Source organism: Mytilus californianus, unplaced genomic scaffold (assembly GCF_021869535.1).
Source record: "Mytilus californianus isolate M0D057914Y unplaced genomic scaffold, xbMytCali1.0.p SCAF_13, whole genome shotgun sequence".
NCBI lineage: Eukaryota > Metazoa > Mollusca > Bivalvia > Mytilida > Mytilidae > Mytilus > Mytilus californianus.
In genome coordinates, this window is record NW_026262615.1 from 12,355,063 (window position 1) to 12,427,151 (window position 72,089).

Genomic DNA, 72,089 nt, shown 5'->3' on the forward strand with positions numbered 1-72,089 from the left:
AAAACCTTTAAATAGACTTATTAAGAAGGGATATAGTTACGATACTGTTGTCAGGTCATTAAAGATTGCATATTTTGGCGTTAATATTGATTCAATTATAGGGTCTTTGCATCGGCACTAAACACATTTATTTAAAAACCAGTTGTTGGCATGACACGGGTTATGTTCTTCTCATATATGTTATGATGGTATGATACTAAACCCCTAACGGGAAGGATTGTGCCTGATATTCATATGATGAAGACATAATCTTTCAATCAGTTTAATTGAAGTCTGGAGCTGGCATGTCAGTTAACTGCTAGTAGTCTGTTGTTATTTATGTATTATTGTCATTTTGTTTATTTTCTTTGGTTACATCTTCTGACATCAGACTCGGACTTCTCTTGAACTGAATTTTAATGTGCGTATTGTTATGCGTTTACTTTTCTACATTGGCTAGAGGTATAGGGGGAGGGTTGAGATCTCATAAACATGTTTAACCCCGCCGCATTTTTGCGCCTGTCCCAAGTCAGGAGCCTCTAGCCTTTGTCAGTCTTGTATTATTTTTAATTTTAGTTTCTTGTGTACAATTTGGAGTTTAGTATGGCGTTCATTATCACTGAACTAGTATATATATTTGTTTAGGGGCCAGCTGAAGGACGCCTCCGGGTGCGGGAATTTCTCGTTGCATTGAAGACCTGTTGGTGACCTTCTGCTGTTGTCTGTTCTATGGTCGGGTTGTTGTCTCTTTGACACATTCCCCATTTCCATTCTCAATTTTATACAGTATGATATTGAGTACACTTTTAATGCTTTGGTTAACCACAACATGTTAATACGACATGTAATACTGTGACCCACGACCCCGTTTCTGCAGATTAATCAAACATTAAACATGTGTTGTCTCTCAAAACACAAACAATTAATGAATAAGTTGCTTAATTTGTTACATGTCACAAGGAGGTCAAGTAATCTGTCAAAAATTACGATTTCTCAACCATCAAACGATTTCAATTTATAGTGTTTTTGTTTAAATTTTATTTGTGGGCGACAGTCTGATCTGTTTCTTTAAGTGTTGCCAACCACCATTCAATGTTAATTATCAACATAAATCTATATATTAAATGTCTTTTTTTACCTATATTTTCGCTTTACTTATGACTCAGATGGTTAAAAAAAATACTGACGACAAAAACTCCATTGACAGCGAACATCCCTGTCAAATATCATGCAATCAAATATGCATCAGCAGTTACATTTAAATTTCAAATGTAATTTTAACATTAACTGACATATTTTATATTGTTGAACATGAAAATGTAATATTTATTAGTGTCAATTTAACCTGAATCATATATTGAATGTCAAATAGATATATAAATCAGCGTATCAATAAAATTTAATTGATGCGACATTCAGACATGGAAAGAAAAGGGACAGTATATGCGACAACAAGGATCATCAGGTTTGTTTTTTTTTAAAACTAGATAGATTTCTTAATATTCAAGATAATGATAAACATGATAGATGTAATATGATTACATTTGTTTTGTCATCAATCAGTATATACACTAGATGTACTTACTCTGAAAAAATGAAACGAAATAGATGAGATTGTCTCTAGTTTTAAGTTGTACATTTTGATGTTATCAGAATTTAAATGAATCAAATCAGAAAATACTTGTCAATAATTTATGAATTTAATTATAATGTCAAATATCATGGGGTGAACACATTGTCTAAAACAAATAGACACATTTTCATTAAATAGGAAATGTTGACATGATTGGAAAAGAAACTGGCTCAATCGTTGTGAAAAAACAAATGAAATTGATGTCCGAACGGGAAAATTCTATCATATTATTTGGCACCTTGTTTTGAGTCAAATAGTGCTGGGAATTTGAAAACACTAATTTATTAGCTGACACTACAACATGACCTCTGAAAGTCTTGACGTCATTGCAATAATATTCATTCGTTTACAAAATGCCCAAAACGTCGAGAAACGGACTTGATGAATGAATTGGATGATCTCATATATTAAAAATGAACTTAACACGTTGAACTAACTTTTGAATATAATCTTACGTAATATTTTTGACCTGGTCTGGCAAACGGAGCTATAAATATTTTTTGACTTTCAAATATGACGATCGTATTGACTCTACAGACTACAAGCTTTTTATTCTGATTTTTTTTTATTATAATTACATTTAAAATATCTGTTAAACTGTTGATCTGAGTCGTACAACATTATAGTAGTTTATATCGTTGCACTTCATGATAAAGAATGATGCAAAAATAGAATTGTGTAGTAATTTTTACATTTAAGTAATTTTTTTTAAATTCATGTTTTAGAGACGATGATTTGGAAATGCACTTTTTCCTATTTTTGTTCTTCTGTAAATCGTGATGATCGGAGGATAGTTTAATTGTATCCATGTCAATGGTTATAGTTAATTCTCAGATTTTCTTTTAGGCAGTACTTAAATATGGCTAGTCTTTGTTTTTTTATCTTTGGTCTATATTTTTATATTGCTTAGCTGATCTGTCCATGTTGTCATTTACAGAGATTTTCAAAGCGTACAGAACGACCATTTTTCTTAACCGTTACACGTTACAAATGACCCACTTATATTATGTAAGTGATGGACAAATGTCCTACCAGGAACACAAAACAATAACGTTATTGTAAGTAGATAAATTCCAATTAAATAAGATAGCCAGATTGACCGTTTGTGACATCACCGAATAGGACATACCACCAAATGTTTACTTGGCACTACACTAGCTGAAAGTTATTAAACTTCCGAAACCTGGTTTCACAACCGGTTTTCTAGTGAGGTTTGTGATGCTTAATCTAATGTTTTGCAAAGAGCTTTGCGGACAAATTTGTTTTTTCTTCGTTCATCATTATGACCATATCGTACTGTCTGTTTGTAGATTCGAATGGCGTGTGATGCAAGTATAGCAGTAGACGCTCACCCTGTTGAATCAAATAGTCTCGAACGTTTTAGATTTTATGCGATTACCATAATTTCGTTGTTGTTTTTTCTTGATTTGTACGTACTTAAGATTTAAGAGATTTTAATATCGGGAAGCTACTGCTGCTTCAAACTATTCTTCGACGTATGATTTATGATTGCAAATTTTCTGTTGTTTCACTTATTCGCCACTTTTTCGTGCGATGAAAAAATGTCAATGATGTATACTTTTCTCAGTTGAGGTTCAAGACCTTTTGGAGAGAACAAATAAATACTGCAATATGCCTAATGTTAAAGACTTATTACATTAGACTTCAGAGACCAAAAAAAGGTTTTATTGGATATTTTTCTGTGCAAACGATTTCCGTTTGAAGCTCTGCAGTATTCTTTGTTATCCTTAGGGTGTAATATTTGGAATATGTGAAATTGTTAATGAAGCAATATTTATACAAAATATATGAAAATAAGATTAGCGTTCATTTGAAAATGATAAAAAGAATGTGCTGATGAGAGTAACTGACATTTTGACAATATGCTCGTGAATGACGTTATTATTTAATACTTTCACTTGTAGACTGATACCTTTATTGTTATTGTAATAATGTCTGACAAGGTAGCAGTCTCATTATGATCATAAAATCATTCATCAAAGGATATAATAATAATGTGTTTAAAGCTTGTAATTTTTATTTTATTTTTAATATTATTATTTTGTCTTCTTTGTGATTCCTGTTAATTTACGTGCCCTCTATGAACTTAATAGTTTGGAATAAAAGATATTTGTATTTTGTATTTTTATAGAATAAACATTTCTTTTTAATTCACTTTTTTGTGTAAACCAAGTTTATCAAATAACTGTTACGGCAAATTTTAAAAGTTATGTCATCATATTATAGTGAGAGAAATAGATTTATAGAAAATGTAGCTATATAACGTTTAGTGATCTATACTGAACGAAGTCCGTATGAAACTTTATTAAGGATGTACACCACTGAGGAGCCAAACATTTCTAGAATAAAACTTTTTTTCTTAACCTGATTTTTTGGTTTACATGACTGTAAGAAAGTAAATGATGAAGAAAAAATTATATTGTGGTGCACTTTTTTTTTTTTTTTGCTACGGCCATGTGAAAGTACCCCATTTTTAATGATTTTCCCATTTTTCATCAATTTGTACCCATTTTGGGGCTATTACCATGAAAAAAAATCACAGTTTCACAATTAAACTTTTTTTCATACTTTCACTCATGATGAAGTGAACTAATCTGAATAAATTTAACTTAAAAAACTATAGGTTGGTGTTGATATTAGAAAGTTTTATAAAATTTTGTTGCTTTTTCGTGTCAAATTGACCATGCTGTCAGTTTTGTAAATTTTTCTCTTTTATTTAGAACAAAAAGCATATTATTTCAACTTCTTTGTTATAATTGATTGAAAAAATACATATCTAAGAATTTTGAAAAGAAAAAATTGAAATGGGTTGCACATATTTTTGGTAAAATCATTTCTTCGTACCACTCACCCATTTTCTCAACATTTTGGCTGATGACACTGATCGGATTAGTTATAAAATTTAAAAATTTTATTACTTAAAAACTTCTTATTGTAAGTACACAATTTTTTCAAAGAGTTTGATTTGATTATAAATAAAGACAACAGTAGTATACCACTGTTCAAACGTCATAAATCGATTGAGAGAAAACAAATCCGGGTTACAAACTAAAACCGAGGGAAACACATCAACTATAACATGTATAAGAGGAAAACAAATATAATATTTTTCGAATTCATTGATATTTTCGACTTGTATCACATGTTTTGGAAATAATTCCCGAACGAGACTTCAACGAGATTGAAACATCAGGAGAATACATCCTTAAATAATGCCAGTTTATATTCAATGGAACACATCCAAGTCAGGAATCTGACAGTTGTTTTCCATTCGTTTGGTGTGTTTGAGCTTTTGATATTGCCATTTGATAATGAACTTGCCGTTTTGAATTTTCTTTCGAGTTCACTATTTTTGTTATTTTACATTTTGCTTTTGACTGACCGTTTCGTTTGATGGTATAATTGAATAACTATTTGTCGTGTTACAGAAAATAAGGAGATATGGTATGATTGCCAATGAGACCATATGACGTAGATGATAGCAACTATAGGTCACCGAATGCCTTTTTTCATTAAAAACAAACGTGTTCTCTATCGCGATATTTCTTTTATTTTGGTATCGTGTCGGTAGGGTTTATTTGAAACAAAATTTGTTAGTTCAAATGTTTCTTAAATGGTCGCTGGTTTCGATCCTTAATGCTGCTTTTCGACATTTTCACCATAAGCCGAAACTGAAATCGAAGCCAAAATCAAGGATAGTTTAGTGGGTTGAAATTCCGCTCTTTAAATGTCAGTGTCAATCAGTGTTTTATTAAAATTGTTCTCAATTTGAAAGTATCACAACGATGGTTACTTGATTCATCAATTCAAACGAATATTTTCTTCGAGTACCATTGATGAGAAATACGCAACAAATGCACAGATAGTGCATCAAATTAGATTAGATATCATGCAAGGTTATCTCTTGTAAATTTATTATTTATTATTTTACTGATTTTTATTCAACGGTCTGATGACTTATATAAATTTATTTTCTTCTTGTCTTTTTTGTTCCTCATGGCGAAATTTGAAAACAACGATTGCAGTTTAATTTAATGATTCATTTAAGAATGGATTCCATGGAGTGTGATTAACAGTGTAGGAACCAGGAAAAACACAAATGGATGAACGTAAGGTTTCCCTGTTCAATGTTCATAATAGCATCTTTGTATTTTTTTGATTGATAGTTCCACTTTATACGTCACAAGGAAAGTAATTAAATATCTTACATTCAACATAGTCAACTTAAATATTAGATATATTGATTGTTACATGAAAACAAGACAAAATGATCTTCATTATCAGAGTTTTATTTATTTACCATTATGTCTTACAATTTTGTCTTGATTTGTCGTAAAATTGTCTACATAAATACACATGGAACTAATAGGGAAACCCCCTAAGATAATTAATAATAAAAATATCAAATTCAATGCAGGGGAATCTGTCTATTGCGTAATATATTTATCATATCTATCTATATAAAGGTGTTTGTATGTCAACTTCATTGCATACATACATGTCCCTATCAATAAAACGTGTTCTCGCTGTTAGTATATCGGGGTTTTGAAACTTATGTACAAAAAGTCTAAAAAGGCTCCTTACGAAGATTATTATGTTATCTTTTAATATTATTTCAGAATAAAGTAAATTTGACAGGCTAAAATGTAACATGAAAACCAATATCAGATTATTTTTTTATTTTCATAAAGTAGAACACTAATGTAAATAATAATAATGGTTGTATGTGAATGTTTTATGTATGATTGAAATTAGACTTTAGGATATTTTTGATAAATGCAAGGTGCATTTATTGTCTTTTTAAAAATAATTATACATGGTCTAATTATGTCTTACTACGTGATTTCAAATATTTAATTATGCATACTTACGCATTTTAGTTATATGTCATTTTATTTTGATTAGCAGAGAATAAAGACATCAATACTTGTTCCTATATTGATTTATATCTTCTCCATTTAATAATGTAATTATTTGTAAAAATAAATATACAAAAAAGACATTATGTATCTTTAGATAATATCCCAGAGGTATCAAAGGAGACGCGAAAAATACCGAAGGGACATTCAAACTCACAAGTCGAAAAAAAACCGACAACGCCATGGCATAAAGATATATTTGAATATACGAAAATGTGAGGTATAGTCAATAAGGTACAAGGGTTTCTTATTGGCTTGTAACAAAATTCTGAAAGAAATTTGTATACGATATTTTTTTTATTTTATATGCCTATATAGCATGTATATGTTATACTTCAGTCTGTACTTGCAGTGTATTTAATGTTAAGTTCTAATGCTATTACATTCTATTATCTCATAAAATTGAATGCTTGATAATTTGAATATGTCAACATGCTGTACTTATATACTTATATGGTATATGTTGTACTGCACCGGATGCACATTTTGACAATTAAAGTATCTTCAATGATACTGGAGAGCAAAACATTTCAAGATCCAAAACCTAGCGCAAACGTTGAAGAGCTGTCCGACAAAAAATGACTTATAGTATAGACAAATCCAGATTTTATATCAATTTTATATTATAGATAGTATGATTCAACTGTTGCTATTGTTCAGTTCTCTTGTTCCAACACTACAGCATGGGTATTTACTCTGGCCTCCGAACAGAAGCTCTCTATGGAGATATGGTTATAATACTACCAAAAATTATAATGACAACGCCTTATACTGTGGTGGAAGAATGGTATGTAAATCTATCAAAATGGATTTATCTGTGTTATATTAAATTACCCTTTTTACAAAAAAGAACATTTCCGAAATCCAATTTGTTTGAGTTAAATTTAAAATTAATACTATTATTTTGTTGGTCAAGGATAGTAAGTAATTACGAATTATACAATAGAGTCCAATTGTGAGAAGCAGATTTCCTGTATAATTTAGTGTATTTTAAAGTAAGTGTTTGTTAAATGAATTACTTGACTATCTATTCAATGTGTTTTTACTTCAAACATATTTTTTCAGAAAACCGTGTTTTGAAGCCTCTATTTAGTCTTAAATTATTTTTTGAAAAAAGATTATTTGAATTCCCAAGTAATTACACTGATACGCAGCAGTGAAGATTGATAATGAGATGAAAATGCTTTGCTTCAATTATAATATGCCCTGTAATGTTATGTTACGAAGTAATTAGAGACTCGTAGGCCAGTATAAAATTGGAGACATGATATGATTGCTAAAGGGACAACTGTCCGTCAGATACCAAGGGACATGGATGCAAACAACTATAGATCACCGTTCAGCTTTCAACAGTGCCCAATACTGTAAACCAACTTATTTTCGCGGATACTTTATTTCGTGTTTATCCCTTTCTAGCCTACTTCGCGGCGATTTAATTTTGCTATTTTCAAATTTACTTGATGTAGTTAAATTAGGAGATATCCAAGTTTTATTTATTCGCGACGATTTATATTTGCGTTATTTTTCTACTCGCGACATTCGCGAAAATTAGTTTGCTTACAGTACATATTCAGTATAGTAAGCCATAAAAGGACCCGTTTGACACAATTTGAACAATAATCACTATCGTCGTTTTTTTAGACATTTGTTTGTATGGGAATGTACAAAATAAGATAAAATTGCTAACTGTTTTCTGTATAACTTGCACTAAATGTTTTTACAGTTGCTTGAAGAATCAAATGGTAAATGTGGTGTTTGTGGTGACCCCTACATAGGTCCAAGGAAACACGAAGCAGGTGGTCTTTATGCGTCCGGTATTATAGCAGCAAAATATCCTTTGGACACAAAGACAATAACAGTTACTGTATTGTTGACAGTAAATCATCAAGGATACTTTGAGTTTCGGCTATGTCCACACAATGAACCAACTGTTCCGGTCACTCAAAGATGTTTAGACAAGTTTCTTCTTCCAATACAGGAAGGATCAATTAAACACCGAAAAATGCGGTTTTATCCCAAAGAGGAGTTGGGTCATGCGTACAACCTCTCACTTGACATTCCACGTGGAATGATATGTACTCAGTGCGTTTTGCAATGGCGATATCACACGGGTATGTTATATTATTTCCAATAATCTTCGACAACTTTTTATAACGTAATTATCTGTCATTTTTTGAGGTCAGCCGTTCCTGAGTTGTAGATAGAACGTTTAATAAGATGCTACTAGATAGTTTGTCCTTGTTGATTTGAAGCTTTTGTATAATACACAATAGGGATAAGACACAAGTCTACAAATTTGTATACTGTAAATACATGTATTACTAAACACAAACTATACATCTGTCGTTAACAATTAACTCACACATTAACACTTAATAATTTATATTAAATTCTCACTAATCTCATAAGATTAGTACCTAGACTGTTGCTTTTCTTGCACAATTGATTAGATTCCTCTGTTTTTTTCGTTTAAAAAAAAATGATCCAATGACAAATTTATGGCCGAAAAAAACCAGCTTAAATCTATAGATATGTTTCAGTATATCTGTTTTGTGTCATTAGGTTTTGTCTCATTAAAGAGTTTCCCATATTTCCTTTTATCCAAAAGAATTGATTAGAATTCAGCATTTAATGAAGTTTTTAGAATTGTTATATATTGTTACTTTTCGGTAAACTATGAGGGCCTGGTCTTATTATAAATTTGAATCATTGTTTAAATATGTACACTTATAGGTATTGTGTGTAACATTACAACGAATGACATGATAATCAATATAGTTACGATATAACTACAGTAATAAAAGCATTAACGCCACCACTTTTACTACACCAGATGTGCATTTCGACATTAAATATTTCTACTGTGATTCTTTAAGCCAAACAATTTTAAAATCCATAACTTAAAAAAACATCAAAGAGATGGAAAAGGAAATAGAGCTCTGCATGAGCATAATGAGGAAGATACATTATTCCCTAGTTTAAAATGATTACCATAATGACATTTTATCATTGTTGCAATAAAACTTACTGTGCAGCTTATGTTATCAATATCCTTTTCAATATCCAAATGTTATTTACTTGTATATCAGCCAGTTCTACGGTACTGTCATGAATATCATCGTGCAATTCTACAAAATTTGAAGAAGATTTTGAATTTATTGATATTTTAGAATCTAGCATCACTGCATATGGTGCAGTAAATTGATACCGTTAATGTTTACTCCTCATTATTATGTTGTTTTACTTGAAATGAACAAACTCACGGATGTCTGAAGCGGAGAAAGAAGTGTTCATCATTAAATGGCACCAAATATCACCCTGATGTTTGGCTGTGTTCATGGTGTTCAATTATTTGTGCTCTGTTAAGTGTTTTCTGAACTTTTGTTTTTCTTCTCGTTTTTCCCCTTTAAGCCTGGTGTCATTAGTCTGGGGTTTTTTGATGCAACCTTGGTGTCCTGTCCCTCCATTTACCATATACATTTAATTTTCTTACAGTTCTATAATTTGTTAAGTCGTTTTGAATTTTTGAATTTCTGTTTTCATTTGATATGTAATTTTTGTGTGTTTTATCAGAAAATAGTTGGGGTTTCGATCCGAATGGCACTAGCTGTATAGGATGTGGACTGCAAGAAGAGTTTTACAACTGTGCTGATATAAGCATAGGTGAGGATGAACATGTTAGTAAGAACAAATATGATAATCCATATTCGATAGAACGAACGCTAGAACAGAATGGTATGGACATAACAAACCGTACGCTTAAACAGAATACAACGGAATTGACAGTAGAAGAAAATACAGTTGCGTACGTGGAGAGAAACCAATCTTCACGCAATCACCTGAGCAATTATACTAATCAATTAGCTGAGCCAGCAAGAAATTTGATGAAAAGGATAAAAGACTTACTTCTTTCTTTTGGAAATGACGTGCACAGCCGATCATTAGTCTTAAAATCATTAGGACAAATTGCGTTGTCTGAAAATACAGTCAAATCTTCAGGTAATCCTGAAAATACAATCATATCTGCAAGTAACCCGGAAAATACAGTTGTATCTTTAAGTAACCTTGAAAATACAGTCATATCTGCAAGTAACCCGGAAAATACAGTTGTATCTTCAAGAAACCTTGAAAATACAGTCATATCTGAAAATAACCCGGAAAATACAGAATTATCTTCAAGTAACCATGAAAATACAGTCATATCTGCAAGTAACCCGGAAAATACAGTCATATCTTCAAGTTACCTTGAAAATACATTCATATCTGCAAGTAACCCGGAAAATACAGTTGTATCTTCAAGTAACCTTGAAAATACAGTCATATCTGCAAGTAACCCTGAAAATACAGTCATATCTGCAAGTAACCCTGAAAATACAGTCATATCTTCAAGTAATCATGAGCTGTCTGCAAATACAGTCATATCCTCAAGGCACCATCTACCTGTTTCAAAACTAAATGTTAGTATTAATTCTTATGGAAACATATCAAATATAAGTATTTTAACAAAACAAAAAAATCAGTCAAGATTATCAGATAGAAACATATTGTCATCGTCAGTTCAGACGCATGATGATACTTTAAAAAGAGTCACATTGACTCCTCAGTCAAAATTAAATGCAGAAATTAGGACAAATAAACACAGCCCCCATAAGCATACAGTCAGTAGTAATGGACAAACTGCTACCTTGCGGGGAAGAGCGCATGATCATGTTGGTTCAAACAGACATTCTACAACAACTTTGCCATTTAGTCCTACGGAATCATCAATACTGTCAACGTTAGAAATATCACATTCCAGTGAACGTCCAACATATACAGTCACATCGCCAACCACGCCTTCAAAGGCCAGTCCGATGGTTTCAAAAGTCAAGCCGATGATTTCATTGTTATCCGCATTGCGTTCAGCGCCACATCAAAGAATGTCATTACCTTTAGTATCTCAACTTACACAAACTTTGTCATCAGCACCAGTTCCAATGCCACAACTTAATAGTCCCTCACATTTGACTGTTCCTTCATTGAAAAGTGATAGAGATCAAATGATTAGTTCCTCAGCTATAACAAATACCCAACACAGGGCTTCAAGTTCAACATTAGTAGAGGAAATAACCCCCAGACTGCAATCACACAATATTCAAACATCTGTACCTATTGCAAATAATTTCATACGAAGTCGAACGTTTGTTCTAAAAAAAGGTACAGGTAATAAAAACAATGGTCTAATGTCACCTGTGCGACGGAAATATATTATTGTGCGAAGAGTATCGAAAGGCGGAAGACTTCCGAAAGAAATTCACGAATTATTAAATTCTTCGGGATATATGATAAGAAGAAGAAAAGTAAGAGTTCCGAAAAATGTGATTAGAAACTTACAATCACAGGATTTGATGAAACAGTTACAGAAACAGTTACCGGACTTAAAAAAAATCCACGAATTTGTACAGAAATAAATGTAAAATGCAGCATTTATTTGTTATCATCTAGCAACATATAACGGTCACGCTATAACTACTATTTTGTAGCAGTTGCAAAGTGTGTATACCTGATCTCAAAAATTTTGATATTCAATTACCAGAAACAATTTACTAGTACATTGTAGTAGTAAAAAGACCACTTTAATTGTCGAGCAAGTCTTAATGATAATCTGTTTTCGTGATACTCCACCTATCTAAAAAAAATCGATATTCATGACGTGTCCTATCAGGTGAGTCTACATCGCAACTGAACATTATCACCGTCTCCAGGCACATAGACGGGCTAAACGAAACAAATTGTACGACACACGTGATGAGTTCTCAGTGGCTAAGCTGATGAACGAGAACAATGGAAATTTACCTCTCTTACGATAGAGTCGAGAAAATCAATAGTAAAACAATGCCGGTGACGATACTGATCAAAATTTATTTCTACAAAACAATCGTACATTTTAAAGAAATTATTTGTTAAACTGTGTTATTATAAATAGATATGCAAAGACACTATGTTCTATGTTCATTATTTACAGAGATAATTGCATTAGAAGATTGTGAAACTGAAATTTAAACAAGAGGCTCTCAAGAGCCTGAATCGCTCACCTGTATATCAGAGGAGACGATTTTTAAATGTTAGCAAACTTGATGAACAAATTGTGTAAAATTGTCTTTAAAGGGCAATAACTCCTTAAGGGGTCAATTGACAATTTTGGTCATATTAAATTTTTTGTAGATCTTACTATGCTGAACATTATTGCTGCTTACAGTTTTTATATATCTATAATAATATTCAAAATAATAACAAAAAACTGCAAAATTTTGTTAAAACTACCAATTCGGTGGCAGCAACCCATCAATGGGTTGTTCGATTCGTCTGAAAATTTCAGGGCCAATAGATCTTGACCAGTTAAACAATTTTACTCCGTCACATTTGCTCTAAAAGATTTAGTTTTTGAGATATAAGCCAAAAACTGCATTTGACCCTTATGTTCTATTTTTAGCCATGGCGGCCATGTTTGTCGATGGATACAAACTTCGGATACAATTTATAAACAAGTTACCCTAAGGAACATTTAGTTAAAGTTTGAAGGTAATTGGCTCAGTAGTTTCAGAGGAGAAGATTTTTAAATGTAAGCAAACTTGATAAACAAATTGTGTAAAATTGTCTTTAAAGGGCAATAACTCCTTAAGGGGTCAATTGACAATTATGGTCATATTAACTTTTTTGTAGATCTTACTTTGCTGAACATTATTGCTGTTTACAGTTTATATATATCTATAATAATATTCAAAATAATAACAAAAACCTGCAAAATTTTGTTAAAACTACCAATTCGGTGGCAACAACCCAACAATGGGTTGTTCGATTCGTCTGAAAATTTCAGAGCTGATAGATCTTGACCAACTGAATAATTTTACCCAATGTTAGATTTGCTCTAAAAGCTTTAGTTTTTGAGATATAAGCCAAAACCTGCATTTGACACCTATGTTCTATTTTTAGCCATGGCGGCCATGTTTGTCGATGGACCAAAACTTCGGATACAATTTATAAACTAGATACCCTAAGGAACATTTAGTTAAAGTTTGAAGGCCCAGTAGTTTCAGAGGAGAAGATTTTTTAAATAGTTTACGACGACAGACGACGACAGACGACAACAGACGACGACGGCAGACGACGACGACAGACGACGGACGACGACGGACGCCAAGTGATGGCATAAGCTCACATGGGGCCGGTGAGCTAAAAATGTTAAGCATGTTAGTCTTTGCTGCATATTGATTAAAAAAAATAGAAAAAAATTATGTACATACAAAATCTAAAAATATTTCAGGTCAAAAATTTTCGGAGTGTTCCACATAGTCCTTAACATGTTACAATTTCCCAAAATTGTCCTATTTTTCACATTTTAAGTTTTCAAGTACCCCGGTCTGCTCTTTTGTCACGTGAACTTTCAATACAGAAATATTGTCTTTTCGTGAATATAACAATTTAAAAGTCATGTTTGTGCAGGTAACAAAATTAAAGATAACTATTTTTAATAAGTAGGTTATCGGCTAAAAGATTTTATTTTATTTTTTACAATTTTATGAAAAGGTCGTCTCGATTTCTGTACATGTATTTGCGGTCTTTTCGAGTTATTCACATTCAATGTTTACATCGGGATGAGGTCCGTTTGGATTTGCTTAGTAACTTAATGCCAAAACTATTAATCTTTCCTACATATCAATCGATTCCATTGGAATTTTTTCCCCTGAACTTCTCTGATCAGCTGCATACATGCACGGATAATTGACGTGTTCCAGAGAGGTATACAGCCAGTAAAAAAGTATATTGTAGTTGGTACTCCAGGAATGTATTCGCATAGCAACATTTTAAACCAATTTTTCACAAAGCTCTTATAGCCCGCTGTAATCGTCGTTTGCTACTTTAGGAGGGAAATGATAACATTATATGAACATCGCGGGTCCGTGACAGAATTAAAGAACCTATACCTTATTTTTAGCCTGGATTGTCATCTGATAAAGTTATGCTGATTGTAAGGTACACAGTTTTCTCTGCTTTCAAACTCTTTCTGTTTGAACACGTCCTGGTTTTCTTACTACAATAAACTTACTATAAACTTAATTTGATTTTTTAACTAATTAACCAAAATTAAAAGTGATATTTGGATGGAAGAAAACAGACTTGTTAAATAGTGTACTATAGTGTAACATAGATATAAAACAACTACTGGAAAAATTCCAGGTTCTCCTGATAGAGGAGGGATTTACAGAGGGCAACAGGTAGCTTCGACCGAAAACTACATGTGACATTTACTATTGGTATCGGTATCGGATTCGACCCAGAACTTGTTAGTTATTGGTAATATAAATTATGTGGAAAACAAAAGGGCCTAGAATGGTGTAATTTTAAACAACACCATTGTCCTATTTTTGTTATAAATAAAGTTGAATTCTTTGATTCGTCGTTTTTACTTCATGCCGGCTAACAAATTGGACTTCGTTATTTTAGTAGTATAGATATCAATCTAATTTTATTGTTACTATTTACCAGAACGTTTTCTTTTGAATTTATAATTAATAGCGTCCTTGCTAAAATGAGACAAACATTGAAAAGATCAAGATTTCCGTGTTTACAGGGAGGTAATATTTTGTCACTAGATTCCCCACTGTTCTGTAACCACGTGTTCAAGTTTCATTGTGGTTGTTGAAACACCATATGTAAACATAAGAGAGGCGGAGTATACCAAAGGGGAATTAAAACTCACAAGTCGAAGACAAACCGACAACGCCATGGCAAAAAAACTCATTCATTCCACTACTATAAGTGTTTTATCCAACGCATGGACTTCCTTCGGGTAGATATTGGATTAAACCGACTAGCAAACGTTACATTTGAATAGAATATATGTGATATACATTAATGAGACAGCAATTGAGCGACACAGACACTATAAAAGTCATTCAACAGTTAACACACAGTCTTTAAATGACCGGAGTATGTACAGTTTGCCAAGCTCTAAATCGCTCCTCGTCTAAAAAAAAAGTTGATGATAAATAAGAGAAAGACTATCCAGGAACTTCCTGACAAAATGTGAATGAAATATTCGGGTTTTATTTCATTGATATAACGGTCTCTGTGATGATTCAATCGACAGTTATCAGTTGAGTGTACATGAAGAGTCTACGTTAAATTTAAAAAAGATACATTTTCACCAAAAGTAATTCCCAAATTGCATGTGGACCTTCGTCAATTTGACTTAATTCAAGATTTGACTACCAAAACAAACAAAGGGTATTCATCCCGAAAAAGAATATACTGGCGCTCAAAAAGAAGAGCGATTATAAAACTCGTGACTTTCGTTTGTATGCGATAACCTTCAGTCTTTAATGATGTTTTGTGCATACATGTATAATCTGAAAGTGAAATGTTATATGTTAAATGTGCTTTAGAATTTCTCAAAACGATAGTTCTTTCGGAAGATTACATGTTGATTATAAGTAAGCTTGTCGATTAATTTACAAATAACATTTTTTGAAATTCGATTATTGTATAATTACATGATATATATATAAATTATGTTAGTTATGACAAATATGGCTTATATTAGCACATGCAACAATTATTTTCCTCCACATAATATAAGTAAAACAACATACAGGAAGGGTTGCAAAGATCGTCTACCAAAGAACTATATATCATACAACATCGGAGAGAATGCCATCGCTGGAACTGATAACTCGGTGTGTCATAGGCACAGTTATCACAAGATTAGATAGGCATTTTATATTTTGTGGAGGAAATTAACTGTTGCATGTGCTTATTTAATATATATAATCAATATTTGTCTTAACTAACATATATATATATATCATGTAATCATACAATGATCGAATTTAAAAAAATAAAACAAACAAACTTGGATGTGTACTGATTGATATTTTAGTCTTAGGTTGTGACCAGTATCATTTGTCATCATTATTCTTCTGATTTCTTCTGTTCAACGGTAGATAATCCAATTTGAACCATGTACAAAGTCAAATATTTAATTGATGTAAAATACAAAAACTGTATTGTCACCAAACACAGAACAGAACGAGCATTTATTATTATTATAATATATATATACATGTATATTCAAGACCAGAAGTAAAAACATAATAAAAAAAACTGTTTTTTTCTTCTATTTTGAATGAGAAGTTACATGCAGTTATCTATATAATATCAAAAAGGTCAATTTAATAATTTAAGTTATTAATGAAAAAAAAAACATGAATACAATAAATGATATAAATGGATACAAATTTAGATAATGAACATACATCTTACTAATGCCTTAAATAAACCTCTTTTTGGCATGATCATTAACTACGAAATATGAGATAGAATGTCTCAAGGTCTGAAAGATTAAAAGAATGGGTGAAACATCCGAAATTTTCTTGCAAAAATTTATTTCGAAACTCTTCGGGTTTTGTACATTTTTAACCGAAGTGTAATGCATCTTCAACTTCAGATTTACACAGAGGGCATACTCGGTTTTCTAAATCTATTTTGTATGCCTGCTCTTTTCAATCATAAACTAAGTTACTATTACTTGAATGTTCTAATGACAAATGCATTATTATACATGTTAATGTAAGTCTGCTACATGCGTAAAGTATACATTATGTATAAGTTAAGTCGCTTGCGTGCTTTTTTTTTATCTATTGGTGTACTACATATGTAGTATTATTTGATTGGTTAAGTTGTTATTCAGATCTTTTTCTTATTCATATGAAGTTGCAATCTATGTACAGCGCTCGTTTCCGTTACGTATACTCAGTACACTACACTACAATTCAGTGTAGTGATACGAAGTAAGTACGGAGATTGATGAAGTTTCAACAGTATGTATAAAACGAAGTTGACATAAGGCTTATAGAAGGAAGGGTCTTTATAAATTCATGGCATAACAATAAATAAAAGTGATTATTATTGCAAAGATTCTCAAAAGGAGACACACCACTAATTCTTGGTCCCATTGCTTCCTATGTTATTTTTTTCAAATTCAAGCATTCATAGCTCTTTTGTCTTTGTTATAAAAAAAGGGACAGCAATTTCATGACAAAGCACTACTTTAGGTGGCACTGTGCTGAAAAATAAACTTACCTTTAATTGCATACATAAGAGCGTATTAGTTCCCGGAATATAGGAAGTAGTGATTGATTTTATAATTTTTTTTTTTGAGTTAACTATTTGAAGCATCCTTCCAGTCAACTATTAGGTAGTTTTGAAAAATAATTCTGTGTTGTCATTATGTTTGTGTATGGGTATGTGTCGTTTGAATGTAATATATTGTACCTTGTTTTATGGAAAGGGCTTACATAGGCTACTGTTTAAACTCAATTGATTGATTGATTTTTTTGGTGTTTTAACAACACTTTCATCGCTTTTGGCTATTTCGTGGCTACCGGTTTTTACTGGCAAAGGAAGTTGCGGTGCCTGGATAGAAGCGCCGAACTCCAGCAGGAAAACTTAGGAAATACCGAAACATGTACTTCAAATCTGAGAAACAGGAAAAATATACCCTCATTTTAAAATTCCATGCAATTGTTTTATCATTCAAAGTTATCAGTCAAAACATGTTCTACAATGTTCACCAGTCTTTCAGTTTTTATTTGATACCAAAATTACCCAATGACATATTATATTCTACATATTTTAAAAGTTACACCTATGCGTAAACACTATTTTGTTTAAATATGTACTACTATCTGATATGTTTTTCTAACCAGGCCCGAATTATTAGAGAGACATCTAAACATGAAGGAGGCCTCTGTGGCCGAGTGGTCTAAGTAGTCGAACTATACTGTATCACTACCCTGTCAACACTAAGATTGTGAGTTCGAATCCGATGTGTGGCAGGTGCGTTCGACTCCAATCTTAATTGACTAGGATTGTCAGTTTTCCTTAATTCCGAAGGTCGATAGTTCTCTCCGGGCACTCCGGCTTCCTCCACCAATAAAACTGAACGCCACGAAAAGGTGCTGAAAGTTGCGTTAAGCACCAATTAATCAATCAATCAATCTTAACCAAAACATTCTAATGTTCATTTCTATACGAAACGGGAACTCTTGTTCTTTCAGGCTGAATAAACGTACGAATAAAAGGAGTTGTACGAAAGCTAATTACCGCCACACAATTTTTCTTTATATGTCTTTCTATGCTTGCGTTATAACACAAACCTTTCCGAAATAACGCCAATTTTTGCGTTGTAACGCAAACATTTGCGAAATAACGCAAACCTTTGCGTTATAACGCTAACATTTGCCTTATAACGCAATTTTTGGCGAAATAACGCAAGCCTCTGCGAAATAAAGCAAACTTATGCGTTATAACGCAAACATTTGTTTTGTCTTATTTCTTATTTAAGTTTCAAGAAAAGCAGCTGTTATAAATGGAGGAGGCTAGATGTATTAAAATTTATCAATATATACTTTGTACTTATAAGTAAAATGCCTCTCATGGCAAACTAATGAGCAGGAGAATACATTTATATATATTACAAAGAAAATTGAGTAAACTGAAGTTAAACTGTACAGAAAAAAATAATATTTTAACCCTGTAAATGTAGCCGAATTTAGAATGCGCTCGTTTGAGCATTGTGTAAGATTTGTTAGATCCAAGCAAGCTACCCTATTGAAATAAATGCGTGAGCCAAGGCTCCGTGTTGAAGACCGTACTTTGACCTATAATGGTTTACTTTTATAAATTTTGACTTGGATGGAGAGTTGTCTCATTGGCACTCATACCACATCTTCTTATATCTATATAAGATTAAGATTTTTTTATTATTATAATTATGTACTCTACATTCAAATTGTTACCCAAGAATCTTAAATAGATACCTCCCTAGATTGAAATTTAAAACCTCATGATTTTTTATCAAAGAATCTTTATCACATTCTGAGATTTCAACAAACGATTTCTTACATCAAAATTCTTTTTTTTTTATTCAAAATAATTCATTTTAAAGTCGAAATTTGACTTAATATTTTCACAATTGTACAATATTTGTTTTTGCTCTTCTCTACTTTACCACTTCCCGTAAATCAAAATTTTCAAAATCTTGGCCTTTCAATTCAAATTTTCCTTTACCATATATCTATTTTCAAGTTGAATTTATATAATTTTCTGATTCAAAAATCTTTCTTATTTAGTGTATATTTGCGATAAAAGTATTCCCTTGTTCCTATGTATATTTATTATAATGATTTGACCTTGTGTTCATAGTCCTTCTCTTAACTAAATCACAACCACATTTTATTGGCAGACGGACATGCAAATGCCGATATTTACAAAAAACAGCTTTCAAATTATATAATAAACATAAAATGTAAATTTAATATAGTTTTTGATTATAAAATATTCAAAACTTAACGAATGATTAAAATCAAAATGTTTAATTGCGTTATAACGCAAACACAGGAAACACAGGAAGAAATATAAAAAAAAATATGTGGCGCCAATACGCTTCCTTAGAGTTGTTGGGTAAACATCAATTAAAACAACCCGAAAACTAAAAAAAGCCAAGAAATTTAGAGCGGAACGTACAGTCTGTAACAATATATAGGTATTTATCAATAAAACAAGACATAAATTGTCCAAATAGATATAGGAAAATGTGGTATGAGTGCCAATGAGACAACTCTCCATCCAAGTTACAATTTATAAAAGTAAACCATTATAGGTCAAGGTACGTCCTTCAACACGGAGCATTGGCTCACACCGAACAGCAAGCTATAAAGGGCCCCAAAAAATTACTAGTGTAAAACCATTCAAACGGAAAAACCAACGGTCTAATCTATATAAAAACGAGAAACGAGAAACACGTATGAACTACATAAACAGACGACAACTACTGTAATCAGATTCCTGACTTAGGACAGGTGCAAACATTTGAAGCGGGATTAAACGTTTTAATTGTACCAATCCTTCTCCCTTTTCTGAAACAATAGTATAACATCACAACATAGAAAAACACACTATAAAATATCAATTGGAACTTCCGAAGGCTTAACTCAATCAAAAAACGTAAATTTACACACAAAGTCCATAAAGGTTGGGAATAAATTGAACAAAAACTGTCAAAGATATACAATCTACATTGAATTATCAAAAAAACTAAATCATAAAGATATAGATGTTGTGTAGTTAAACTACTGTTCCAAGATCTCAACCAAACATTTTTAAATCTCGATCTTAAAATACCATTTGTACATATAAAGTATATAGATAAATTTCTTATCTAAGTATTAGGACTATCACCTGGTAAAGTTTGAACTATAGGTCACGTCATTGTATTCTATAATATATGTAAGCATTCAGCATGGTAGTTATAAAAACGTTTTTATTATTCAGTTTAGCACAACTTGTTTCAGGAATTATAGATACTAAAATAAATACAAGCGTTGGATTAATACATGGTTTTTACGAGCAAGCAAATTTTAATGGTAATCACAAAGCTGTATTAAAGTTTCTAGGAATTCCTTATGCAATTCCTCCTGTTGGTAACTTACGTTTTAGGAAACCAAGACCAGCTCCACGCTTTAAAACGTTCAATGCTACAGAGTTTGGACCTGGATGTTTACAAAATAAATTTCTTATGTCGCTGTGGTTACCTGGCCGAGATTTGCTTTCTGAGGACTGCTTAACATTAAATATATTTGTTCCCATTCATAGCTGGGCTAGAAAATACCCCGTGATGATATGGATTCATGGAGGAGCCTATCAGATTGGACAATCTAGTATCTATTCTGGAGAAAATTTAGTCAATTACGGTGACGTTATCGTGGTAAGTAATTCAATAAATCCTCGACTTTTTCTTGAATAACTGGAAAAACAACAAAAAGAAAACAAAATCGCAAGATGTAAAGGTCTTCGATAACCGAACAAAACATGGTATTGGCAAAATAAGAAAGATCTTTCGTTTTAAAGTAACATTTGTACGCGTTCTGTCAAATGCAAGCGATTTCAAAAATATTTTATAAAACGTATTTAAGGGACATCACAGAAGTATTGAAAATGTGACTCAAGCTTTTGCAGATCATTATGAATACAGAGATCTGGGTTATACTTCAATGAGACAGGCTAATCGAAATTAACATCTATGGTCACCATATATGAATGTCATATAGTGACCTCTTCGTCTTATTTTTTGTTTACAAATGAAGTCTTGTTGCTACCTGACTCACATCTCCGTGTTTCCTTTTTCAAAAATGCAAATCGTTTCCCGCCAATAGGAGTAGTACCAGAAGTCCAAATGATCTAGCAAAATGGGCTTCTTGTATTATACATAACTACATATGCTAGATTCTGAAACGTGAAGCATTACTACACAAAATCTACAGTCCCATAACACATGTAAGTATGGTCAAATCAAATGTGATGTGGTCAACTACACATGATTGCGAACAATCATGCCAAGTAGGATAGGTTTCAATAAAACGGACTCAGAGGAGTTGCGTTCGCAAGGTGTAATATATACAATAATAAAAAAAAGGTCAAAGTCACAGAACTCCCGTTAAAATTGTCAAACTAAACTGACGATATAGCACGGTCAAGAGAATATGAAGACAAATAATCCTACCAAGTATGACATATGGCAAGCCGTTTTACTATTTATTCTCACTTCAAGATATCTCATATAATATATTAGATATCTCATATAATATATTAGATATCTCATATAATATATAAGATATCTCATATAATATATAAGATATCTCATATAACATATAAGATATCTTATATAATATAGTTTTTATAAGATATCTTACAAACTTCATAAGATATCTTATATACTTTATAAGATATCTCATATAATTTTTCAGATATCTTACCAAGAAAATTACATGAGATATCTTATAAATTATATGAGATATCTTATAAACTATATAAGATATCTTATAAACTATATAAGATATCTTTTTAACTATATAAGATATTTCATATAATATATAAGATATCTCAAATAATATATAAGATATCTCATATAATAAAGTTTATTAGACATCTTGAAGTTAGAATAAATAGTAAAACGGCTTGCCATAATGACAGTTTTATGTCAAACGATCTTTGAGAATTGATGTGTTTTGATTGGACGGACGGACGGTGACCATTACCATATCTTCTGCGGGACAATATCAAAATTTCTGGCATATAATAATAAAAATAAAATGGTATTTGTTATTATTAACAAACACACTCACACACACACACACACTTCTAGACTTTCTGCTCTTGTGTTTCAAATAATTTGTTTCAGGTAACTATAAATTACCGGCTTGGCCCATTCGGATTTTTAGCTACGAAAGACCCTGACTCGATGGGAAATTTAGGATTATGGGATCAACAACTAGCCATTAAATGGGTACACGAGAATATCGATTTCTTCGGCGGTGATTCCAATAGAATAACTTTGTTTGGGGAATCCGCTGGAGGCGGAAGTACCGTTTATCAAGCAATGTATCCTGGGAACAAGGGTCTATTCTCACGAACAATATCCGAGAGTGGAGTTGCTATGTCGGCATGGGGTTATAATACACGTGACAAGATGCTTGACTTCACAAAAAGGATGGCAATAAACTTAAAATGTCCTACAACTAACGATCGTGACATGCTAGCATGCATGCGAAACGTTCCGGCTCAGGACATAGTGGATAAATCCAGAGTGGGGACAGAATCCGAGAATCTATTTCGACCAGAGTTTGTTCCTGCTCCTGATGGTGAATTTATTTCACAATACGCTCCTGATATTTTTACGAAACCCTGTTTGATCAATGAACAAACCGGAAGTGTTTTCGACAATATTGACATGGCATTCGTTGCACTGACCGGTGACGGAACTGCCGTTACTGGTTCAACGATGTTGCCATATGTTAAAAAGCACATGTCGAAGACTATGTCGGCCGATGACGTCATCGAGAAATTTGTTATTCCGTATATTCTATCGGATAGATTCAATGTTACCTCCCCTGAACTTGCTAAAATAATGAATTTCGTGTACAGTGACTGGAACAAAACATTAGGAAAAAATTCATATCAAACAAAACTTTTAAATTTGGATACAGATTACAGCTTTTTCATACCAATAATTAACACTGCTATTGCACATGCTCAGAGAGAAAAGGGGAAGAAGACATATTTGTTAGGGTTGGCAAAACACTCCTCTTTCACTCTACCATTAGAGTATAAACCACCTAACCTTCATGCAGATGAAATTCCGTACTTCTTTGGTTTTCCTGATAGTATGATGAAGCCTTTCGCAATGTCAAGGACGAATATTACAGCTGAAGAAATACAACTGTCTAAAAAACTCATGAAATATATTACGAATTTTGCATACACTGGGTAAGTATTTGTAACTTAAACACAGAGAACTTTAAGTTCTAAAAAAAATATCAGAAAAATTTTGTCTGTATTTACTTCCGAGTATGCAATCCCTCTACCGTTTGATCCATGTGCATACGATTGTCACGAAAACTTTATCGATCGATTACCTACTACCGCTCTAAACCATTTCAAATTACAACTACATTTTGTATAATGATATTCCTGCACACAACACGGTTTCTGGAACATTTTTTATCAGGTACATTTAACATGTACGCCTAAGGTTAAAAGCACAACCATAAAATAATTTCGAACTCACAATCAAATGTGTATTGGTGTTAAATTAGGAGTACAAATCCAAATATGATTATTTTTCTAACGATCTTAGCCCAGGATAGTTTCCTTATAAAGATAGTTATAGTTACGAATGTGCATCGTTATCTGCAGTCCACTATGATTTTAACGCTCATCTTTTATAAAACATATTCGTTTGACAAAAATGAAAACAACACGTTATAAATTTCATGACACGTCCGAAGCGCTTTTCTAGATTTACCTTCATCAGGAACGCTCAAAGCCGAAAATTTAAAAGCCAATTTTGTAGAAGAACCGAAACAGTTGAAGAGCTATATAACCAAAAATGACCTTAAAAAAAGCTAAATCCATCTAAGGTTAACTTTGCCTAAAGGAGTTGAAACCTTCGTTCGAGGTGCAGTCTGTTTTTAATACTATATATTCCTTCGTCGATGTGTCTTGACGGCTTCTATCATTTAACTGCCATAAACGTATTCGTCAGGACAGTAGTACATACTGTAGTAAATACTGAAGATTGCTTTTTTATTGCTGAAGGCACACATACTATGTCTCTATTTTACAAAATTATTGTTATCATAACATAAAACACAAAACAACAGAGTTTTTCATTTGATAGTGTCAAATGCATTTGAAACTCCTATCATGAAACAAATCTTCTTAAGGAACCTTCAATCAAATCAAATGATAATTAAAACAAAGTGCTGACATGACATTGTGAAAAAAAGTTCTATGCGATGAAGATATTACAGAAAAGTTGAAAACATATAGTTTTATATTTCAGTGATCCTAATCTCCCATTATCACCAGATGTGAAGTGGTTACCTTACGACGTCGAAAATGAACACTATCTACGTGTTGGTGAAACCATTAAAACCGGTTCACACATATTCCCTATGAGGACTGCTTTCTGGACAAAATACATACCGGAGTACCTTAACATGACAACAACTTGTACTGTGAGTCATGGAATGTTGCCTAATATTGGATCTTCAAACGTAATTGGTTAACAAACAGACCGGCTCCAAAAATTCAAGAATAATTATAGTAGTCTTTATTTATCAATACCGTTTTGGCTTGACAAAAACATTAAATGTTTAACACAGATGTGATACATTCTTACCGGAATAAAATGAAAGATTTTATATAAATTAATTTTAGTAAAATTATTCAATTGTTCATGATGATGTAGCCATCTCAATTTGAAAGCATCGTCGGTGGTTTTCGATGTTCATTTGTCCCGTTTACCATTCGGAACTTGACCAATTGTTGTTGATGTTTTTTTTTATTGCGTTGTTTGGATAATGTCACAATGGGATGGTTAATCTATTCATCTCTCATAACATAAAACATTCATTATGCATAATAGTTTAACCTGCCTGTAAAATTATCTAACAGTTCTTTGTATTTTCCATCCAGTAATTTTAAAAACATTCTGAGTATTTGATACAAACAATAACTTAATATATCCATACCTGATTGCTAAAAAACATATATAAATTTCAGTAAATAAGTAGTTGTCGAAACCGTTCAATCAAATGCTTTAAGAGCCTCCATTTGCAACTGCTTTATAAGAAAAAAAGATCTTTAAATCTGCTCGCAAGCGCCTTTATTAAAGGGGTAGACCTAGGGTATTGGGGATAACTCTTACAAATGTTTTTATTTTGGTATATCAGGTGTACTATCTGATATATCAGGCGAGTTGTATAAAAATATTTGCCTCAGTTAACAAAACACAAACTAGCAGCTCACAACTAAACTGAAAGTTTATAAAAAGAAAATAGGCAAAGTTGATTTTAGATGAATTTGATTTTTTTTAATGTCCATGTTGGTCATTTACCTCCTAACGTTTCTACGTACTTATACATCCCTGGTTTTCAATAAGGAATTAAATGCTTTTTTTTGTAAATTTACTGGGGTGTAAAAGCGTTGACCGAAAGCGAAAGCGCTTCATTCTAAACATGTGCGCACGGTCAACGCTTTTACAACCCTATACAATTACTAAAAGAAGTATTCAATACTTATAATTACATTTTTTTGCTAGGATCATGAAAACACGATTTTTATCAAGTTTTTCTTTTGTTTACCTGTGCACTTTATTGTGGAATCTCGTGTCATCATGAATGTTACATTTCATGTTGAAATGAAGATTAATTTCAGAATGACGCGAGATTGCTGTTAGCCAATCAAAATAACGTATTATAATGAAATATACATGTAATGTAATTATGTGTTTAAGTTTGAGCATTTCTGCTGAAAGTAAATTTACAAAATCTCTTCTAACGCACAAAATGCATGAAGTGTTATTTTCATTTTGTGCGCTAGCATTCATTTGCACAATATGGGAAAAAATGAAAATAATGCACAAAACAATGGAATTGAAAAGAAGAGATAAGAAAAATATATGATACATTGATTTGGGACACATCGTACATGCACATAATAAACTTAAGGAAAACAAGGAATGAACGCTTTTTTTTTGTTGTTCTTCTTCTTAAAGTCGCAGAGTGTCCTTCATCCCGCAGGAAAAGTTTACATAGAAATTATCTGTGACGTTTTTAAGATCATTCAGTATACTCACAGCTTACAGCATCTTGCAATATTTACTTTTATGACAATGTAGATATACAGTGAGCATAATTCACAAATTCATACTCTTGCTCCTCCATCTGTATAAATCTGGCTACGTCTGTTTGCTATCAGAAAACGCAATTTAATTCAGATCAAACAATAAGAAATGCACTATGTCGTTATACCTTATAATAAAAATAAACATGTTTTTAAATTCAAATTGCCAAAGAAAACTTTATACAGGAGAACGATACCATAGGGGAGAAAACTCTTATAATCGAACAGAGACTGACAAAATCATGGTATAAAACAAAACAAAAAAGACACAAAGTCAAATAACAGTCCGAAAAAACTACATAAACAAACTAAAGACTGAGTGACAATAACTCCACCATAAAGCCGGGGCCGGTTTATCGCAGGTGCTTCGGAACGGAACACACATCTTGGTCTACATTTGGCACCAGTCGTGTTGCTCATGGTAAGTACACCTTCGGTGTTAAGTCCAATTCTGTGGTGTCACAGTCAGAGAAAAGAGGACGGGAGTGTGACTACGATAATTGTCACATATTCGTGGTCATCTGTGACACAGATATTTCATAACGGTCAACCAACTCATATTGAGGTCTAAGGTGTTAAACGTTCAGTTGAAAATCTAATAGTACATGTATTACCAATAAGGACGGAAGCATATTAATGTCATATGAATATACCCTGCTTTGTGCTAGACTAGTCCGAGATTGTTAATATGTCTGTTGGCTATTTTATGGGATTTCCTGGTGCCGTGTGACGTCAGAGCTTTCCCCTTAGTGCAAACATACAGATGACATGTAAAGCTCTTGTTTATGTTACGGTGCGTTAGTAATTGAATAATAGATACATTTTCTAGGAGTAAAATGTATAAGGCATCGAAAGATTGATCTACTAGTATTTGAAAATAATTATTTACCCGCCACAATTCCGAGTCGATTTTTTTTTTTTTTACGACTCCGACGACCAACGTCCCCAGCTAGTCCTAAAAAGGCAGTAGGACATCAGAGCAATCTCATACCATACAACATCCTGAGTCGAAATTTAAGTTTATATAGCTAGGTTAAAGTACATATCCAAACCATGTACCCCCTCCCTACACACGCACACACTCCAACTCAGCACGATGCTACAACAACATGCAAAACGTTTTATATAACTAGTTTATTTATCAGTAAAAATAAAATATTCTTAAAAATTGACATAAAATAAGTATTGCAGGTATTAATAGTTCATATACAATGATAGAATTAGATATTATTTTTATCACAGATGCATATTTTGTACATGTATCACATCAACGCTTATAACTAAATGTTTAAGGAGTAAACAAAACCTAACTTCAGTGGAGTTCTGCTGGATTCTAACACACATAACATTTGTCCTGGTAACAAATTTACATCAAAGTAAACAATAAAAGGCATGTCCGACTGTATATGGTATAAATACATTAGTCTCAAACAAAGAATTTGATATAAATAAAGGTCTTTGGGGGTAAAAGGTAAACCACAAAAAAAAGTGAAATGATCTCCATAGCATCGAAAGTTTTGCTCATGTCTTTAAACTCAAAAGGTTTCCAGTGCTGCATGAATCGACAAACATAATATTTTGCAGTTTAATCTGAGAAAGATTATCCCAGGACCGAAAAAAAAATCGGCAAAGTTAAATCGTAAACACGTTGATATGGTTCCAACAAGAATTTGTATGTTTACATGTTATGGAACGACTGAATGCTGTTTCTGGTAATGAGAACGAAAATGAACACATTTTGAACTGCAATGTCTATATTACTTTGCTTTCTCCGTTTCAGTCCAAATCTTCACAAATTCTGAAAAGAAATATATGCTGTATAAAGTTAAATTGCACTACACTGTTTTGTTTTGACCAACCACCGCAAACTATATTTAAATTTTAGATTAACAATTTTACTCGTTCAAAATATGGATATGATGCTTTCCATAACTGCAAAATAATGCGAACTCTATCAACGTCTTCTCCAAAATCTAGCTATAGATATTATTCATACCCTCCGTTTGATAGTGTACAGATAAAGTGGATAAAGTTCTTTAAACAAATCTCAACAGTAAATTACGACATGCATGGTTCCAAGAAAAGTAATGTGTTATCATTAAGGGACTTATCATTTTTTTTATCTTGGATGGAAGGGGAGGGGGGTGCTGGTCAAAATGTAGGGGGATCAAGTTTTTTTCTGTAAGTGGAAAAAGGGGGTTCAAATTTAATTTTTTTTATAAATTCAAAGCTTCAAAGTGGGGGGATCAATTTAATCTCTAATGAAACATTTGTGAACTTTTGAATCTTCAAGTATATCCTACATATCATGTGTGTCAAAGGTAAGTGTTTTGCATGTGAAATTTTGGCATGTTTAATAAAGGGGGATAAGGTAAAAATTGTGAAATATTATGGGGGGGGGGGGTCAAGAAAATTCATGTTTGATTTCAAAATGACCAGCCCCCCCCCCCCCCCCCCCCCCTGTTAAGTCCCTAACGTATTTTGACCGACGTAGCAAGGTTGTGTCATTGGTGGAGCAGGAAATGTTGATCCATTCGGAACAACCGCATTCGTTCGGAACACCCGCATTTACAACCTTTTATTCATTCAGGTGAATCTTAGTTCCACTACTTTAGTACTTTTGTAGTTTTTGTGTTCTCGGTCTGTTGTTTTTTCTTTTCGTCGCATTTTTCGGCAACGTTGTCTGTTTTTCTTCGAATTGTGTTTTATTTTACCCCTTTGCATGTTGTTTCTGTTTGAATTTAACCACGTGTTATAAGAGACATTCATCTGGTGCAGAAAAACTGGTATCGTTAATGTTATTATACCTTAGTTTATATCTCCTTTAATTCATACTAACCGTTATAATCTATTTTACCATCTCCATTTGCATCAGCATCTCGCATCATTTCTCCTAGCTCCTTGTCTGTAAGGGCTTCGCCTAATTTTGTCATTGCAACTTTTAATTCTTTACCATCTATATAGCCATTACCGTCTCTGTCGAATACTTTAAATGCTGCTCTTATCGATTCCTCTTGTGTCATTACTTCCGGGTTTTCCTTTAAATAGTTTTTCAAAAATTTGCGGAATTCATCCTTTTGTATTTTGTTATCGTCTGCAAAGGAAAAATACCATTTGAGTAACTGAATTACATTGCAACATTGGAATCAATTTCTCTAAGTGATCTAGCTGTTCTCTGTCTCTACTATGTGTGATTTTTATGGTTACTTGAGTACGCAGGTTAGAGATCACCCCCAGTTATTTGTGGGGTTCGTGTTGCTCAGCCTTTGGTTTTCTATGTTGTGTTTTGTGTACTATTGTTTGTCTGTTTGTCTGTTGGTCTTTTATTCTTTTTTAACCATAGCGTTGTCAGTTTATTTTCGACTTATGAGTTTGAATGTCTCTTTGATATCTTTCGCTTTTCTTTAAAGTGATATATTAGTTTAAAATATTGAAATATTTTAAGGTTTTCACGCTCTTCGTTGTCTACTCAAAGGCTTACACCTTGCATGTGGTATATATTTTTCTTTTTCTTTTATCAAAAGTATAGTATGCAATAAGTTTTTAAATTACGATTTTTTCGTATCGTTTTATATAAAGGTTAATAGGATTTCTTGCACTCAACAGACTTTTCTTAGCCTGTTGTTAAAGTTAAATCGAAGACACAATAAGATAACATCTTGTTCAATCACGTGGTTGATATTGGCGGCATGAAAACAAAACTTTTTTTAAATTTCGTGCGTCGGATGAGGTTTAACACCCTATTTAAAAAATATTCAGACATAAAGATGAAATCGAACTGATGAGAAAAAAAATCAATATCTGACAAGCGTGCATGGATATGAAATCTACGATATTGCATTCAATAGTCTACAAAATGGCGGCAATGTCTGAAAAAGTTGGTTCAAGACCAGATAAAACCAATCATCCTCTAAAACTAAAACTTTTTAAAACAATAAACATTTCATTTTTATTGAATTGGATACGTGGTAAGTTTTTGATGAATGTTATAACAGTGTACATAAGCAAAATCCCGCACAAATTACGCATCCAAATATATGACATTAGGGATATACGTCAAAGAGACAGTAACTCGATGATATCGATAATCAAAAGACATCCAGAAGTCAACGTATAGTCTTGATTTCCATATGATGAAGACATAATTTTTCGATCAGTTTAAGGGAGCTACCATTTGATTTTTATGGGGGGGCTAGGATGAAAAATTTTGTCCTGCCTTTTTATTTTTCCCTCTATTCGGTCCTGCCTTTTTATTTTTCACTCTATTCGGTCCTGCCTTTTTTTTTTAGTTTATCCTGACTTTTTTTTTACATAAATTGTCATCCTGCCTTTTTTTTTGCAAATAATCTCATCCTGCCTTTTTTTTTACTCAAAACTCCTGTCCTGCCTATTTTTTTCAAATTTCATCCTAGCCCCCCCCCCCCATAAAAATCAAATGGTAGCTCCCTAATTGAGGTCTGGAGCTGGCATGTCAGAAACTGCTAGTAGTCCTTTGTTAATTTATGCATCATTGTTATTTTCTTTGTTTCTTTTGTTACCTATTCTGACATCGGACTCGGACTTCGTTTAAACTGAGTTTTACTGTGCGTATTGCTGTGTGTTTGTTTTTCTACATTGGCTAGAGGTATAGGGGGAGGGTTGAGATCTCACAAAACATGTTTCTTATATCTATTTACCCCGCCGCATTTTTGCGCCTGTCCCAAGTCAGGAGCCTCTGGCCTTTGTGAGTCTTGTATGATTTTTAATTTTAGTTCATTTATATTTTTTGGAGTTTATTATGACGTCCATTATCACTGAACTAGTACACATTTTTGTTTAGGGGTCAGCTGAAGCACGCCTCCGGGTGCGGGATTTTCTCGCTGTGTTGAAGACCCATTGGTGGCCTTCGGCTGTTTTCTGCTCTTCGGTCGGGTTGTTGTCTCTTTGACACATTTCCCATTTCCATTCTCAATTTTATTGAACAAGACAGGTGTTTGTCTATATACATTTAATATTATGCCACATATGTTCAGCTGGTCATTTTTAACATTCTTACAGAGAGCTCAGGTTTTTGTGTGTGTCATTTTATTGTTGGTGTTAACACACAGTTATAATGTTTGTGTCATCTTATTGGTTGTGTTAACGCACAGTTTAACTTTGAACTTACTATTGACATCAAGTAACTTCATTGTCTCTGTAATTTCCTTTTTAGTTGGATTTAAATTTAAAAATCTCATAGCAGCTCCTAATTCTGAAGCTGTTATACTTTTGTCACCATTTTTATCAAATACTTTGAAAAGCTCGTCAATTTCTGAAATTAAAAAAAACAAAAAATCATAAAATGTTCTATAAATCATACGCAGAACCATTTGTGATTGGACAAAGCTTTACAAAAATTTATTGCTGACCCTTTTTCTATCATTTAATTGTCTCTCCCTTTCATCTGTATTGTTAACACATTATTCTCTACTCTGTAAACCCCATCCAGGCCCTCATAATTTTAGTCACATACAGAAAAACTAAGAGAGTAACATACCTTTGTCTAAATCTGTTGTTTTACGACTCTGAAATAGAAAAAATAGGCTACAAATCTAATAAAAATACATCTGCATGTATAAACAAGGTTAAAAGCATTCAGCAAATTGATTGTCCCCCTGTTTTTAGTTAGGTTGGTATTGTTAAATCGTTAGTTTTCCGTGCAGTTTATGTAGCTTGTTAACAGATACGTACTTTTTTTCATGCATATATAAAATTTGCTTATATGTCTTTGATATTGATTAGCAGTGATAAGTTAATGTATAACGTACATTTGCACACTTTGCTCATTGTTAAAGGTGACCTACAGTTGTGTGCATGATGTCCGTTTTGAAATCTGAGATCAACATATAAATGTACTAGTCCCAGTTGACACATATTTATTCCTTAACCTGTTATTTCATATATACATTTTTTTTAATGAATAGTTTTAGATGTAAATCATTTTTAGCCGTATTATCATGTCCAATTACAATTCACATAAAAAGCAAAGACCATCGCTGGCTATTTACAAAATAATTCTTAAACCAGATCATACGATTAACAATTATCGTTATTCTTATGTTCGATGAATTGCAATTGTATCCTAATTTTTATGTCAATTGAAGTAAGAACGGATTATAACAAGTAAAGTGTCAAATTCACAATTATGTATCCGAACACTTCAAATCAAATGATATCATAATTCTGATGTCACATGATATGAAATACGATTATGATGATAATTTTTATGTCAGATATGATTTAATAAAAAGGGATTATGACAAGTAAGGTGTCAAAATTCACTAATGAATCCGAACACTTCAAATCAGATCATATGAATAACTATTATCATAATTATGATGTCACATGATTTAAAATACGATTATGATAATTCTTATGTCAGATGATTTGAATTACGATTATGATAATTCTTATGTCAGATGAATTTTTTTAAAAAGGATTATGACAAGTAAAGTGTCGAAATTCACAATTATTCTAATGAATCCCAACACTTCAAAAATTATAATGCGATTGTAATCATTTTTACTTATACTTGTCATAATCCGTAATAAAACACGACTTGTCCTGAGTTTGAATATGAGTGGTCAAATAAATTTTATGGAAATTTGATGTACAGTATCGTTTTTATTTTTTTAATCTATATCTAATAAATACATTACATCAGTGATGTACAAAGGTTCTAAAAAGTAAGAAGATATATATAGGAAGGCCTAGACAGGGTTTACAGAATAGAGAATAATGGCCAAAGAGAACAGAAATGTAGGCAAAAAAATAATGAATGGAGTAAAATAGGCCAAAAAAAATTAAAACTGGAGTAAAATAGGCCATAAAATAAAGACTGGAGTAAAAAAGACTAAAAAAGAAAAACTGGAGTAAAATAGGCCAAAAAATGAAGAACAGAGAAAAATTTGAGTTACAAAAAAATAACGAACAGAGAAAAATTGAGTTACAAAAAATAAAGAACAAAGAACAAAATTGAGATATAAAAATAATGAAAAGAGAATTATGGCCAAAATAAATGAAGAATACAAAAAAAATGAAGAAGAAAAAAATGAAGAAGAATACGTAAATGAAGACACCCCCTCCATCTAGACCCGAATGTAGCAAGGGGCAATCAAAAACCACAGACAACACAATGACCAACCTTCTCTGCAAAAAATAGGTCAATGTGGATGAAAACTTAAAGAAATATTGAAATCAACGTGCAATGTTAGGGATTTAACCGAGCCGACCACCAGACCAAATAAAACTTCTAAAACAAAACAAATACAAACACGCCTAATTAACAAGTATAAATCTTGAATAACCGCTTAGACGTCACTGCATACGTTTTTATTTTTTGGTTTATATTTATTTTTAATTCATTAATTGGGTTTGAACTTGTAAAATCGATAATCCAGTTTCGTAACCTTTATCTTTTCCTTTTATGGTTTTAAATCTTATGTTATATGTTTCTTATGTGTAAATAATCGTTTGAAGTAATTCTATATACCAATGGCCTGTTACATATTTGTAATTGTGTTTGAACAATGCGTTTTGTACTTGTTTATAAAAGGTGAGACGTTAATAAAGTATTTAAGTGCATTGTAAATAATCCCAACATAAACAATATCAATAACAAAACATATGAGTATTTTTGTATGATCTGCTAATATTACGAAATGTGTAAATCACATTAACTTATTACGTCATAATTCCCGTAACAGATCATATCAAATACGATTTTCACGCAATAGACTGTAAAAATGGACAACTATCAAATAAATCGGATCAGCGGGTAATGTCAATTGCAATTAGGATTATTACATCATATTACATATAGCCCAGTAAAGAAAGGTATTCTGAATTTTTTTACCCTACAGATTTTTAATGTACATGCACAGATATGTTCAAAAGGAGGCTGTTTTAGAATATCGAGATATATACATGAATACCAGTATAATTTTAAATACTTCCTTTTAAATTAGACAATTAAATACAAACTTTTTTCTAGTGAAATTTTCTTGATTCTCTCGATACTAACAATAGCCTTACTCTCCACCCCCCCCCCCCCCCCTAGCTTTTCCCGCAACTTGATTTCTTGTCAAAATTCAAAAAACTTGACATATATGGATTGTGTGTTTTTTTTTATTCTAAGAATTTTATATTGTTAGCATATATTTGGAAGTGATTAAAATTAGTATTCACAATGACTTGACTAAACACGAGACGCCTTAAATCTTTACATTTATAATATAAACACTAGTTATCTTTCCTTAATTTATTCATTTTGTTTGTTAATTGAGTGTTTCATTGACGTTTAACCATCTCTCCCCCCTTCCCCTTTTTCTTGTATCAAATGTTTAACACAATGCCACGTCCGGGCTTTGCATAATTTGGAAGACACCACCATACCAATTTGAGCATTCCATTAACAATTAAACTTCTTTTACTAATCTTTGGAAACCATTTCAATGTAATAATGTTATATAATCAATGGACAAAGTAGGAAATTTCACAAACCATTTCATATATACAAAACAGTTATCAACCTCGAAGTATTGACTTTTAAATATCAAAAACAACCGCGATAGTGTGTTGCAGAATTGTGAAGGTCTGGAAGGGGGATCTTCATTTCTGTATTATTTTTTATTTTTATGCCATTTTTCACCTAATTCTTTGATTTTTGGGCCTTTTTTCTCTATATGATTATTTTTTTGCCTGATTTTCTCTATTCTTTAAAAAACATTTTTCTCTTGTTTGACCCCATTATTCTCTATTCTGCTAACCCCATCCAGACCCGCAATTATAGGAATCCAATAGTTTGTATTTCGGTTTTAATATCGCTAAAATGTAAATGTTTTGACTGAATACAGAAAATGTATAACCCAGCTAATAGCTTTTTATTTTATCAAAAGTTTACTAATAAAACATTCTTCTATATCCCCTTAAATGCATTAAAGAACGCAGTGGAAATTAATTATACAAAACTGTTTACAATCACCGTACATTTTTAAGTTATAACATGAACATGAATATCATTGAGCTGAAATCTTGATTCATTGAACACTATAGAGCTGAACCTTAAATACAACTATTGCAACATTTCAATTGGTTGTAAAGAAAATTTAAACAAAGAGTTCTCTTTCTTTTGGAAGTAAGATTCCCGAGCTAGAATTTTATAAGAGTTTCTGTCGTAGAGGCTGACGACTTGTTTCACAAAAATGCACGAGGGGTGCGTAAAAATGGTCGGTTTTATGATGAAATTTTAAATTCTAGGAAGAATTCAAAAATGTTGAATAGAAGTATTCGTATATTCGCCCCCTTCCCAAACGTAAATACGTAATGGTAAAAAGTATGTAAATATATATTGCTTAACTTCCTCTTGTTCAATATTGACCCCCGGGCAGAAATAATCAAACGTGACAAACAGCGATCCATGAAATTTCATTTTTTTATAATGTTTCTAATTATTTTGTACATGAAATTGATTGCAGTTTTCAATAATTCATGCTATTTCTATTTAAACTTCATTGTTTCTTTTTATATCTGCATGGCTCGTTACATTTTCATCAAAGCACTCATGAATAAACCCAGAAAAATCAATCAATGTATGTTTGTACAATTTTGTAGGCATTTTGTATTATGTTCCTGTCCATTTGTAAGTAATTGTTTCCTTATACTTCAGATAAAATTCCAAAGTATTGAATTTCGATATATTTGAGCAAATACAAATACGCGTTTAAATACAAAGTTTTGTTAGCAAAAAGACCACAGACATCAACAAATTGTATACTAGTACCTGAATGTAAGTGATGCTAGTTAAACAAAAACCTGAGGTTGAATTCCACTCAAGTCATGTTCAATATTATTAAATACCTATTTTTCACCCTTATCGGTTGTACAGTATAGCGCTCATGTTTCTATACATTAGTAAATTCCAAAACTTAAAACAAGAAACTTTGAGTATTCCATATATATAAAAATAAGGAAATGCGGTATGATTGCCAATGAGATAACTATCCACCAAAGTTCAAATAAAGTGGAAGTAAGCAATTATAGGCAACCATACGGCCTTCAATAATGAGAAAAACTCATACCGTATGGTCGGCTATAAAAGGCCCCGATATGAAAAATATTAAACAATTCAATAAAGAAAACTAACGGCCTAATTTATAACAAAACAATTAACGAAAAACAAATATGACAGGCATGAACCAACGACAACCACTGAACTACAGGCTCCTGACTTGGGACAGGCACATACAGAATGTGGCGGGGTTAAACAAGTTTGTGAGCGCTCAACCCCGACCTAACCTGTGACAGTGGTGTTACAGCACAACATAAGAACAAACTATAAAAATCAGTTGAAAAAAGCTTAACTCATCAGATCGATACAAAGCAGAAAAACCAATAAACATACATAAACAAAGACCAGACGTGGCATGACATATGAACAGTATATTAAGAAAAAATAGCAAACACATCAGTTATCTGAATAATGCATGATGATAAAGTGTTATTCTGATAAAAATGTTTCCTTAATATATAAGAAACCTACAGAAAAGTCACTTTTATATACACGAATCTTACATGCACAATGAACATATATATATACTACAAGGCAGGTGAAATTTTAAGCACTGTACATGTGCAAGTCTTAATGCACTTTTTGACACCGGTCTTTTTCAAATTCAAGTTATACTTAACACGTTTCAATATTGACATCGGTATGTTTTTATGAAAATTGTATCAAGTCTATAGACGTATTGATGATTTCTGACCTGAACGTTAAATTGTTTACATTTAGTAACCTAAATATACACAAGTGTTTAGAAAAATCCTGAGAATAAAAATACAAAATGACGTATTGTTAATCCATATTTACAGTGGCTTTCAAATCGAAATTGAAAATGTCATTTTAATTTATCATAGCATATATGTTTACACATTCAACTAAAAAGGTCAAGAAAGAAATGGATACTTTGAAATTGATTCAATCATGTTATTTGAATGACATGTAGCCTAAACATGATAAGTTTACTTATAGTTTAAATTCAAATATAGAGATGTTAGAAAATGTTACGGGGTCATCGGTTGAAAAAAGGTCAAATGCACTTTTTAATATGTCGCTCGATTTTAATATTAAAGGAACTGGCCTACTTATTTCAAGAAACAAACGAAATGGACATTCTTAGCCGACATTTTTTAAAATAACCAATACAAACTTAAGGATATGTGGTATGATTGCCAAAGAGACAACTATTCACTAGAGTCCAAATGAGGTGGATGTACGAAACTAGAAGACACTATATATATTCATTATCAATTAAGTTCAAAGTAGTTTGACTTTTCTGTTGATGTTTCGAAGAAGTCCATTGCAATTATAGCAGTTACTGAATATTATTTGTATAAATGTTCATCTACTTTCGTTATTATTATTTTTGTTTATAAAAGTTACTGGAATAACGACGGCTGAGTTTCAAGATATAATTTTGAAATGATATTACAGAATAAACTGTTTAATATATGTACAAAATTTATATATGCATCTCCCATTCGATAATAAAACCCAAGTTATAAAGAGCCCTGTACAGATAGGCGTCTGTTTGGATATATGGGATGTATAAATACATAGACACGTTCAACATCTCGAGTAGTGAGAGCTACTCTCGCCTTACATTAAGGAACCCTTGCAAGTACGCCCTGGGGTGTCCATGGGTGGATTTCTGCAAGGCATAACATCGATCTACTCAATCCAACATAGTACTCTCCTTTACCAGTCCCAGGTGCACCCCCCCCCCCTTTTCCCTTTCTCTCCAAAAACTTTTAAATATTTTTTAAAGTATAGAGTTGACACCTGTTCATATGCTTTAACTTTTGTATTAAATCAAACAATTATCTGGGCAAGTTAATCCTATGCTTTGTACATTTAATACCTTTGACTTTCGGGGCGAGTTCTAAATGATCGGAATTGTACAACGTATGAGGTCTTCAAGTACAAAATTCATTTTCGTAAATTCCTTAAAATAAATCCGTAGTACAAAATACTATAACCACCCTTAATTAATTTATAAAATTGCATTATCAAATGAATGAATAAGAAAAAAAATATTTAATGTTATATATAAATATTCCTGTCTTTTCATGTTTTTAGTATATCTCATATTATTTCATTTCCTTAATCCGTCATGTTTTTTAATATTTTTCTTTGCATGTATTAAAACAGGATAAATCTTATTAAATTTTAAAGCTCATGAAACGTGTTTTAATCCTGATCATTCAATCATGTTTACATTAAAAATTGATTCAATAACATTGTTGAAAATCTTTACCTTACACACCTTTCTATCCATAAGAAAAATAAACTTAGAGTCTAATTATCCTTCCCCGACCCCCTCCCCCTTTTTTTTTGTAGAAGAATGATATGACATGCCACTAATGAGTACGATTTGGCTCTGCTGACAAAAATAACAATTAATTACATGGATGAAAGTATAAATTGAAAAAAGGTTTCTAGTAATTTTTCATGAGCATAAGAAAAACATGGTGAAAACGAATTATTTGAGGCACTGACCATTCATCTATACAGGTTCATGTTTTTTTTTTATTTTTTGATAAAATTGTTTGATTCAGAATTTCTTTAAAAAAATAACCTGTTTAAGATTAGAAGTTAAATTAAACAAAGACTAAATAAAACATTGATTTTCAAACAAAAAATCGTGCATTCCATGTTTGTTCTTGAAAAAACATCTTCTCAAGATACTAGAAACGATGTCCCACGTATGGATGGATTCATAGTCAAAGCTTTACAACATTGCAACATGTATACCTTAATCTGCTATTTTCTAATTGGCACAAATCAATTAAAAGATATAATTTGAAACGCTATAAATGCAAGAAATACGACAACTTAATGAAATCTTACCATGGTTAGGATTGACGGTAAATCCGTTCTCTTATTATTGATAGCTCAAATCTTTATGTATAGTATATAGTAAATATTATAGATCGGTGTCGTCAAAATCGACGGAATTATTAATTGATCGGAAAAGCCTATTGCAAATATTTTTGTTGTTGTAATAAAGTAAATTAAAAGATTCACCTGTTCACGGCTATCGGCTGTATCGTAGAAGAACGAGATTAAGAAGTCGACTTATATAGCCATTTTTGAAATTTAGAAAACATAACTTTTTAAGAAAATCATTACGACCATCTTACACATATTTATATTTTTTAGTCGACCACAAATGATTGGTGTATTCATATTAAAAGAACTTGCAACGTTTTCATCGCAGAATTTGCAATGTATTTTATATCGAAGAATAAGGTTTAATGTGGTCATTATTTTAATTTAAGGTTCCCCAGAACTATGCAATACTAAATTCAAATGAAATAGAAAAGCAATTTTATTACCTTTTGATGAACCATAACCATTTACTAGGTAAAAACGAGTCTTTCTTAGGTTTGGCCTAATCGAATTTAAATAGCCCTTTGTACGAAAGGAAACGTATATAAATACACTAATAACATGATTTGAATCAATATATTGTTCTATACCTGCATGTCTATTGTATTTTTGTTTCATATCCCTTTCTAATTCCTTTCAAGTGTTGTTTTTTATTGTCATCAAAATATGAAACCTACTAACCTAAACATAAAAAAAATCCCTGTGTCTTAAAACTTAAAGAGAAGAAAAGGAAATTCAGCATACACGTTGAATATTGTTGTTAGCTTAACGTCCAGTGGCAAATATTTCATGCATATTTAAGACGTTTAAATGTTCATGAACTTTTTGTAACTGGGAGTTTCTAAAATGACCTTCATCAGATAAGCACGTGAGTAAATGTTCTTTGCCCCTAAAACATTCAACGTTAATGGGTATTTAAAGCATGAAGATCTTAACTGAAATGTTACAATCAAAAAAGTCTTATGTTGTGTGGTAACGTAGGGGGAGAGTTAGCGCGTCCGCAGACATGTTTAACCCCGCCACATCCTGTAAGTGTCTGTCCCAAGTCAGGAGCCTGTAATTCAGTATTTGTCGTTTGTTGCTGTATATCATATTTGTTCTTCGTTTAATGTTTTGTTCATAAATCAGGCCGTTAGTTTTCTCGTTTGAATTGTTTAACATATACCATTTCGAGGCCTTTTATAGCTTATTTTGCGGTATTGGTTTTGCTCACTGTTGAAGGTCGTACGGTGACCTATAGTTGCTGACCTTCTACGTCAATTGGTCTCTGATGGAGAATTGTCTCATTGGCAATAATACAACATCTTCTTATTTTTATATAAATTATGACATGCTTAGGCAATTGCAACTTATATTTTTATTTCAATTAAAAAATTCATAATTTGAAAAAAATAAAAGTCTAACTGTAGACGAGTCTGATGTAGACGAAACGCATATGGCCTACCGAATCATAAACCTCGGTATAATTTTTTTGAGTTGAGTTTTTAAGTAAGAATTCAAAAATTGTTTCTGTAAATTGGCGTAAACGATGAAATATTTTTAAACGATAAAAAGTATTCGACGCTCTATTTTTACAAGAATTCTTATTTTAACGTGCTTTCCTGTTGTATGATATTTATAACATGACATATTGACTTCATACATATAGAATTATAAACAGAAAGAAATGGAGGCTTTGCCAAGCACTTATATCCTGTTTCGAACCGAGTACAAATACAATTTACATTTTGAGACAATGTATTATTTTTCTGTTTATAATGTAACCTTTAAAACTGTTCTGAATGAAATGATTTGGTTGAATCAACATTATTGAGAGTTTGAAGCGAACGACGTAAAATTTCCGAGAAAATGTATATCTGTCATAGATAAAACTCTACAAACATCACATACACGAGACTTCATACGACCAGTTTTTTTTTGTTTATAAAGCAAACGTTTATTCAGTGTATTCATTTTTACTGCGCAAAAAGCACAGATGCAGTATAATTTGACCTTATTCATTGACGTACACTATAGTATATTATCAGGAATGTTTGTTTAAAAATTCTGGGCAAGAATTAAAAAATATTCAGTAAAATGGTCTTAAAATCATCAATTATTTCAAGGTCATAAAATAAAAGTCTAGTACTCTCGCGTATATTCCAGAATAGAGTTATTAGATTTAAGTATATGTGTTAAGTGTTTTGTGCTGTTTGTACAAAACATTCTGTAAAGCACTTGAACATGAACTACGACTTAAAGATCATAAATATAAAAAAATCTTTTTGTTTGCACACTTTAACAGTGAAGTATAACAAAATAAATATTTCATTTCAATTTGGTGATCAATTATTTGTTGAATTCTATTTTTCTGTCATGTCGGCGAAGAAGCACAGCTAGAAAATTGATCGAAGATTGATTGATTGATTGTTGGTTGCTTAACGTCCAGTGGCAAATATTTCATGCATATTCAGGACGAGAACAAGTTAACAATAAATACAATAGGTAGGTTCTGTAATAGGGGCTTCCGGGATTAAGGTAGGAGAAATTTAGACTGCCACGGGAAATGAGGGTATTCATCGAAGATAACCCCTGAAACTGGTAAAGAATATCAAATAAAAAAAATAAGGCATTTTCCAAATTCATCCTGCCTTTCCATTACCAGTAATCCAAAATTTAAACAACGATAAAAGAAAGACGCATAGAATAGTATAGATAATGGATTCTTGATTTAAATCAATTTAGAGAAATGATACGGTTATGGATTATAAAATAAATATTATTCTTTGAGATTTAAATACCAATTTAGTTTTAAATATCAACTAAAATAATGGACTTCGTCATAAAACTTTGATCCAAATTTTGGACTGTGATTGTCTTACATGTTATATTTTGTTCAATCAAATCGTTTGAATTCAGTGTATGTGAAAAAAAGTCAGAAGACAGCAAGGGGTCAATTAAGTCCAATAAAAAAAGACAACACCATGGCAAAAAAGAGAGTTGAAAATGCAAAACCTACACAGAAAACCTTCAGATTGATCAAAAAGTACCCGATCATAAAATCCAGGGGTGCTCCTAAAATTTACTCAGGCCATATTTTAAATTACCAATTACAAATACTATCCTACAAAACGATACTATTAAATGAGGCCTTCATTATTAAAATGCGGCGTCGTGAAAGTCGCTTAATTCCGTTTCACGCGTGCATATATTTATATCCATCAGCAAGCATCTCTCCTGTTTTGTGTCATGTTTTTTAATAAAATATTTTAACAAATACTCTGTGCATGACATGTAAAATACTGAAAAAGTCATCATAAGTTAATATAGGGATTATTTTACAGACGAAGTGTAATAAACAATTCTTTCTTTCAATTGGGCTTTCTATAGGTATAAAAGTATTTTCATGTAAGTCGTTACTGTTAACTTTTCCGTACTAAGTAATAAGTTAAAAAGCGTATATGCAAACAAAATCGAAATATATTTTTTTGAACCCTCGGTTGACGGAATAAGCATAGACATACATGAAGTGGATTTATAACAAAAAAGTTTAGATTCGTAATTTTCTTTTTACACTTTTTATTACTTATTTCTAATTTTATTTTTACATCGATTGATATATCATTTTTTATAATGCATTTCAATGTATGATGCCTATATTTCATAATTTAGTACCAACGTAGTTAGAATATGAACAATTGATTTAAATTTCACGCCATGTCGTATCTTTATATTTGTCTGGTTCTAAATTCACTTCAAGTCACGAATGTGAAATTATTTTGCTGGAATATTTTTAAAAGTTAACAAACATTTTCATTTCATTTACTATTATTTATTTAACGTCTTATCCTTATTTATGCAATTATTCTCTTACCTGTTTCGATTTTGTACTTGTTTTTGTTTTTGTACTCATTGTGTCTTCCTATGTAAACTTTGTGATATCACATGTATAATATTTCACAATAACTATGAACCTGGTCCCTTTATACGTGACTGGTTCCCTGTCGCTAACGACGCTTAAGAGCTTTAAACAATTTATTGACACTTTAATCAATTTTGTACATGTTTTTCACAAATTCAATATGTTTGAACAATTAACAATAATTATAACTATAGTTGAATGGCCATGTTATTAAACCACGTGACGAATACTAATTTCAAAATCTAAACTTCAAAGGAAGTTGTTATTTATTTAATTACTTGTTTTTGTTATTAAATAATGTACATATGTAATCTATACATCTGTGTTTTCTTGAACGCTGCAAACATTTAATAAAATAAATGAACACAATGAGCAATTGTGATTTTGAACAAGTTATGGTGCCATAAAAGTTTGATCCCGGTTAAAAGTACAAAATCCTAAATTCATGTGCAGTTTTTAATTAGAAATTTTTAATTAAACTTTCATTACAGATCATTATCTGAAAGATTTTTTTTTATTTACTTCATGTTTTAAATGGCAGCTTGATGGAAAAACAGATAACGAATTTCTACACTAGAGAAAAAAATTTGTATTTCGTTGGTTCGTGTCTGTCATATTTGTTTTTTCGTAAATTGTTTTGTTATAAATTAGGCCGCTAGCTTTCTCAATTGAATTGTTTCATATTTTTCATGTCGGGGCCTTTTATAGCCGACTGTACGGTTTTTCTCATTGTTGAAGGCCATACGGTGGTCTATAGTTGATTACATCCACTCCATTTGAACTTTGGTGGATAGTTGTCTATTTGACAATCATACCACATCTCCTTATTTTATATAATATCGCAACAATCTTGATCTCGTGTTCGAATGTACATCAGAATATATAACCAAATGTCCATATTCATACGATTGATACGATATTCCAGGGCTTGCATTTCCTATCACGATTTACTTGATAGAGGGTTGCTGCTCACAAGGAAGCTAGTAAACCAGGAGTTCCATGTGGTGAAGTTGAAATTATCTCTTTGTAAAGGAGAAGTTCCGGTAAAGGCTAATTTTGGCCTAAAATTTTAAAAACATCTGATGAAATATTTTTGACATTTTTTAAACACTTAAGTGTCTACTTCAGTCGATTCAGTTATTTTTTTTGTAAAAGATTTGAACTGATTTGATCATTAAAGACGCTCTAATTCAAGTTTAGATATGAAAAATATATCAAATATGCCATAAACGTCACTTTTCAGATGTTTTTTTGTCTAAAATGAAAGTGGCCGCATTCGTGTTCAGTCTCAACCTTTATATATGTTATGTAATATCATCAAGTACAATATATATTTAAATATTACGACTGAACACAAGTGCGGTCACTTCCATTTAAGCTAAAAACTGTCTAAAAATAGCACAAATGTTAAAATTGTGAAGATTTCAGTAATTGTTCGGAAATTAATGATGCTAGTACTTGATGCAATGTGCATTATATTGTCAAAAACAGCCAATATTTATGTAGCAAAAGTTTTTTGCTTTCCAATAAATAGTTAAAAGTTTACATTTTAAAAAATTTGTAAAAATGCTATATTTTGGCGCAAAAAGGCGGTCTTACCGTACCTACTCCTTTCACGGACTTCATCACAAGTTGGTTGACCGTTATGGAATATCTGTTTCACAGATGACGACGGATATGTTCCAATTGTCGTAACCATCATCTCGTACTTTTTCTCCCGAATGTGACATACCGAATTAGATTTATTACCGGATTTGTTCTTACATAAGCAACACGATGGGTGACACGTGTGGAGCAGGATCTGCTTACCCTTCTGCAGCACCTGAGATCACACCCGGTTTATGGCGGGGTTCGTGTTGCTCAGTCTTAGTTTTTCATGTTGTGTTTTGTATATTGTTGTTTGCCGTTTGTCTTTTGGTCCTTTTCTTTTTTCGCTATGGCGTTGTCAGTTTATTTTCGACTTGTGAGTTTGTATGTCCTTTTGGTATCTTTCGCCTGTCTTTGGTTGGTTGTTTAACGCTTTATTTGTTTTAATACTTGGTGCACATTCAGGACAATGGCCATATTTTAGTAACTCATGTGTGATATCATATGCTATCACTTGTAGCCAAGATTACGTGACGTCAATGAGGCAGCAACATGATAAGTCCAGAATAGATTTCTAAAGGTCTCGTGGTAGCATGTTTACCTCGAGTGTGGGAGTCGTGGGTTCGATATCGACCTGGTTAAACCAAAGACTTTAACATTGGTATTTGCTGCTTCTCCACTGGACGTTTAACAGCCATCCATCATCATCAACTTAAGGTACGTATATGTAGCTACTCTTTAGTAACCAACTATCATATTTTATATAAATCTCATGGCGTTTACGATGATACTTAACGACAATACCATGCCTTCACCTAAGTAAATACTACAGAGCACCAAATGTTGAAATATATAAAATTTATATCATTCCAATGGAAGTCACAATTTAATGAACATCTCCTGTGAACATGAACATCTCCTGTGAACATGAACATCTCATGAGAACATGAACATCTCCTCTGAAGACGAACATCAGTGATGTCCATAGTGACATATTTTCAGTAACTTTTAATTTTATTCTCCTTATTTCCCTGTCAAAAAACTTTTTTAAATTCTACCAACCGACATATTGTTTTCTTTTGCCAGTGGACATTGTGCAACCGAAACTAGATGGACACGTTTGATAGACACCTGGGCTGATATGCATAAAACCACTTAAGTTAAGATATTCAATCGTAGCACTAATTTATCGTAGGACATTTCGGAACAAATCTTAACTTAAGTTGTTCTATGCATATCAGCTCTGTATTTCAAGTTTAGTCTCATTATCTTGATGGCTAGCCACAAAGTAAGCAAGACAAAATGAATATTATTTCTGGAATATCTGAAGTGTGTGTTTTAATTTGCTGCTGAAGGATCACGAATTTATTGATTTCATTTGCAGTTGTATAAATAATATCAAACGTTTTCTACATATTCATTTCACCTTCACTTCTATCACGGGCGGCAGATCTAGGATATTTGAAAGGGGGCGTTATTCGAAAGCATAATCTTAAAATGGACTATTAATACAAATAAAAAGTCGTTACTTGTATTTACAACTATGAGAATATTTAAAATAAAAACTAAAATTCGTGAGTATCAGTCTTTTATATTTTTATTTAGATTAACCATCAGGACTGCTCTGTAGTAGCGAAAGTCACTTCTTGATCGAACCTGCAAAAGACAAAAAAAGAACATCATTAACACACATAGTAAATTAAACATTGAGCACTAATGAAATAATTTCTAAATGCTGTATTCCCTACAATTTTATGTAAGTAACGAAAACAAAGTCACGGGAAACGCTTTTACCACAGGATATAACAAGAGATAATGTTGATGATCTTCAATGTGTTTTTAATGTATATATGACTATAACTTTACAAATGGCGTTCTTAAGGACACACGGTACTGGATAGCTGGTATATTAGAAAACTCGGAAAGGATGACTCGTAGTGGTAAAATTTGAAAACCGACAACCCCATTTCCCTTTGATATTCATAACTGATCTCTCACAGAAACAAATTCACACTTTATCTTACGTGGTTAACTTAGGTATGAACAGACAATGAAAATTTTGGAATGATTGCACTTAGCTTCTTCACCCCATAAAGTATAATTTCTAAAGAATTGAAGAAAACATTGTTCCTTTAATTGCAACGGAAAAGAACAGAAATCGACGTCAGTCGAATTAAAAATATGACGATCAACTTATAACTATCTATGCCTGCTCTGTTGATTTTTCTCACACATCTGTATCTTTATTTTTTTAATTTAAACACTTCACTAGCATTCGCAATTGTATACACTTACATATTATCCGACTGTGTTTCCTGTGGCATTTGTGAACTGGAGGAGAAGCAAGAATCCGAATACTGAAAAGAGAAATGTATGCATGATTATTTTCGAGTGTATCAAACACTTAATAACTTCTTTTCGAATTGATCATATCTTATGTAAAAATAGACCAATTAATTTCCAGCCTTAGAAACATATACAAATCGATAGTGTAAAGGAAGGGCATTCTTGATATCGAAACCCGGATCAATAGAGCATAATAACGGTAACGGTTCAAATTTTATTGAACCCGATGCGAATTTTGACAATTAAAGCTCGAGGTCTAAATATATGAAAATCAAAACATAATGCAAACTTTGAAAAGCTGATGAAACCAAAAAGTTCCAGACCCAGACATAACTGGTAATCAAATACTTGTTTCGGTTGTTGTTCTATAATAGACTATTTTCATATTACCGACTTTTGACTCCGGATTATATAATTTGTCGACTGGTTACCTTGGACATCATGGTACTCGGTCAAATAAGAGCAACCAAAATAAGTAAAATCAAACATATAATCGGTGTAATTTGAGGGGAAAGTTTACTGTTTTCCGATGATTTTGTAGTGAAAAAAAAAATTATAAGCAGGTAATTTTACCCCAAAATTGTACCGATTGAAAGCTTGGTTTTACTTCTTTAGCTTGCTCTTACCTGACTTGGTACCATGATATCCAAGGTAACCAGTCGACAAATTATATAATCCGGAGTCAAAAGTCGGTAATATGAAAATAGTCTATTGATTAATAAGGGACAACAAAATGATATTGTGACATGATTCGTGACACAAAATAATCACCGTAAGCACTAAGTCTTGTAAAAAAAAACCCAAATAAATGGTATTTTTATTGGTTTTATTCATCTCGAAGTGCTATTGAAGCTTTCAACATGGAAGAAAAGCTTACTTATAACTTAACTGCAAATTCAAGATTGCCTCAAACACCGGTTTCAACAGAATTCTTTGCTAAATGGATGTGTAGATAACGCTACATATGTGCATTGATAAACACATGGCGTTATATCAACATATTCTTTACTGTCCTATATTTAAAAAATAAATATGCAGAAAAAAATACTTACAGTAGTTTAGAAGTTTTGCATTTTGAAACTGTGCGGTGAGAGCATTTCCGGTGTTGTATAATCCGGTCTGTTGCTGGTATGCACCCAGTTGGTTTGCGTAGTAATATGGGTAGGCACCTGTCATCTGGTATCCTGGGTGCATCTGGGATTTAACCACCACAAAGGCGACGAGACAGGGAATGAGTACCAACAAAATTGACTTGTTCATCTTGATTTTTTTTGTACTCAACCTGTATAATACATAAATGGCATTTATTTATTAACTAATTAATTAATTAATTAATTAATTTATTTATTTATTTATTTATTTATTTATTTATTTATTTATTTATTTATTTATTTATTTATTTATTTATTTATTTATTTATTTATTTATTTATTTATTTATTTATTCTTTCATTCGTTCATTTATTCATTCATTCATCTATTCGCTCATACATTTATTCGCTCATTCATTTATTCGTTTATTTATTTACATTATGAATATCAATAAAAATTAACACATTCACATACCTAAAAATATATATCAACATTTCATGTAGCTCTATAATTGCTATAACTCTATTTTTCTTATCATATTCATTAAAAAAAATAAGCTATATAAAAAAAACTCATATGGGATAAAAAAAAATAATAGTTATCTTATATTAGATATCTTTTGTATTATAATTAGTTTAACTTTAACACTGAATATAATGATAAATTGCTATGACCGCTGTAGTTCAAGTAATTATTTGAATGTTCACTAAAAATATTCTTGACCTCTTTCAAACCTTTTAGAAATAGATCGACTTACCTACTAAGTTAGCAGAACAGTGATACATCCTTTTCATCGTTTTACTTTTATACCTTGCCCCTCTCGTATTGGCCACCGCCGAGCGTGAATTTCTACACATTCTTACATAGTTTACTTCCTTATTTTACATTACAGCATATCCTTTTCATACATGTACATGTCTGTATAACCTTGTTTACATGTAATGGACATGTATATTGGTTTATATTATGTCATATGTAAACACGTTCTATAATTTTGAATTCAACAGAGATGTACTATTGATTAAGAACCTACACTTCTAGCTACAACTGCATGTTTGGCACAGAAACTTCAATGAACATTGAAGTGGACAGGAGCATTTATTAATTTTGTTTATTCAAAAGGTCAAAATCGGTCTGTTGACGAAATTTCATTTAAAAAGATTTTAATAAAAAAAACTCTTAAAAATCAAACAATTTTACATATATTCATATATGAACGTTAAAATGTTATTTAGTGGTAGTACGGAAATTAGGAAATGAGGTATGATTGCCAATGATATAACTATTATTTCTTCCAGAGACCAAAGGCCGATAATATAAATAAGTATAGATCACCGTAAGGCCTTCAACAATGAGCAAAACCTATATCACAATTTAAGCTATAAAAGGCTCCGACATTTCAAAATGTGAAACAATTTAATCGAGAAAACCAATGAACTGGTTTGTGCAAAAAATAACAAACGAAGAAACAAATATGCAGACAGCAACATACGACAACCACTGAATTACAGGTTTAATAATTGCAAAACTTATAAAGTTGTTATAAAATGCTGCTCCGTGGGTCATCTGGAACCACAATTGATCCATATTTATCTGAAAGATAATACATGTAACTATTTTACTTGGAATTTGACTTCTAATGAAATTTTGGTTTCAGTAAAACGTTGGATATACTAGTAATACCGATGGGTATAATTTTGTTAAAAACTTAACTCATACAAGTAAAACTGTAAATATTTGTATATATTGAAAGACGTTTTGAAAATGACCAAGTTGTCAAAAAAACTCATATTAAGAATATTGGGCTTATCTCTTTGTATTCTTCCTTTGACTAATTCAATTAAATGCAACGGTTTCTCTATTACCTTTACAGTGTTTTAATTATTTTTGAAAGAGTTTATCTGTTACACTGAACAGGCTTTAATGTGGTATACACCATATTTATGACCATTCTCAATTTTGATTTTTCATTGTTCCACTACTTAAACAACATATGTTTTTTTTTTTTTTTTTTTTTTTTTTTTTTTTGTATTAACCTGTGAAATATTGACTCGTTAATGATAAACAGCAACCAAGCTGTGTGAAAATGTTTGGGTTTTTTTTGTGGATCGCATCAATCATCGTCAACGGCTCACCCTTGTTTCACTTTCAATGTTGACATTAAATGCGTAACCCATCTCTATCTAAGGGGTTAAATTGAAGGCCACATGACAACGGATTCAATGCGGTTAAATTATTAACTTTACTTATTTTGACAAATTTAGGCCAGACTGACTGCTTATAACGAAAATTATTTCCAAATTCAGCGTTTATTAATACTTGAACACAAAGAATCTTTTTTTTTAATTTTTTGTATCAATCGTAGCTAATGGCCCTTTAAAAATATATCATCCCATAGTGTATTTCAAAATCATTCAGGGGGACCCTCCTATATTCAAAGTTACCCGAATATTTCGGATCCAAATGTATTGCAATTCTATCGGATGTTTTTAACAATTTGTTAGGAGTTAAGGATTTAACCAAGGCGAACCATCATCTCCCTTATTATTCATCTGTTTACTGCTTGAAATACATTTACATTAAAAAAGATCAAAAGTATATTCTTTGCGGTTACATAGTTAATAGTCCTTAGATGTCAATAGATAATATGTAAATGTTAAGTAATCATAAAGAACGCTTGATTTTTAAGGTCCCTTTGGTCATATAGCTCTTCAACTATTTCAGTTCTTATAATCCTTGGCTTTCAAATATTCGGCTTCGGACGCATAAAAGAAGTAGGTTCGATAAGGCGCAAAATAGCCATTATTTCTACCTATAATTTCAAAAATCGGAGTAGGGGCAAAAAGGCCCTTATTTAGCCCAAATATTACTGCAAATTTAAAAGTTATCATACATATTCTTAAATGTGTCCTAACTAGACTAAGGTACGAGGTATTCAGAAAATTAAAACAAATTTTACTTTTAACAAGTTACCATGGCAACAAACCATGACGAAATTTGTATATTTTGTAAAAAAAAAAATGATTTTTCTTGTTTTTCGTCAAATTTTAAGTATATTTAAGATTGGCAAAGTATGTGCGCATCCAAAATCAACTTTATATTTGGTAAAGCTTCTCTTAAATCATTTTGTTGTTTCTTGGCTGTGCACCATGTTTCCACAATGGAAATAACGATTGAAAACTGCATAAATTCATCATTTTCATGAAAACGGTATATAATTATGATGTAATTGTGTCGTCATCAGATAAAACATCTTATGTTTTTAATTTATATTTCTTGACTCTATGCATTTCCAAACATTATGTGTCAATTTGGAATAGTTGTCAAGCATTTTATTTTCTTGGGCCAAAACCGGGCCTTAATGCCCCTACTCCTTTTAAAAAAATCTCTATTTTTGCCCTCTTTGGGATGTATAAATTAACGTGAGGCAGATTTTAAAACGTTTGATATGATATATTAATTTTTGACAGATCGGCACCGTATATTTTATATATCTGCGTGACAAAATGTAATTATATAGATTATATTTCATTTCATGCCATTACATGAATAGTTATACGTATATTTCGTACATATCAATTTCATCCACAGCTATTAGGAAGTTCTAGCTTTTACTGAGTCCAAGCTGTCCACATTTTATGGAAAAGAGGTAAGTCGGACTAATTAGTAAATAACAAATGAACTAAATTATCAATTGACAGAACAAAAACAAAAATAATGCTTTATTCCAGACTCCAAATTGGCAGTAATTTCCTCAGGATATTACGACTGATGATGGACTGTAAGTCCACGAGTGTATCATCAGTATTTATGTACTGACATGATTTATAGCAAATTTTCCCAAAATCCCCTGTTGATAAATAAAGAAATTACCAATAAACTAAGGTTCCGACTCCCTCAGGAAAAGCTGACTTTAGAGCTAAATTTGACTTTTCTTTAAGGTCCCATTTGGTCATATAGATTTTTTTCATGTTTCTACGCATTTATAAATCCCTATCTTTTAGATTTTTAGTTTTGAGCGTTCCTGATGAAGGTAAATCTATACGGTGAAAGCGCTTCGGATGTACGCAAGAGTTATTTTCATTATATACTTAGGTAACAGAAGATCAAAATAGACTATCGATTAATGTCGATAAAATCCAGTTTGTACATGTTATGCGCTCGGAAATCGATTCATTTGGTTAATTTTAAAACTTCTTACATTAGGATTGAAACCAAAGCCAATGGACTTTGCGCACCCGAGGATCCAATCATCCATGCGAAACTGTTATCCATGCATGATAGTTTTTATTCAATAATTTAAAGCTAGTTGACGCTTATTCAAGTTTCTTGCGAAAGATGAAATCATAACCATCGTTAAGGTGAATTTCCTATATTCCTCACTTATAAGTCAACAGACCAGCATGCAACATTCTTTTAGTAAACTGTTGACAGGTCTATACCTTATTACGAAATAAACCAAATACGAACCAAAATAAATTATATTTTGTTATCTAAAATGAAAACTTGTATTATGAAAGTTCAGTAATCTGCTATTATCATCCGATTTTACATAATGACTTATAGTGTGTGAACCTCGTTCTCAGAAAATTTGTATTTCGTGAAAATTTCTGTACTAACAAGAAATGTAACTTAACACTTCTACTGTACGTCAAGTCGTAAATATTCATCCACTTTAAAGGCACAAATATTTCTGCAATAGTTTTCAAACCCGATCTTTTATTCTCAAGAACTTATTTGGTAATGACAAAGTACAATCGCAGATGACGTCAGCTCATGGAATCATCATAGTATTTCGAAATTCTAAAGGTTTGTGAATCTCTGCTAAATATACATATAATTCAAACTTAAATACAAAATAAATGTTTCTTTTCGTGCATAAAAAATCTTTCCGAGGTAAGATAGACACAAAATAACTATGTTTTGCTGGAAGAAGTTGAGCATGTTTTAGGAGTTGCCCCCCCCCCCCCCCCAACCCATCCCCCCCCCATTTTCTCTCTTTCCCGCAACCACATGCACCGAACAAGAGTAAGAGCGCTGTGTTTATATCACTCTACACTGGACAGTCGGTGGACTGTTTAAATTCTTAGCGTGTCGATATAGCTAGTATAAAGTAGGATACATTCATTTTACCATAAACTGTATATATATTTGCATTTAATACTTGCCGCTGACGTTAAGCCCATACCTATCAAGAGCTTTGAGCATTTTTATCAATATGTGTCAACAGCAGTTTTAATTCTAACCAATACTATAAGAACATCTTCATTTGTCGTTGATTGTTACCGATTACATGAAATCATATAATATTTTGTTGTTATGATTTAATAAATTGTTTTCATTGTCTTTTGGAGAGGCATTGGTGTTAATCACGTTCAGGACCAAATGAGTCTGAAATTTGGGACAGTTCAATAATAGATAACTCCTACACGGACCTTTAGTCCCAACTAACCCTTCTTATTTTCTGCATAAAACAAAGTCCAATAATTTGTTATGCTTCAATTCTCTTTCAGAATTATAGCAATGCACCTATCCATTACTTACATGATTGTTTCCCTCTCTCTTGTGACATCAAAAGATTCTTGTCCAAGGAACAACGAACTAATTAATTGTATTCAACATCAACTTAGACCACTAGAAGACAATGGTGTAAAATGTAACTGTAACAAAGAAGGTATTTATATTACATGTACTTAATGTAAATAAAATCGGATGCGTGGCACTGGGTATACGTCAATGTGACAACAACCCAACGACAGAAATAACCAAACAACATTAAGAGTCATCATACAGTCCTAGCCAAGATGCGGGATTTTCTCGCTGCGTTGAAGACCCATTGGTGGCCTTCGGCTGTTGTCTGCTCTTTGGTCGGGTTGTTGTCTCTTTGACATATTCCCCATTTCCATTCTCAATTTTATGTATACTTTATATTTAAAGGTTTAAATTTCCGCGAGTATAAAAATAATTTTTTTAAATGTGAATAAAATAGGTAAACAGAAACAATCGAAGATCTGCCATCAAAACCTTTAAATAACAAACATATAAAGACATAGGACAATAACTAAATTGTTTTCTGACTTGGGACAGGCACATTAGCATGTAGAAAATGAATATGTCCTTTTAATTGGCCCGATCACCCCAATCCGGGTTGACTGGGGTAAAGAAACAACGTCATTCATACTATTCTCCCGATCCAGCAAACCTTTGCTAAAGTGCTCGCGTCCGTTTGGCTCTGTGGGATGTATAATTTCATAACCACGTCGGACCAGAGTGAGAACGTTAAATCAAGCAAATAATTTTAATTAAGGAATGACTGTAATATTTTTTCTGTCTATGAAGAAATAACATCAAAAATGTGGTGCACACTGAATAACCCGCGTAGCGGGTCATTTTAAAGTGTGCACCACATTTTTTATGTTATTTCGAATAGACAGAAAAAATATTACAGTCATTTCATATAATTTAATTCTAAATTCCATTTTAAACCGGAGTAAACCATGAATAAACGTTGATGACGTCACGGTCACATGACAAAATTATGTCTATGAGCTGATAAACAAAACAACGTCAGCCAATCAGAAGACGTGTTACATCCAAAATTTAATTATTCGGCAATATTCCGATTTTCACATCATTCTAAACGTTTTTAAGTCGTAAAGGGAACAGTGTCATCTTTTGTTCATAAACCTGGCTATTCTGCGCCTACAGTATACGTTATGTCAAACTAGTATTAAATTAGAAAATGTATAAAAAAATATTTCTTCAGATAGTGAAGTGGCCATAAATACAATGTTTGTATATTTTCGCTGTAAATAAAGTTTTTTCCCAGAAATTCTCACGAATTTATTTTTTTGTTAGATTTTGAGGAAATTTTTACTATTGATCTATGACTTTATTGTAGTTTTTTCTGATAATTTTTACTGAATTTTGAGAAAGACCCTTTCAAGAATTTTCATTATTATTAATTTAGAAACGGAAAATTCAATATATACCTGTTTCCATCTGAACTTCAATATTTTAAATTTAATTTAAAATCATTAGCATTTCATTTTTATTAGAAATGTAGAACCAAACAGGAATTATTGAGAATTTTTCAAGTAATATGGTATGAAATGAAATACATGTATATTGGAAAATGTTCGTGTTGTTACTCAATAATTTAACCCTTTGAGCGCCGAGACGTTGTTTTTTCACATTGTTACGTTGCCATACATATTTGAATGACGTTACTATAAACGATACGTAACGTAACGTCAACACATTACCTACAAGCACATGCACGTTATCCTCATAATCGATTAAATGGACATCTCGTACATTCGGGGAAATCCAACATCTTCGGGACTAATCTTTTAGTTTGAGTACACGAAGCGGACCTTGCGTATATTCAGTGATTTTTTTTTATTTTTGGGTTTGAAATCGAAGTTATTTTATTACATTTCTATTTCTTTTTCTAGAATACTATATATAAAAAAAAACACGACAATATGGAAATAGATAAAGGTTTTTATAATATGATAAATATTACAAACAATAAAGATATATTGAAGAAAATATAGCTCAATTGCATAACTGTATTTTGATATAAAGGATCATGCAAGATTTGATATCATCGAGGGATTCAAAAGACGAGCAGTGTTCTCATCTTCATAGTTGGCGCGGGTCTTTTTTTTATAAAGCACCGTTGGTGAAGAGTCCGACTTGACACTTTATCACCACAAAAATCGGGATACTAGTATATAGCATTTTAATGATTTATGATTTAACCATCAAATTCTTAACTGATTGATCAATAAATCGAATGACAACTGCGTTCAGCGGCAAATATTTCATGAATATTCACAACAATAACTTATCTTTTTTTCTGATAATGTATAATCTGAAATAAGTTTACTTTTGCATTACAATTGTGTGACTTACCCTTCATTGTTATTTGCCGATTTGGTTTTGAGGAATGTCACTTGTCTGACTAAACCAGTAGTAGTGAATTTTTAGCATCAATTTTGCTTCTTTTTATGTATAGCCTAAACTGATCTTCTAATTTTTTTTGTATTCAATTCAATATTTTACATATCAAAGGCATGCGAAGTTACATTAATTTCGCAAAATCTGTATTTTTTATGCAACATTTGATGTCTTAATTTGATGTTTATCTGTGGTTCAAACTGTCTTGACCCTTTTATGAGTAAGCTGATTTTTACAGATAATATTTAAGTGTTATGAACACAATTATAGGTACAGGTTAAAGAAATCCTTTGCTGTGTTAAATACATGTCCGACTTAAATCAGTTTTGTCATTAAATGAGGCCTGTCGATATAACTTATTTTCTATTTCTTGTTGCGATCATTGACATCGAAAATCTGATAAAAAAAAATCCCCTTTTCAATGGTGTGATTTAGGCAGATGATGAGAAGAAACTATCTAATCTTAGAGACACACTCTTTTGGCAAGAGTTCATTTAGGAATTTCGGTGAAAATCGATATGGCCTAAAATGCTGTAAATATCTTTTTTTCATTGCTTCCTACTTTATGATGTAGTATCTATTTTTCAAAACTAGTACATGGTTAGTTTGAAGTACGAAATAAAAGAGGTATTTTGGTATGAATAGTTTACCTCAATCATAATTACGGACGACGTACTTTCCTTTTGACTGTGGTTGATTCTTTAAGTTTTTGCATTTGATTTGATACATGCACAAACATAATCACAAACTGGTTACTTCAAAAACCCTTCTCCAATTTTAAACAGAGATGCGGTTTGAGACTTTAACTCCAGGACACAAACAACTAACAAAGATATATAGAGGTCAACTTACAGTCTTAAAAGATAGTCGGACATTGTACAATATTTCAAACACTAAAAGGATAAAGTATACATAGTCTGAATAAATTATCAGAGACTACTAAAATATTGGCATTCATTTCCTAAAAAAAATATAGCAGTCGGATATTAACGAACTAAACCTCTTGGAAAATAAAAGAAAACACTCAAATATTAACGAAAACAACGACTGGGACAATAAATCAACTCTGACACGAGAGAAAACATCCGCCGTTGACTGACACAGATAAATGGTGCCGGGTTGAAACAGTCCTCATATCCCATCCCTTGTATAACGATAAAGTTAGATAGAAGATTGCACTTGTGTGAAGAATAGACGATTTTAGACGACCCTTTATTTTTCAGTTGAAAAATTCTAAATAAAACTCTTTTTACAAGAATGGACATTTACAAATTACATGAATTAATCAACCCTTTCTTGTATGTTCTTAAAACAAAAAATGCTTTGTTATATGCAATATTCAGGTTCCACCATAAGGAAAGATTTTCACATAAAATTTAAAAATAAACTATTGGACTATAGATGATCACGATGAGGACGTGGCGCAGCGAACGTTCTCTCCCTCGAGATTTTGATTTTTGTAAGCCAAACGGAAACATTTCTAACAACACTGTTGTCTTGGAATTACAAGAAAGGCCCCATCATATTTTTTATACTTGTATCTCTTTTCCTTAGCTCTATTGATTATATCTTGATCTTTATCATTTATAGTCATACGTAGTAGTTAGATTAGAGTCTTGTTTAATCTTTCCTACTATCAAAACAAAAACAAAAAACCAAAAAAAGATTCAAAATGCTGACAATAGTCTAATAGTTTTAATGGATCAGATGGACTAAAAAAATCTACATGCTGTTAATAACTTCTATATAAAAAAAGTTCGTATATCAATTTTGTGTGTTGGATTTGAATTTCGAGTTTTTCATGTAATGTCACAGGAAAAGGAAAGCGAAAAAGCTGTTGACCTAACAGAATTATTAGGAGAAAATCTATTTCAAAATGAGTTAGCAGTTCAAATAAATGTATTGTAAAATTTGTTCTCGAATGGTTATCAAATGCCATACTGTGTTTTGCTAAACCTTGTTTTGCTTAACCTTGTTTTTAAGGGAGTTGTCTTTAAAGCTGCGGTCACACCTTATTATTACGGATAGCTCGAACGGACGCCGAACGGATGAAAACAAAGTTTTCCGTTGACAAAATTTGTATCCGTTGGGAGTCCGTTGGTGTACTGACCATATAAAACGGACGCATAACGAATGGTTAACGGACACACACCGGATATGTAACGTTCGAGAAACGGAAACGTACCGGACAGAACGGATGTCGAACGTACATCCAACGGACTAGTACCGCATAAAACGGACACCTAACGAAAGCGTACCGGATAAAACGGATGAACAAGATAAGCGGGAAATTAAAGTCGGCAATATTAATTCATGTAAATCACATAAACGTGACCTTAAAATAATTAAAAAGTTTTCGTGTAACTGGTTGTAGTCTAGAAGGTTTATATTTGCAACATATAAGTTCAGTCTGGCCTAAATGAGAGCTGTTTGATAGTGAAGACGTGCCCTTACACAGCGATCCATTATGAACAATAAACATTCATGACATTCAAGAAATTTTACATACCAATAATTGGCATTTCTAACGCGAAATTTTCAATTGGCATTTATTCGTTTTACATTCGGTACGTATCCGTTTTATCTGTTATCCTTCCGTTCATGTCCGTTTCACATCCGTTTATCACCCGTCTTATCCGTTATACGTTCGTTATACGTCCGGTAGTAGTCCGTTGGTGAATTGGTCTACCGGACTATCAACGGATGTATAACGGACAAGTAACGGATACAAAACGGAAACGAAACGGACGAGTACCGTTAAAAACGGACGACTACCGGACGTTAAACGGACACTTTATCCGTTGGACGTCCGTTCGAAGTTTTAAACATGCTCAAAATTTTCCACCGGACAGAACGGACGTCGACGGTTAAAACAGAAGCTGAACGGACATGAAACGGATATGGACGGACGTCTAACGGATATGAACGGACTTCTAACATGAACAGATTGAAAAAAAAGTTATCCGTTCGGCGTCCCTTTGCGCTATCCGGTAAGGTGTAACCGGGGCTTAAGGGTTTTAAAAGTATATCCGAGCCAATATGACAACTCCACCAGAGACCAAATGACCGTAATGTAGAAGTTAACAATTTGTACCGGTAGGTCACCGTACTGCCTTCAACAATGAGCAAAACCCATACCACATAATAAGCAATAAACGGGCCCCGACATGACAAATGTAAAACAATTGAAACGAAAAACTTATATTTAGAAGTTATAAATTCCAAACATGCATCATTTCATGACATTTGCTTCACTGAGTTGCTTCGCCATGCTAATTTTTTATTGATGCAAATTTAGTGTCAATTTTGTTAGCGTCATCAAAAACTACACCACCAATTCAGTACAGTATTAAAATGTATAGAATATTTTTTAAGCAAATTGCTGCGGATTGACTCTCAGAAAGTTGCGAAAAGAATCACTATCTTCGTTTGACAATTCTTTGAGCAGAGTTTGGCAAACACCCAGATCTGCTCTTCTTGCCAACCATGGTTTTGTCCAATTCCGCTTTACCTTTTTCGTTCGTCTTTAAGCGGTAGTAGCAGCAACGATGTATTTCAAGGCTCTCTTCCTCTTACTTTTCATGTTGTAACTTTTCCGTTTTTGAAAATGGTGAAAGATGACGTTTTCGGATAAATGACGTAATGGTCATCAATTCATGACGTCATAGCGATTATGTCATAATTTGTTTGATGAGACGATCACGGAGATTCGTGTAGTTCCATTTCTTAGCTCACCTGTCCTCAAAAGGTCATGCGAACTATTGCCATTCGTTTGCACCCGGTGTCCGTCTGTCCACATTTCACATTAAGTCAATCTTCTGGTTTGAAACAACTGGGCTAGATGGAACCATATTTTGGTGGAATAGTCCTTGGAAACGGGTTTTGACATTCATTAGATGTCAAATGACAATTTTTATTTAATAGGCTTTTTTTCAGTTGTCATCTTTTTTTCAGTTTGATAGGTTTTTTACAATCTTTTCTTGGCTTCTGTGAATCAGATGAGCGATTACAGGCTCCATGGAGCCTCTGGTTAAAATTCATTAACCATTCACCAATCATTAATTCAATTATTTTTGTTTAAATTTTTATAAGATAATTGCCGATTACATGCCGTATAGATAATTAAGTTGCTGCGTTTTGAAAAATAAAAGCACCTGCTAAAATCTGTTCAAAATCGAATGAAAAATCGTATCGTGTGAACAGAACGCTGTACGATTTACCTGTGCGGTGGTATCAAATCGGATGAAAAATCGAAAGGAAAATCGTATCGTGTAGACGCACCTTAAGGAGAGTGTCACGCTCTCTGCATGTAAAAGAACCATTGCAACAACTCTCCGAGGGTCCACATTTTGCCAGGAAAATTGTTTGCCCCATCCAACATACCCTCATTTTCCAGTGAAAGACTTAATTTCACGCCTATTAACCCGTTCGTCCTATTATTTTACAATAGTCTTCATTAAAATAAAAAAAACGTGAAAATTGCATATATAATTGATATTTTTTTTAAATAAGCAACTCTTCAAAGTTCAATCCGCTTTTTCGAGCCATCACAGTTTTATGACACCCTTACTAATATATATATTAGTTCAGTCATTCAATAAAATTTGCGTTTATATATGTGTTACTAGTAGTTTAACTTCTGGAATTTGAACATAAATGCATTCAATCTTTACTGTTATGTCATTACAGACGAAACCAAAATAGGCTTCCTTGCTACCCCATCGAGACCTCTGAAAAATATTAAAATGCATGCTACTGTGATATATGATCTTGTTAAAACCAACATTGGTGGAGGATACGATCCTGCAACCGGCAAGTTTACCGCACCTTCTGATGGCTTGTATTATTTTAGCTGGACTACACTAACAAATCCTAATGGTGGTTTCATTACGAGTCTTCAGCTGAATAATGATAAGGGAATTATCATTGGAAATCATGCAAGAGCCAGTGGTATTAAGGATTATCTACCGTCTAGCCAAAGTGCAGTTGTTTCTATGAAAAAGAGGGATACAGTTTACATAAGGAACTGGGCTTATGGTCACTACATGTCAAATTTCTATTCAAGCTTCAGTGGTTTTAAGATCTAATTGGCATACAGATTCGGACATTGCAGTTGTTTTCAATTTCAACAATAAACAGTTAATACATATAGTTTTTTTTTTCTTTTTGCTATTTAAACTTATCAACAGTTTGGAACCTTAATAAACAAGTATACGAGTCAATCTTGCACAAGCTGTACAATCAGTACCGAAGACAAATTATATAAACTTAATAATATATTTTTAGAAAGATATTGCCTTCCCTTTTATTATGTATCGAAATCACGCAATACTATTAATACGAAAATTACGGTTTTATAATGTCAAGACATTCTATATGAATAAAAAGAGATGTAGAGTAAACGTCAAAGAGACAGCAATCGAATGTCAAAATATGCGTCTGGTACAGTAAAATTGGTACTGTTTATTATATATACCCTTTCGGAGCACCTGAGATCATCCCCAGTTTTTAGTGGGGTTCGTGTTGCTCAGTCTATGTTGTGTTTTGTGTACTGTTGTTTGTCTGTTTGTCTTTTTTTTTTATTTTTTAACCATGGCGTTTGTCAGTTTATTTTCGACTTATGAGTTTGAATGTCCCTTTGGTATTCTTCGCCTCTCTTTTATTATAAGTGCGGATATGCTTACCATGACAACACGTGCATTCATTCTTGTTTGTATTTGTATATTGACGTTATTTTTTAGAGTTAACAACTTTTCCTGTACTGATTTTAGTTTTGTTCTTTTTATACAGAAAGAAACCGGTATATGTTTCAAGACAATGAATGTATGGTTATTCTCTTTATACTGCAACTCTTATAACTGTTCCAAATGAAATATTTTGGGTAAATCATCAATAGCAAGTTTATTGTCCTCATAGCCGCCAGTAAATAAGTGTATATTACATGTATACCGAAATCAAAGTAGTATGCTCACTATTACTTAGTAAACTCAATGATCGGGTTTCTTCCGCTATCTTGGATTGTAAAATAGCAGAAAACAATCGGTCTAGATTTTGAATGAAAAATGCAAATTTTGTGAGGAACGTAATTCATTATAAATAAATTTCTATCAAAAATAAGGCTCAAAGAGCTTTTTATATTGTTTATATTAACAATAACAACGTACACACATGTTGGCGTATGAATACACAACGTCAGAGTGGGCGTGTCGCCATAAAAATTGACAACATTGAAAATAAAGGTAATACTTTTAACCAATCAGAAGACAGTAAATACACCAAATTTATTTATTTATGAATGAATTTCAGAACTTTTTTCGAAAATGTTATGCTTTCTATACAGTCATATGTTCACTTATTTTGAAAGAATTCATTTTTAATATTTCGGAGATAAATTCATTATTTTTTCGATTTTCGAAGAAGCCAAAGTTGTGTGCAAAATTTGACCTAAATCTGTGACATAGCCCATGCATTTACTGTAACTTGACCTTAAATACAACTCTTCGGGAACATATTTTCAACTTCACACAGTCAGTGGCTGTATATAGCAAATATTTCTACGGTCAATGTGATTTGAAAACGCACAATCTATGAAGATAAACAAATTAGTAAAATAACGGTACCAATTTTACTGCACCAGTTGCGCATTTCGACAATTACTGTCTCCTCTGTGATGATCGAGGCCAAAATATTTGAAAGTCTAAAAAAAGTAATACAAACTTTGAACAGCTGATAAAACCAAAAAAGACTAAAAGTTAAGTCAAATCCGGACAAGAAATAAGAGCTATCGTTGAGGGAGATACATTCATAAATTTAAAATGATTTCGAAATTTTATAGGAGCAAATTTCAGAAGAACAATATTCGTATTTTCAGGCCAGTACTGACTACTTGGTGAGTGATACCATCGGGGACTAACAGTCTTACAACAGAGGTATCGACCTTGTGGTAATAATAAAATTAACGGTATCAATTTTATTGCATCAGACTCGCATTTCGACAATCAATGTCTCTTCAGTGATTATCGAAGCTAAAAAAAATGGCGGTTAGTGCAAATATGTACATGAGAAACTAGTATATGTAGGTCAAGTACTAGTTCAAATATGATTAAAGAGTGAAATACAGTTTTATGTGAGACTTTTTTATTTCAACAATGTGATTTGATGCAGTGACCGCTTTTTGAAATATCACAATCCAGGAGTCCAATGATACACCTCAGCCGTATTTCGAGTAATCTGTAAAAAAAAGTATACTTAAAAATATTTTTATATGACATCTAATACATTTGACCGATTGATTGACGGTTACTGCTTAATGACCAGTAGCATATATAAAGTATAATCAGGATGAAAACATGTAATGCTTTTTACTATAGCTAGATCGAGACGCTGCGTCAGTCCGATTTTTAAAGTGTCAGCTAGCTTACATGGTAAGTCAAGAAGAATACCTGTCACCATGGTAACAGTCAGTCAGGAAGAATACCTGTCACCATGGTAACAGTCAGGAAGAATACCTGTCACCATGGTAACAGTCAGGAAGAATACCTGTCACCTTTATATGACGACAGATTGTTAAAACAACGAGGCGGTCGACAAGGCTCTGCTCTTACTCCTTATTGCTTCGTTCATGTCGTTATTAGCTTATTGAAACACACAAAATACCGCTTTACAAGTCTTCCGTAATAAACAATTTCATAGTTACTCAAAGATACGTGTATGTCAAACTCTACATAACGATACAAATAATCGATTATTATTCAACGTCCAACCGCAAATATCACATGTTAAGTAGGAGAAGAACATGTTAATGGGATATAAATATGAACCCTGGTTTGTTCCAGGTAGACATAATGAGCCGGATTTACAAGGTGCTAGAAATATTTGTAAATAAAACACTTTTTAACCCCCCCCCCCCCCCCCCCCCCCCAAAAAAAAAAAATAGAATATAATCAAACAAGAGGAGTTCTTAAAAATATCAAATTTTGCCTCTTGTGTCACTGAATTTCATGCAATAGTTGATAAAAAAAATAATATGTTGCAATATTGTATATTATTATCTTACCTTTAAACTAAGAGTTTTGTTTATCCGTTGTTATTTCCGGTGGCGTTGGTGAATTGGAGAAGAAGGAGGAATCCGAACACTGTAAAGAAAAAGCAGAAAATATCTGAATGGAATACATGATATTCTCAGTTTAATGTCATGTCATGAGGGTGTGGATGGGAGTTTACAGAATAGAGAATAATGGGCAAAAGATATAAAGAAAAGAGAAAAATGAACAAAACAAAAGAAGAGAATAATGAGGTGCTAAAATATAAAGAATAGAGAATATTAGGCAAAAAGTATAAAGAATAAAGCAAAATTGCCTAAACAAGTAAATAATACAGTAATGAATGACCCCATCCAGACCCTCATGTTATTTTGTTATCATATTGCAATCAGGAGAAGACTTCACAAGTTGGTAAAACTTCTGTCTGATCTTATTCATATCTTTGAGAGAAAAAAATAAACTAAATAAATGGGAATTAAAAATTTTAAAAAAGCGAATGTAAATGCAATCGTGTTGTGAAAACATGCAGAGGAATATTGAATGCTATATAAGCAGAATTTCAATTTAACTTAATTCCTTTGATGCACCAAAAGTTTCTTTCGAAAATCTTTTTCTCACCAGCAGTGCTCGCTAGGACAAATATCTAAATGCATTAAAAGTTGAAAGCCCCGTTTACTTTGTAACCTTGAAAGTTGGCGATATTATTTTGAAAATACTCATGCTGAGAAACCCTTTTTGCAGCAATTACTAGTTTTAATATAATATCTGTTTTTTATGGAAATCATATAAAAAAATAATGATTTAATTAAAGACTCACGGTAGTTGAGGAGTTTTGCATTTTTGACTTGTGCAGTAACTTGGTTTCCGTAATTGTACAGTCTGTTCTGTGCATTGTATGCGCCGAGCTGTTGGTGGTAGTACTGGTTATATCCTGCTCCTCCCCACTGGGCGCTGACAGTTACCAAGGCAACCAAACATGGCAAAACAATCAACAGTACAGATTTGTTCATCTTGAAAATATGACAATCCTTTGCTGAAAATATAATTTAAATGTCCATGATATACACTGAGAGCGTTGTTGAGCAATTATAGAGTTGCATAATTAATAAGGTAATAAGTTGAAAAAATAATTGACAGTGCTGTTACTTATCCTTTTCGTACCTAGTTTTTGCACAATTTCATTTGTTCTAAGACCTTTACATATTTGCACAATTTGTAAGGTTTGTATTTCATGAATTTCAAAGTTTAAAATATTTTTCTGTTTTCTCAGTTACACGACGTTAGTTTTACTTCAATCTACTTTTATTTTAAAGAATACTTTGTTTTCTTTTATGTTATTCGTGTAGCATTGATTTTCGTCATTATCAAAAGAATACAAATGAAAATAATGAATATGATATTTCGATGTGAAAATAAAATAATAACATTCAGTTTGCTGCGGTTATCTTCTATGAAGAACCAGAACATATTTGTTTTTAAAGCTTTAAATTTAAAGTGTTTTAATAGAAACACATATCCTACCTGATCAGACAGAGAAGTGTGCGTTTACCATGTACATACGGGTATTTATATCATTGTACCGCCGCCATTTTAAGAACTTCCGTGTCGTCTGTCACCCATGTTACAACAAATCGTCTGCAATATGTACAACATTACATTACACCGTCTACTAATTATTCAATGAACTTCCGTTTTCGTTGGAAGAGTTAAAAATTGCATGTACATTACATTTTCTATTTTTACAATTGGTACATTAATTTTCTAAATTTCTTTTGTATAGAGTATGGCTGAACAAAATGAAATGAATAAATAAAAGATAAACCATTTTTAAACATTCTTTCATTTTTCCTTAGATGCTGTTCTTTGACCTGTACAGGAAGTTTTATCTGGCACTAATTGTATAGTTTTATTGTTGATATTCACCCCATATGTACCAAGTGTTAGATTAGTTTTATTGATATTAAAGAAATTTCTTGGTATTCCTAAACGGAAGATTTTATACACACAGAAGAAGAAGTATACTTCACAACAAAATTATTTTCATTTACCTGTGTATAATATGACGCAGGTTTCTTCAAAAGTGATGATTTTATAAAAATTATTTGACAGTTCACAGTGATATTATACTTTAACTTTGTTTAAACCTGTTTATTTACTTTTGACTTTAATTATTTATCCCTTGTAAATTTTTATTAACTGTGTATTTGCATTCAGGTGTCACAGGTCAAATTTATTCGTTCATTGTGCGTTTATTTACGTTTTTTTATTGTGTTAAGCCTTCCAATTAATATTTTATAGTGTGTTTTTCTATGTTGTGATGTTATACTATTGTTTCAGAGAAGAGAGAAGGTTTGGTGCCATAAAAACGCTGAACCCGCTGCAAATGTTTGCGCCTGTCCTGTGTCGGGAGTCTGATTGCAGTGGTTGTCGTCTGTTTATGTGGTTCATATGTGTTTCTCGTTTCTCGTTTTTGTATAGATTGGACCGTTGGTTTTTCCGTTTGAATGGTTTTACACTAGTAATTTATTGGGGCCCTTATAGCTTGCTTTTCGGTGTGAGCCAATGCTCCGTGTTGAAGGCCGTACCTTGACCTATAATGGTTTACTTTTATAAATTGTAACTTGGATGGAGAGTTGTCTCATTGGCACTCATACCACATCTTCCTATATCTAATTAATATTTAGAATTAGTTTAATGATACTAATACTGTATTGTCATGTTAACAAATAGGTTAGGATTCACAGAGGAGTGCAGAAGGCATGACCCTTTCTAAAAAACGCACCCCACCCCCTCTTTCTCCTTCCAAGGTTCAATCCACCATTTTCTACATAAGAAAATGCCTGTACCAAGTCAGGAATATGACATTTGTTATCCATTCGTTTGATGTGTTTGAACTTTTGATTTTGCCATTTGATTAGGGAATTTCCTATTTGAATTTTCCTCGGAGTTCACTATTTTTGTGATTTTACTTTTTTCCCAAAACACTAAATAAACAAAATGTTAAAAATATAAAAGATAAAACGATGTACTTGTAAAAGTCAGTATTACTATGAGATACTCCCGATAAAAACTACAACTGACATATAAAATAAAGTTCTCTAAAACAATGATATTCTGTGTTGACATAAATTATCATTGATATGGTCATAAATAGAAATTATCTGTTTACAAAACTTTTTTGAATTTTTCGAAATACTGAGGATATTCTCAGGAATAGATTACCATAACTGTATTTGGCAAAACCTTTCGGAATTTTGGGTTCGCAATGCATTTAAACTTCGTACTCTATTTGGCCTTTTTAACTTTTTTAATTGTAGCGTCACTGCTTGAGTCTTTTGTAGACGAAACGCGCGTCTGGAATTCAAAATTTCAATTCCGGTAGGATTAGTTTATTTACAGCAGATCTGTTCAGATAGTTGCTAAATCGATTTCGCTTATAAAAGAGGCCATGGTCACTAACCTTTTACCTCGATACAGATAATTGTATAAATCATGGTCACATCTCACGATTTCCTTGATAGTAATAATGATAGAATAAACATGCGGAATTTTAGTTGTAATTAAAATTACTTGTTAAAAATGAAAAGATTCAAAATTTTAGTTGTAATTGAAATTATTTGTTGTAAATGAAAATAACACTTGTTAAATGTTGTGCGTTCGTAGATATAAGAAGATGTGGTATGAGTGCCAATGAGACAACTCTCCATCCAAGTCACAATTTGTAAAAGTAAACCATTATAGGTAAAAGTACGGCCTTCAACCCGGAGCCTTGGCTCACACCGAACAGCAAGCTATAAAGGGCCCCAAAATGACTAGTGTAAATAAAGGCAACAGTAGTATACCGCTGTTCGAAATTCATAAATCGATTGAGAAAAAAACACATTCGGGTTACAAACTAAAACTGAGGGAAACACATTAAATATAAGAGGAGAACTTCGACACAACATTAGAATGTAACACACACAGAAACGAACTATAATATAACAATGGCCATTTTCCTGACTTGGTACAGGACATTTTAAGAAAAAAATGGTGGGTTGAACCTGGTTTTGTGACTAGCCAAACCACGCACTTTTATGGCAATGTTAAATATAACACTAAAATGACACCATTACATGACATGAATACAGTACAACATTACGGACAGAGAATTATGCAAATAAACAATACAATATAGTACATTTGGACAACGAAACAACAGAAACACTGAAGTAAACAAACAAGGAACGACAATGCAACACACACAGAAACAAACTATACGATAACAATTGCCATTTTCCTGACTTGGTACAGGACATTTTTAAGAAAAAAATGGTGGGTTGAACCTGCTTTTGTGGCTAGCCAAACCTCCCGCTTTTATGGCAATGTTAAATATAACATTAAAATGACAACATTACATGACAGGACTACAATACAAATAAATGGGAGAACATATAGGACAGAGAAACATACGAATAATAGCTAACAAAAGGTTCCAGGTTTAAAATTTAACACGCAAGACGGACGTTTCGTCCACACAAGACTAACCAGTGACGCCCAGATCAAAAAAGTACGAAAGTCAAAACAAGTACAAAGTCGAAGAGCACTGAGGACCAAAAGTTCCAAAAACATGGCTAAGGTTATATGTCTGGGACAAGAAAACCCCCAGCATTTAGAATAATTCACACAGGAAAACCATTCAAACAGGAAAACCAACGGTCTAATCTATATAAAAAACGAGAAACGAGAAACACTTATGAACCACATCAACAAACGACAGCCACTGAACATCAGGTTCCTGACTTAGGACAGGTGCAAACAAATGCAGCGGGTTTAAACGTTTTAATAGACATTTTCGAAAAGTCATCTACACGGACACTTATACCGACACCGATACATACACTGACTAAAAAAATATAGGGACCGTATCAAAATGTCAAAATATACTGAACGAATAACCTCGTAAAACTTAGTTTGACTCAGCAGAGGTAAAAAAACATATAAATTCATTATTCTGTACTTGGTTTTTATATATTTTGTTATACGGAATCTGAGCATGGAACACTAAGTGCTCTCGTTAGTTTTGGAACTCCTTTAGTGATGAATTTGTGATATTCCAACTAATTGTCGAATCATACTGATTGGTCTTTTTAAAGCAGTAATTTGCAGTTTTTAGGGGGGAAATAACAAAAATGGGCAATAATCTTATCAAAAGAGAAAATGGGGTACAACTTTTTACGTTCAAATGTGTATGGTTTGACTGTTTTTTCCAGAAAACGTATAAAGCAAAAATATTTTACATCATCTCGCTTTAGATCCCTTATTTGTATATATTTAGGCTACATTTTGATATAATTACAGATTTACAAATTCACAGTATACCAAAACATGAAATATATGGGTCATGTAAAATACCCTTCTTTTGTGCCAAAACAACTGAGTAGGTGTGTTTGAATAACAAAAGAAAAGCTTCGTGCTACATTGTACTTCAAATGTTTAAACAGGATGTATATTTCTTACTTGTATTTTTTTCTACTTTCGTTCATTCATTTTTCAGTGAAAAATTTAGGCATATTAATTACTTTTTTCATGAAATGTATAAAAAAAAAATTCGGAAACACAGTTCACTAACATTCCCCTAAATTTATACTAAAAGTACTTGACTTTTAAAGTGGATCTTTAAAATGCATAACTTAAAGAAAAATGTTTTTATGTGTTATCTAGGGTATTTATTCTTCAAACTCTGCAATGTTTTGTCAGCCCTTCTACAAAATACTTAATACATAGAATCTTTTTTATTGTTTTTTGAACTTTCGAAAATTCCCCCTGACAACCAATCAGATTTAATTGACGAAAGGACTAAAAGTACATTACATGATGCCTTATAGCTAGTAGATACATTTGTCTTTTAAAATTCAACTGCCATGTAACTTTAGGGATCATAATTATGCCATGTGGATAAATTGGTCGATTTTCAAGAGCTAAATTGACAGCGCGTCATCCCTACAATGGCTACCATTTTCACGATTGAAAAAAAAAATGAAGAGATACTTTTGACGATGTAGAATCCTGACTTTCTGTGTAAAGTTCTATTAATTTACACAAAGCCTCCACCCTTTTTTTACAAAGTATAATATGAAGATCGGTCAATTATCAGCTTCAAAATAGATCCAATAGATTAAAAAATCATTGAGAAAAACAAATTGTATAATACAGTATTTAAAATGCAAATTAGATAAATATTTTATAAATGCTCTTTGTACACCTTGAGACCCTTCTCAAAAAGGTTACCTGTTGTCCTAGGCATAGGTGTATAAGTTTTCGAAAATGTCTAATAGGCACAAACCTTCACCCTTCCTGAAACAATAGTGTAAAATCACAACATAGAAAGACACACTATAAAATATCAATTGAAATGGCTTAACTCAATCAGAAGGCATATTAACAAAAACAAGTTAACATAGGGCTTTTCTGAATTTACCTTCATTTGGAACTCTCTAACGAAAATATTTGAAAGACAGGGATGTATAAATACGTAAATTCGTTATGAGCTATATGACCAAAATATATCTTAAAAGAATAGCCGATCCATTAAGGTCAACTTTGCCTGAGGGGCCCCTTAATTTCTTCAAAAGTTAAGTAACTGTTTTCTGTAACACATTTATGATGTTGCATTTAATTTACTTTTCTATCGGTTATGTATACACACAATGTATTAGGGATTTGCATGTTGTTTCTTTTTTCTCTCTCTCTTTTAGGGGCTCAAGTGATGACTTATTTTATAACTATAACGCCATTCATGCGCGATGTCGCAAGCATTTGCCCAACATACACTCAGTTTTCATCAACCCAATATGTTTTGTTTTACAGACCCTTCAATGGGACAAAATATGCTTACAACTTGAACCTTAATATACATATACACAGGTTGCCATTGGATGTTAAGCAAACAATTAACAGTCAATGAACCAAGACATACCTGTAAACATCGAGGAAATAGAGGTAGAGTCTGAAAAGTGGGTCAACTTGAATGAAGGGCGGGAAACCAGTCTGAAGCATGTTGGAAGGGGATACCTACGGACCATTTCGGCATCGGATATAATGTCTCCATTTCGAACGGATGTGACTGCGTATTTATACATCCCTCTAACCTTTTATTGTAGTTTGAACTAGTTTTGCCTATGGGCAGCACTACGATATATCATTGATTCATAATGTATTTCACGTATGATTGTGTAGGCGTCTTAAAATTATCACTTGTGACCAAACTTGAACACAAGCATATCGTGAAAGTCTTTACTAATATTGGAAAGGCTGTCGTTAAAAATAGCATGTTTTGATAAGGGACATGATGACAAGGTCACCAAAGCTAG

At 32.3% G+C, this 72,089-nt stretch overlaps 5 protein-coding genes and 2 long non-coding RNA genes across 8 annotated transcripts in view; 4 read left to right on the forward strand and 3 right to left on the reverse strand.

The window, feature by feature from the left end:
• The first annotated feature begins 7,186 nt into the window (after positions 1-7,186).
• On the forward strand, positions 7,187-12,304 carry LOC127723863 (uncharacterized). Its single transcript, XM_052230581.1, has 4 exons — positions 7,187-7,339; positions 8,276-8,663; positions 10,126-10,287; positions 12,297-12,304. The coding sequence occupies exons 1-4, from the start codon at positions 7,187-7,189 to the stop codon at positions 12,302-12,304; spliced, it is 711 nt and encodes a 236-aa protein (XP_052086541.1).
• A 6,023-nt stretch (positions 12,305-18,327) lies between these two features.
• Positions 18,328-25,389, forward strand: LOC127723864 (neuroligin-4, X-linked-like). Its single transcript, XM_052230583.1, has 4 exons — positions 18,328-18,359; positions 20,926-21,358; positions 22,832-23,916; positions 24,995-25,389. The coding sequence occupies exons 1-4, from the start codon at positions 18,328-18,330 to the stop codon at positions 25,218-25,220; spliced, it is 1,776 nt and encodes a 591-aa protein (XP_052086543.1). The 3' UTR covers positions 25,221-25,389.
• Positions 25,390-27,954: 2,565 nt separating this feature from the next.
• Positions 27,955-43,809, reverse strand: LOC127723186 (neo-calmodulin-like). Of its 2 annotated transcripts, none has more exons than XM_052229711.1 (5): positions 43,659-43,809; positions 32,354-32,381; positions 31,985-32,128; positions 29,678-29,932; positions 27,955-28,636 (listed from the first exon to the last, which is right to left on the reverse strand). In XM_052229711.1, the coding sequence occupies exons 1-5, from the start codon at positions 43,695-43,697 to the stop codon at positions 28,596-28,598; spliced, it is 507 nt and encodes a 168-aa protein (XP_052085671.1). In that variant the 5' UTR covers positions 43,698-43,809; the 3' UTR covers positions 27,955-28,595. The 2 variants fall into 2 exon arrangements, with proteins under 2 accessions (XP_052085671.1, XP_052085672.1); XM_052229712.1 differs by lacking the exon at positions 43,659-43,809 and adding an exon at positions 39,764-39,864.
• A 3,063-nt stretch (positions 43,810-46,872) lies between these two features.
• On the reverse strand, positions 46,873-48,917 carry LOC127723781 (uncharacterized). The gene is made up of 3 exons (XR_007992247.1): positions 48,692-48,917; positions 47,589-47,650; positions 46,873-46,949 (listed from the first exon to the last, which is right to left on the reverse strand). It is a non-coding gene; the product is annotated as an uncharacterized LOC127723781 (long non-coding RNA).
• A 3,391-nt stretch (positions 48,918-52,308) lies between these two features.
• Positions 52,309-61,844, forward strand: LOC127723782 (complement C1q-like protein 3). The gene is made up of 3 exons (XM_052230529.1): positions 52,309-52,379; positions 54,244-54,404; positions 61,385-61,844. The coding sequence occupies exons 1-3, from the start codon at positions 52,369-52,371 to the stop codon at positions 61,780-61,782; spliced, it is 570 nt and encodes a 189-aa protein (XP_052086489.1). The 5' UTR covers positions 52,309-52,368; the 3' UTR covers positions 61,783-61,844.
• A 1,971-nt stretch (positions 61,845-63,815) lies between these two features.
• LOC127723187 (uncharacterized) lies at positions 63,816-65,778 on the reverse strand. Its single transcript, XR_007991931.1, has 3 exons — positions 65,555-65,778; positions 64,752-64,830; positions 63,816-63,925 (listed from the first exon to the last, which is right to left on the reverse strand). It is a non-coding gene; the product is annotated as an uncharacterized LOC127723187 (long non-coding RNA).
• Positions 65,779-71,654: 5,876 nt separating this feature from the next.
• LOC127723865 (uncharacterized) overlaps positions 71,655-72,089 on the forward strand; it is a 5,785-nt gene continuing 5,350 nt past the window's right edge. Inside the window, exon 1 of the mRNA XM_052230584.1 lies at positions 71,655-71,718. Within this exon, the coding sequence (XP_052086544.1) occupies positions 71,655-71,718 (64 nt within the window). The remainder of the gene's footprint in view (positions 71,719-72,089) is intronic.

What these genes read in the sequence shown, in the direction of transcription:
- LOC127723782 (XM_052230529.1), top strand. An exon ending in ATGTAACTGTAACAAAGAAG is followed by an intron (nt 54,405 to 61,384) that starts GTATTTATATTA and finishes ATGTCATTACAG; the next exon opens with ACGAAACCAAAATAGGCTTC.
- LOC127723186 (XM_052229711.1), bottom strand. Translation starts at nt 43,697, where the DNA reads ATGAGTACAAAAACAAAAACAAGTACAAAATCGAAACAG. An exon ending in AACAACAGATTTAGACAAAG is followed by an intron (nt 32,129 to 32,353) that starts GTATGTTACTCT and finishes TTTTAATTTCAG; the next exon opens with AAATTGACGAGCTTTTCAAA. An exon ending in GAAGTTACTTGATGTCAATA is followed by an intron (nt 29,933 to 31,984) that starts GTAAGTTCAAAG and finishes TTTCCTTTGCAG; the next exon opens with ACGATAACAAAATACAAAAG.
- LOC127723863 (XM_052230581.1), top strand. Translation starts at nt 7,187, where the DNA reads ATGATTCAACTGTTGCTATTGTTCAGTTCTCTTGTTCCAACACTACAG. An exon ending in TATACTGTGGTGGAAGAATG is followed by an intron (nt 7,340 to 8,275) that starts GTATGTAAATCT and finishes ATGTTTTTACAG; the next exon opens with TTGCTTGAAGAATCAAATGG. An exon ending in GCAATGGCGATATCACACGG is followed by an intron (nt 8,664 to 10,125) that starts GTATGTTATATT and finishes GTGTTTTATCAG; the next exon opens with AAAATAGTTGGGGTTTCGAT.
- LOC127723864 (XM_052230583.1), top strand. Translation starts at nt 18,328, where the DNA reads ATGAAGGAGGCCTCTGTGGCCGAGTGGTCTAA. An exon ending in ATTACGGTGACGTTATCGTG is followed by an intron (nt 21,359 to 22,831) that starts GTAAGTAATTCA and finishes AATTTGTTTCAG; the next exon opens with GTAACTATAAATTACCGGCT. An exon ending in ACGAATTTTGCATACACTGG is followed by an intron (nt 23,917 to 24,994) that starts GTAAGTATTTGT and finishes TTTATATTTCAG; the next exon opens with TGATCCTAATCTCCCATTAT.